Below are 70661 nucleotides of genomic sequence, written 5' to 3' on the forward strand. Positions count from 1 at the left end.
GCCAGGAACGAGCCATAGCAGGCGACGACGCGGCGTGCCGCGGCGTCGCATGCGGAGGCGAGTTCGTAACATGACTTGCCCCATTATCTTATCTTTATTTTTAGGGGAAAAACATCACCGTTATGAATTGTTTTTTCATTTGTACTTTTTTGATAATTTTTTTTGTACTGTTGTGAGTTATTATTTGTACTTTAGCCGTTTGTTTTCACCATCTATATTAATTTTTTTATTTGTATTTGATTTTTGGTATTATCTTTTGTAACTGGCTAGAGATAGTGGGCTTCGCCACGGTTGTGGGCTTTAGGCGTCCGTTTTCTCCCAGTCATCTTTTAACCCTCCCACTCACCTTTTAACCTCCTATCTTCCCCGTTCCGCTCCTCTCCCATCCCCAAATCGATTCTGTCTTCGTTCCCCTCTTCTTCTCTTCTCGGAGCGGGAGTTGTTACTCCTGTTTCGCCGCGGGAGCGTCGGCCGGAGGGCTCAACCCCAGGGGTGGAGGTCCGGGTGCTCTTTTTTGTTCTTTTTGCTCTGCCATTACCTTTGCTTGCGTCCTCTTATGTTCAGATTTTCTCTCTATTTCTAATCTCTTGTTCTCTTTGCTATCCCAGGCTGCACTCGCTAGGGTTCCTTTGCTGTTGAACGAGCGTTTGGTGGCAGTGATACTGGATTGCGTGGCGGATTTTGTGTTTGCTGGTAAGAGTTTTGCTTTTGTATGGCGTGCTTCATTTCTGAAATAGTTCAAATCCCTAATTTTTGTTCATGTGTCTTGCAGATCTGGTTCGGCCGATTTTAGGACTGTAGATCTCAATGGGTACATCATCCAGTCTGGACAAATTGAATGCAGGTGATTTTCCCTGTATTTTGGATGATGTTTTAATAGATCTGGTTTTTATGTTGTACAGTTGTTGTCTTATCGACTTTATAAGTTGTATGTATTTTGATATGTGTTAATTTTGTCCTGGATTGTATGGCGTGTATGGTTTTGGCAGTTGATGCAACGTGCAGACAGGATGTAGTACTTATCACCATGTGTATTTTGAACTGCTGTCCTGGCATTTGAATAGGTTGTAGTAGTCAATGAAGAACTAGTATGGTGTTGAAAGAGTTGTGTTTTCTGAAGTTTGTTCTGCAAGTGGTGGGTTCATATTTGTTTTATTCGGTGAACTTGTAGTGTTCACATAGTTGAACTGATTGATTGTTCTCGTACTTTTTTTTGCTAATTATGATGTTGTTGCAGATGTTGGAGTGCCGGTGCCTCCTGATTCTGACAAATCAGAACGCTTTCAAGATCTTGTGAATGTTATTTTTGAGACACCAAATCCTCTAGAAGAACTTGCGAATGTTGCTGGTGTTTCCCTTATATTTGCTCTATTTTTATCAGCCTTTAATACATATATATGCTTAGTTACATCAGTTGTTCCGTTTTGTTTTGTGTCTGATGCAATGCGCTTTATTTATCTTTTGTGTCTGCAATGTTAATTGTGTTTTAATTTTTTATGTGCGTGGTTATGTTACTGGTTTATGCAGTTAATGACAGCCATGGTGTTCCAGAGGACATTGCTGATGTTGTTAAAGATATTAATGATGGAATGTATTCACTTAACGTTGATGATGGTGATGGCAGCTTGAAGTTGTCTGTTACTCAGTCTCAAAGTGTTGATGGCACTGAGCCTGTTACCCAAGCTGAGGATGTTCCTATGCAGTTACAGCTCGAGGATGAAAGGATAAGAAAGAAGAAGTATGAATTCCAGAAGAGAAAGGAATTGGAACAGCGTCAAAAGGCTGCCTGTGTGCCAGAAAGTGATGTTGATGTTGCTCAAGCTCCTAAATGTGTAGGCGACGAAGGTGGTGATGCAGGTTTTTCAACTGTTCATGTCGGATCTCATGGAAGTGACATGCCTGTGAAGACAAACTTGATGCAAACTCGTTTGACGCAAGTGTTTGATAGTGATGGAGTTAAGGAGAAGAAAGTTGTTTTGAAGAGGAAGATGTCAGATCGAAATCCTGATGGCACACAGAGGCGTAGTCCATGTGTGAAAGCTGTTTCCCAACCTGGTAATAGCAAATATGATGCAGATAGTTTTGCTGTGAAAATTGGTCCAAGCAAACTTGGTGGCTCCTCTGTTCGTCGGAGTCCATGAGGTTTGACAAATAAGAAGCCTTCTTCGTCTCCTCTTCAAGAGCGGTCTTTGTTGAAAGAAAATAAGAAGCGTAAAGTTCATCCTGCAAAAGTGAACAAAGGTGTGAAGAAGCGTGCTCGTGTTGAAGCTGAAGATTCTGCATCTGAAGAAGATGATATTGAAGTTGATTCAGAAGATGAATTTGCAGTGGTATGTGTTTTGTACTGCATGTGTCTTGCTAGTTGTACTGATAATGATTTAATTGTGTTTGGGCTGGTATGCTGGCTAGGTGAGGCTGGTCATTGTTTTGCATCTATTTTGATTGTGGTACTTATGTTGTTTTAATAGTTGAACTTGTGCAAACTTTTCTTTGTTTTACTTGCCTTCATATGCTTGTTTTGTTTCCTATATTCATTGTTTGCAGTGGTATGTGTTTTGCTGTGCATGTGACTTACTAATTGTAATTGTAATGATTTAATTTGTGTTTGGGGTGGTATGCTGGCCAGGTGAGGCTTGTCAGTGTATTGATTAATTGAGGGTGGTACTGATGTTGTTTTAATAGTTGAACTTGTGCAATCTTTTTTTACTTATATTCGTATGCTTGTTTTGTTTTCTATATTCATTGTTTGCAGTGGTTTGTGTTTTGTACTGCATGTGACTTACTAGTTGTACTTGCAATGATTTAATTGTGTTTCGGCTGGTATTGCGTCCAGGTTAGGCTGATCATTGTTTGCATCAATTGAGGGGTGGTACTGATGTTGTTTTAATAGTTGAACTTGTGCAATCTTCTCTTTTTCTTTTTACTTGCATTCATATGCTTTTGTTGTTTTCTATATTCATTTTTTAAGGTGTGGCTTTTTTGTTTTCATTTACAGCCTGTTAGCGTCATGAGTCCGGTCAAGCCGGTGGGAGGCAATGCCGGAAAAGTTGCCTTGGATGAAGGTGACCAACGGAAATTGAACTTAACTGTGTGATGTTCGTTGAGAGAGGTTGAAGATTGTGCTAAATTGCTCGAGAGTCGGGATGTGGCTAGGGTTCATGCATCTGGTTTTGGTTCTATCTTCAGGTGGAGGGTGAAGTCTAACATTTCCCGCCCTCTGATGGGAGTTTTGTACCTGAGGATAGATTGTGATACAATGACTCTTGACATGGGTGAGGCTAATAAGAAGCTTCGCATCACTAGCGATGGTATACATCAATTATTTGGTTTCCCTCGTGGTGGTCGTTCTGCGCCAAGGCCGTCAGAGGACAGATATGATGACGCTCTGATGAAGTTAAGATCGGAGCTTGACATTAGCAGGGACAAAGATATCAAGACAGAGGATTTGAGGAATAAGCTCAAGGTTCTCGTCAAGGATCCTAGCAAAGATGACCTTGCTCTGAAAGTGTTCTTCATTATTGTGTTTATGAAGGTTGTGTTGCCTGGATCTGCCCCGCGTGTTTCCAGAGAGGCAGCAATGTTTGAGGGTCTCGTCTTTGAGGACATGGCTAATATGGATTATTGCCAGCTGATGGTTGATGAGCTTAGAAGGGCTGTTGCCAACTACCAAAGTGGTCATACCATGGGGAAGGCAATCACAGGCTATGCCATAGGGCCTGTACTAATGTACCTTGACTGCCTTATCCGTGGCAAAACTACGGAGCCTGACATGCGAGTCCCCCGCATATGTTAGATGGATCCTGCCAAGCTTTCTGATCTGGTTGATGCAGATTTGATAAAAAAGGCAATGCAGATCCAAAGACTTGGGTGTTTGGGAAGCTTCCGGTGAGTTTTGTTTGTTTTGTCTCTTGCAGACCTTTTTTTATTTTTAGGTATAGCTATTTTTTGCTGTAGTGGAAATGTGTACTGTAGAGTTGTCTGTTTATATTTTGTATGGTTTAGGTATGGATTTTTAGTACTGTTGTTTCGTGTTTGGTTGAACTAAATAACTTTGTTCAACTGGCCTGTTGGTAAATACTAACAAATTGGCAATGACAGTTAAAGTTTTATTAGTGGTGTTGATTTTAAATCTGTTAATATCATGATTTATTTTTCCCTATGTGTTGCGTTGATTGATTAACTATTTTTCCCTTTTGTTTGTAGTGGAAAACTGAAGAGGAGGTTGTTTTTCTCTGAGTGTATAAACGGCCAGTCCTGGAGATGCCGTCGTCTCAGGTTCCGAAGTTTTCATCTCTGCCCGATGAGTTGAGGGATGGCCGTGGTGTTGAGGGTGCTGGTTATGCCCCCCTGGCCCTAGTAATGCTAGTGCTTCACAGAGGCAGGGTTTTGGTATTGATGTTGCTGTTTCAGTGTTGGAGCGTGCTGAGCATATCTTAAGTAATGTGTGTTCTGAGCTGCAAAAGGTCCCAACGACAGTTGAGCGTTTGAGCTGTATCAATGGTATCCTTCCTGAAGGTCATCAATTTAACGCTAAGGAATCTGTTGACTACATTGAGATGGAGAGAATTTTAATCGGTGATATGCGTGACGGTGCCGCTAATCTAGTTCAGAGCTCGGTTCGCCTGTTGAACAACATGAAGCGTTTCAGAACTATGCAAAACTCTCGCTGCAAGCCATATGAAGAAAGTGCAAATGTTGTTATCAAGCAGTTTGAGCAGGATGAGGCTGCTGCCACCGACAGCAGGGCTGGTGATGGTACTGAGGCTAATGTTTTTGACCACAAAATGAATGATGTTGGCTTTGAGCGTCCTGATGTTGATGTGAGTCAGTCCTTGGTGTTTTGCAATTTTTATGTTGTTGTCCTGATGTCAGTGTTGTAGTTGAACTTCCTCATGTTCATCTATTTATTAATAATTTTCTTTCATGCAGATTGATCACGATGAGGCTGCTGGCACCGACAGCAGGGCTGATGATGGTACTGAGGCTAATGTTTCTGATCAGCGTACGAACGATGTTGGCTCGCAGCACCCTGTTGTTGATGTGAGTCAGTCCTCATTGTTTGTATGTTTTTACTATGTTGTTCTGCTGTCAGTATTGTAGTTGAACTTCCTGATCTACATCTGTTTATTAATTTTTCTTTTCATGCAGGAGATCAGTCATAATGTTGAGGCTGCTGTTGACGGTGGAGTTAATGATCTATCCACTGATAAGTGCAAGGTTATTTTTATTTTCATTGTGTTTATTAATATTTTCTTAAAATTTCATGCGCACCGATGTGTCTTGCTTGTTCATTTTTCTATCCCACACCATTTATTGTTGCTCATAATAGCATTTTTTTGTCTCATTACATTTGAATCAGGGTCCTATTGTTGGCGATGAGCCTTGTTTGCCTGTTGGTGATGTCGCTTTGAATGTTAGCAACAGCAAGTTCGATGATGTTGCTATGAATGCTTCCAAGGTTTATTTTTCTATGCACCTATTGGTAGCTTATTTTTTATTGTTAGTTTTGTTCATATTATTTACTTTTTTCTGAATTTTTATTTTCATCAGATTACTATTGTTGAGCGTGAGGTTGTCCTTAGTGGTGGAGATGATGCTCATGATGTTCCATTGAGTAGTGGGTGCAATGTTGGTACCAAAGTTGCTGATGAGGATGCTGGTGCTGCCAGCATACTTGATGCCAAATCGCCTGGTGTTGGTATTGCTGGGAATGAAAATGTTTCTGGTTGTGAAGATTTGCCGCCGGAGAATTTCCCGCCTGGAGGTCTTGATTACGGTGATGCATTGCAATATGCTTCTAGCGTGGAGGAGGTGCCATCCAAGGATGATGATTTACTTCTGTCAATTTCTTCTGACCCCTTGACGCAGGAGGCGCTCTTGTCGTCCCAGGATTTTCTTTCTACAGACCCTGAAAGCGCATCAATATTGGTGTCCTCTCAAGATGTCCCATTGTCAAACCCTGAAACTGGAGGCATAATGGTCTCATCACAGGAACTACCATCGTCGTCAAACCCTGATAGTCCAGGTAAGGACTTGTAAATGGGGTGTACTTCTCAATTTTGGCATTTTGGACATGTTCTCTTGTAGTTGTTGAACTTATTATTTTTCATCATTTTCTACAAGCAGAAAGTTGTAATGTTGTTAAGGTTGATACGTTTTTCTTCGCTGTTATGAGGTTGCGCACGAACCGTACGAAATGGTTAGTTGGGATTTTGCCCGTACCATTTTTTGTCTCTTTTTCTTTCTCTAGTTTGATTATTGTTGTTGTTGCAGTAGTTTTAATTCATGTAATATTTTGTGTTTTTCTAGTCACAAGCCGATGTTTCAAAATAAAGAATGTGATGCCAGTGTTGGTTCTATTGCTAAAGCATTTGTCCCCACTGGCATGCTCAACTCAGACAGTGCGGATGTTGTTTTATATTCTCTACGTCAGAAGTACCGAGACACTGACAAGTTGATAGTTCCCAGATGGGTGACGGTCAGTATTTTTCTTTTTTTGTAAATAGGATGATAACTTGTTTTGCCAATTTTCTAACTATTGTTGTTCTTTTTGTACAACAGACCAAGATCCGTGATGGAAATATTGATTCCAATGTGCTAAATTGGTTCACAAGATCAGGTGCTGATGGTTTTGACCAAGTAGGTGAACTTGGACTTTTTGTACTCATTAACTAGAACTGTCATGTTTTCTTTGCCGTTTTGGGAGGTGTGGGGAATGAACTTGATCTGTGCTTGTTTTATTAAAGCTGTACTTATTGTTGCAAGGGAATTGAACTGATATGATTGTTCCTCAATTTTGGGCGGTGGATATAATTTCTTTGTGATTATTTGATTTTTTGTTTGTACTTATGAATTTCAATTTCCATCTTTTATTTTATTGTTTGGTAAATTCATTTTTCCTCTGTGATTTTTTTCAGCTTCTTTTCCCTACATTTGATCCGCCGTCATTTGTGGCTACCATGAAGCCTAGTGAAGTATCTGGGCATTGGTGCTTGGTTGTTCTGAATTTGAAGTTCCGTCGTTTCGAGTGTCTTGATTCACTCCGTGATGAAACCTGGGGTGATGCAGTTAGATTCTTAAGGAATATGACAGATAATATAAAGAAGCTTTGGAGGGAGTCCAGTGTAGACAGGGCCGAACCGTTCTCACCGGCGCATATTGATGGTTTCTCTTGCGAGTTTGTGCGGGTGCCTCAGCAGGAAAACACATGATTATCCATTTTTAATGATTTTTGCTGGTTGTTTTTGTTGCTGGAGGATGTTGTTCCTGTATTTTTTGGATTTTGTGTCGTACCATTTTTTTGATTTTTCCTTTGTTTACAGGCATGATTGTGGATTCTTTATGCTACAAAACTGCAAGACCTATTATTGCCGGGAGGATGGTGTAATTGAAATGGCCGATTACAGCCATGAAGACATTTTGGACATTAGGAAGACTTTGCTGTATACCTGCGCAACTAGCGATGTGTTTGATGTTGACTTCCGGGGTTTGTTTGACATCGAACCCTGTACGTGTGCATGGACTTTTGTAATTTTTTTGCAGCTTGTACTTCTCTATTAGTACTTTCATGAAATATGTATTTGAACTTACGCTTTGTGCGGTCTTCTTTTTTTCAGGTGAGTGGCTGGATCTTGGTGAGCCTGACTACAGGTTCTTTGGTAGCCAGTTCTTGGAGCTCGAGCGCGTAGCTATTGATCTTAGCTAGGGGCGTTCTCCCGAAAAGACAAGATCTGGTGTTATGAAGGGGCGGTTGGGAGCTCTGAGAGGTTTTACGGCTGCTTGTGCAGATAGCCCTACTACACCCAAGAATCCCATTGTGGAATTGATAGACATTGATGATGATGTGTTTGACAAGATTGCTGGCGTTGGAAGAGTCACGAGGAGCGCTGCTGCCAAAGGTTTATCTCCCCTTGCTGGAATAGTGGCTCGTAGAGCTGGTGGTGCTAGGAAAAATCCCGCTTTGGATTCTGGCAATGTTGTAAGCACGAAGCGTGCGCCCAGAGCTCCTATAAAGTTTTGCTCCCCTGTGCAGCAGCTTCACCCTTATAAATTCCCTCACCTGGACAAGGCTCACAGGTTGTATAATCTGTTGCTTAGTAATGAATGGCGTGAGAAGTATGGCGAGTGAGTATCTCTCGTTATTTTTTCCTCTTCCTTTTCTTCTGTTGTTTGTAACTGCTAGATAAATATGGCCTGAACTGTTCCTTTTTATACAACTCGAACTGCTATGAATGCCTTATCTTGCTTCTCCTTCTTTTTGTTCTTGTGTGTGCTGCAGGAATACATTCTCAATGATACCTCAGCCTGATGGAAACGTAACTAACTTCACTGGGAATCGCATCTGGGAAGTTTTTTCACCTGGGCAAATGATGGAGGGTGATGTAGTTGACTTCCTCATTGATGATTGGAAGCAAGATCCCGATAGAAGTGCTGATTTCGCATCTGGGAAAAGGATATTGCTGAGTCCATATTTCATCACGGTAATCAATCAGATCGGTTTCTTTATGTTGAACAAGACTGTCTATTGTTTTTACGATTTTTAATAATACTTTGCTTGTTGATTCTTTTTCCGCTGTCTATTTTCTATTTTGGCTTTTTTGCAGGTTGTGCTTGACTGTTCGTTTTACGAGGATGAAAATAAAGTGTTTAATGTGGAGAGTGCAGCGAGAGATTTCAAGAGCTATGTTAAAGCTAATGAAGACTTGCTCAGTGCCGACCTTGTGAGATCTACTAGCTGATTTTTGGTTTTTATTTGTTTGTTGTGATGCTGGTTTTTACTTTGAATATTTAACATCTCTTTTTTGGTCATTTGTTTTTAGATCATGATGCCTCTATTCAAGCCTATGGTTTTATCAAAGGATAGAAAGTGAGCCACTATTCCTTATATGTCATGAATCGGTACCGAAGTAGCGTTGACATCCTTGACTCTTTACCTTATCCGAAGAACCACCGTCCTTCGAAGAACACCTATCACAAAGACTGCGAGAAGATTGTGAGTGACATTTATTATCTGTACTGGATTAATATTTCTGCATCTTTGTTTCTGCTGTTTTTGAGACCTAAAACTGTGTGGGTTGTTTTGTTTTTTTACAGATTTCTAGATTGGTCAAAGTAATGAAGGCTGTGTATGGTGATGCTCAGTACAATGCGAGCAAGCAGCCCAATTGGGAGCTGTTTGCAAAGAAACCAACGTTTGTCAAGGTTCCACTTCAAGGGCTGAATGAATGTGGCCATTATACTCTGAAGTATGCGGGATGCTATGATGGTGAAAAGATCGTTGAGAACATTCGAGATAATGACGTGGGTTTCTTGTTGAGCTTTTCACTTTCTGTTTTTGGCTTATTGTGCATCCTTTTTTTTATGTGTCATGATTTTTGATAATTTGTTTTATTGTTTTGCAGCCACGCATTGTTGATTGGAACGCTGAGGATCTTTATAGAGTTGTGTTCAACCGTAATAACCATCTTATGGTGACGGAGCTTCCCAAGGAGGTTCAGGCTTTGGCTCCTGATGCATAGGATAAATGGTCATCATTTGCATAGTGAATTGGATAGTTGTGTGATATATCTCTTGAAAACACTGTAGGCTCTATTTTGTAGTGTTTGATGTCTTGTCGAGTACTATGTAATAACTAGTATATTTTGTGTTGTGTTCTAAGTGTGGCACAATGTTTCATCAGGAATTCGTTTTGGTTAAGTTTTTTTTTGTACTGAAGACTTATATAGTAGTTGAACTAAAAACAATTTTTTTCCAAGTGTATTTTCGAGTTGTTGCTCAGAAAGTGAGATTTATTTTATTTTTATGTGATTCCATCCTAACTTGGACCTTTATAGTTTCTGTACGCTCGTTTTCTTGTACTTATGATATAGTTCTGTTAGTACTGATTTGAAGTCTCATTCAGCGTAAGGCTTTCAAAATTTTAGTGCCAAATTTCTTTTTGAACTTCTTGAACTTTAGTAGTTGAACTTCATAGTAAGAGTTAAAGTACTGGTTTAAATTAGCTACGTTTAAGAGATATTCCTATTAAGTTCAAAACTATTTCTTTCTCAATGCATTAATTGGTATCATCATAGCACTTACCGAATAAACTTAGTTGTACTGAGATTCCAATTGTGCTAGTACTTTTGATTAATTATTTATTTTTTGTGTTGTTTGATGCTAGTATGTCTTCTGTTGTGTTTCTTGTGATTTTTCTCTTTTGTCGAACTTATATTTTTTTGATTTAGTTTTTGGCCTTCTTTTTTTCTAGGCTGTGGTTCTTCTCCAGGCAATGTTTGATATAATCCTAGCACTTGCTGATGAAGACATGTACCTAGGGTAGGGACACAGACCTGACCTAGGGGTCCTACCCTAGGACATCCCTGGGAGAAGCCATATTTCATTCGACTTGAAGGCGTCTCACTCGACAGGATCAAGACACTCGACCAAGAAGCTATCACTCGACCAAGAAGCTACCACTCGACCGCCAGGAGACCAACAGTCGCTCTATAGGCAAACGGTCTGCCGTTAAGTAGTATTCATGGTCATTATAGCACTTTATTAGAGGCGTTGCCAGTAACGCCTCATCTTAAATGTACCTTAAACCCTGCATTACTGAGGGCAGGAGAGGGCCGGCGAACTCTATATAAGCCACCCCCCTCCTCAGTAGGAAGGGTTCGCACCTCTATAATCTATACACGCATAATCCAGTCGACCGCCTCCGGGCTCCGAGACGTAGGGCTATTACTTCCTCCGAGAAGGGCCTGAACTCGTGAACCTTGCGTGTAACAACTTCCCAATAGCTAGGATTTCGCCTCTCCATACTCACCCCCCTACATCACTGTCAGGGTTAGAACCACGACAGTTGGCGCCCACCGTGGGGCAAGAATCTTAGCGCTTAGTTGGAGAAGTTGCGATCTTTTCCGATCCCTTTGATCATGGTTTCTTGCGGATTTTTGGTGGGGAGCTGCGAGATCTGTCTCGGCACGCTTACCTTCATCGTCGACGACTCCGCCTGGCTTCAGGAGGCACCGCTCGACATCGACGCGCTCCCCGCCCGCGGTGCGACGCATTTCCGCGGATGCGTTCGCGGCGTCCTCCTGCGGCAACCGTCGAGCCAATATGGGTCGGCCCCCGTATCGTCTCCCCGCCCTGTCTCCCACCAGCGCAAGCGCTCCGGTCGGTCAAGACTTCAGCGGTGGGTGAGGCACGCCGTGGCCCGCCAATCGGCAGCCCCGCAAGTCGCGGCCATCGAGCCCGTCGAATCCCTCTACGGCCTGTTCGATCTGTCGACTGGCTCCGTGGAGACCGCATCCGAGTGCGACAGCAGCGATCCAGCGGCTGAGGTTCTGGCGGTCGATGGGACACACAGTCCCCCTGGTTTCCCTCGCACTGACGGAGGCGCGGGTGGTGGCGATCCGTCGCATCCCTACGACGAATATCTCCCCGAACCTCTCACGTCATTGCAGCGAGAGGAGCCTCGCCACCGGAACATGGACGCGCTCCGCACTCCTATCGTTGGAGAGACCCCCGAGGCCCGGGCCTTGGAGGAGGCGCGTTTGGCCAACTTGGCCGAGCGCACTCGACTGGAGAATCTCCAGCGAGCACTCGACGAGCGAGCACGTCAGCGGGCTCCCGAGTCTAGTCGACGCCAGCTCTTCCCACCGACGCAGGTATATCGATCCCCAGTTCAGAATCTGGCCGCCGCGGTCCGTATAGCAGAATCGATTCAGCTCTCCCAGTCGGAGGCTGGCAGGGGCTTGTTACAGATCAGAGCATTGCTCCGGGTGGCGGGAGACCAGAATTCTGTTGTCTCTCAGTCGCGGAATAGGATCCACGGTCGGTCTCTCGCAACAGATACAGTCGAGTCAGCTCACAGCCCGAGATCGCCCCCGAGGCATGAGGGACGTAGTGGCCAACATGATCAGTACAGGAGGAATGAGCAGTATGATCACCGATTCGACCGCGATGATTGACGTCGAGTGCCAACCCCTCCCCCGAGGAGTGGGTCGTATGCGCCTCGACGGCAAGATTACAGACGCCCTCATAGTGTTGGACAGAGGATTCCAGTCGACCCCAGAGACCCAGGCTTTGATGCGAGAACCATCCTCGTTCAAGGTTTGGTTGACAGGAACAGAGCTCATCGAGAAGGCCACAACAGAGATGCGCCTACCAGCAGCAGAATACATGCTTCAGGGCCAGAGTGTTGCAGTCGAGCCATCAGAGCCGCAGTGATACCTCCCAATTTCAGGTTGGCGACTGGAATCAGCAAGTTCACCGGGGAATCTAAGCCTGACACCTGGCTCGAAGATTACCGAGTGGCTGTACAGATTGGTGGCGGCAATGACGAGGTGGCCATGAAGCATTTGCCTCTCATGTTAGAGGGCTCGGCCAGAGCATGGCTAAATCAGTTGGCACCCAGCAGCATTTACACTTGGGAGGACCTCTCCCGAGTGTTTGTCACAACCTTTGAAGGAACATGCAAGCGACCTGCAGGCCTAACCAAGCTGCGGTCTTGCGTGCAGAAGCCGAATGAAACTCTGAGGGAATACATCCAGAGGTGGATCACACTGCATCACTCGGTTGAGAACGTGCCGGACCATCAAGCGGTTTGTGCCTTCAAGGAAGGTGTTAAATACAGAGAGTTGAATCTGAAGTTCGGTCGAACTGGAGAGATGTCTCTGAATCGGATGATGGAGATTGCCACCAAGTATGCTAACAGAGAAGACGAAGATCGACTCCGGAGTGGCAAGCAGAAAGCAGTCGCCCAGGAAACTAGAGGCAATTCCAGTCGGAAGCAGAAGCGGAAGGCCGAGCCAGCCGCTCCTGGGGAGGCCCTGGCCGTAGCCCAGGGAAACTTCAAGGGAAAACCCAAGGGCACCTGGAAGCCCAAAAAAGTCAAGGATCAAGATGGAAACGATGTTTTGGATCTGCCATGTCACATCCACACCAAGAAGGATGAAGAGGGTAATTTCATTTACCCAAAGCATACCACTCGACAGTGCCGGCTCCTGATCCAGCAGTTCCAAGGAAAACAGTCCAAGGACAAGGAAAAAGAGTCGGACAGAATCGAGGATAAGGAAGACAGTGACGATGGATACCCCCAAGTCAATTCCACCCTGATGATTTTTGCCGATGTCGAAAGCAAAAGTCGACTGAAAGTCATTAACCGAGAGGTGAACATGGTTGCCCCGGCAACACCCAGTTACCTGAAGTGGTCCCAGACTGCCATCACATTCGACCAGTCTGATCACCCGACGCACATTGCCACCCCTGGGAGGCAAGCTTTGGTGGTCGACCCAATTGTTGAAGGCACTCGACTGACTAAAGTCCTGATGGATGGAGGCAGTGGCCTGAACATACTATATGCTGAAACATTGAAAGGAATGGGCATTCCGATGTCCAGACTCAGCACCAGTAACATGAGTTTCCATGGAGTCATTCCGGGGAAGAAAGCCCAATCACTCGGCCAGATCACTCTTGATGTGGTTTTTGGTGATTCAAAGAATCACCGCAAGGAAAAGTTGACATTCGAGGTCGTGGACTTCCAAAGTGCTTATCACGCCATTTTGGGTAGGCCAGCTTACGCACGCTTCATGGCCCGGCCATGTTACGTGTACCTCAAACTGAAGATGCCTGGCCCCAAAGGTGTGATCACTGTCACGGGCAATCGGAAAAAGGCGGAAGAGTGCTTTCAGAAGGGCTCAAAGATTGCAGATGCTCAGATGGCAGTGGTCGAGTTGCAAGAGTACCAAAAGACTGCCAACCCAAGCGAGTTGCTACGAGCCAAGAAGCCTGCTTCAGAATCAGCTTTTCAGTCGTCCGGTGAAACGAAAACAGTCGACGTTCACCCGACCGACCCCGATGCTGCCCCGACTCACATCTCAACGACGCTTGACTCCAAATAGGAGGAAGCGCTCATCCAGCTCCTCTGTGAGAACTGGGACATCTTCGCATGGAAACCCTCCGACATGCCTGGAGTTCCCAGGGGGCTGGCTGAGCACCGTCTACGGGTCGACCCAAAATTCAAGCCTGTGAAGGAACATCTTCGGTGGTCCGCCGTCCAGAAGAAGCAAGCCATTGGCGAGGAGGTGGCTCGGCTCTTAGCAGTAGAGTTCATCCGAGAAATTTACCACTCCGAGTGGCTCACCAATGTCGTCATGGTCCCCAAGAAGGACAAGTCACTTCGCATGTGCATTGATTTCAAACATATCAATCGGGCCTGCCCGAAGGATCATTTTCCTCTCCCTCGCATCGACCAAATAGTCGACTCAACTGCGGGGTGCGAAAGGTTGTCTTTTCTAGATGCTTATTCCGGGTACCATCAGATCCGTCTGTATGGACCCGACAAAATCAAAACAGCTTTCATCACCCCATTCGGATGCTTCTGTTATGTCACCATGCCGTTCGGCCTCAAGAATGCCGGAGCCATGTTCATGAGAATGATCCAGAAGTGTTTACTCACTCAAATCAGTTGGAATGTGGAGGCATACATGGATGATATTGTGGTCAAGTCACGGAAAGGTTCCGACCTACGAGCTGACCTTGCCGAAACTTTTGCCAACCTCAGGAGGTATGATATCAAGCTCAATCCATCAAAATGCACATTTGGAGTTCCAGGCGGAAAGTTACTCGGTTTTCTCGTTTCCGAACGAGGGATCGATGCCAATCCTGAGAAGATTGGCACCATACTCCGGATGAAGCGTCCAGTACGCGTGCACGATGTCCAAAAGCTTACAGGCTGCCTGGCCGCTTTAAGTCGATTCATTTCTCGTCTCGGTGAGAAGGCATTGCCTCTCTACCGACTGATGAAGAAGTCTGACAAGTTCGAGTGGACTCCAGAAGCTGACGCAGTGTTTGCAGAACTCAAAGCTCTGCTCTCCACCCAGCTGGTGCTTGCTGCCCCAATCAGCAAAGAGCCTCTGCTGCTGTACATTGCGGCCACAGGACAAGTTGTCAGTACAGTACTCACGGTCGAGCGGGAAGAAGAAGGAAAGACCTTCAGAGTTCAGCGCCCAGTCTATTATCTGTCTGAAGTTTTGACCCCTTCAAAACAAAGATACCCTCACTATCAGAAGCTTGTATATGGGATTTACATGACCACGAAGAAGGTTGCACACTACTTCTCTGACCATTCCATTACAGTCGTCAGCGACGCCCCACTGTCAGAGATTCTGCATAACAGAGATGCAACTGGTCGAGTGGCCAAGTGGGCGATTGAACTCCTTCCCCTAGATATCAAGTTTGAAGCAAAGAAGGCTATCAAGTCCCAAGCAATCGCAGATTTCATCGCCGAGTGGATTGAACAGCAACTTCCGACTCAAGTTCACTCGGAGCATTGGACCATGTTTTTCGACGGATCTAAGATGCTGAATGGTTCTGGTGCTGGGGTAGTTCTAGTCTCCCCTCGAGGAGATAAGCTCAGATATGTTCTCCAGATTCACTTTGATTCCTCCAACAATGAGGCAGAGTGTGAAGCACTTTTGTATGGGTTGCGCATGGCCATTTCACTCGGCGTCCGTCGCCTCATGGTCTATGGCGACTCAGATTTGGTGGTTAATCAGGTGATGAAGGAGTGGGACGTCAGAAGTCCAGCTATGACTGGTTATTGCAATGCAGTGAGAAAGCTAGAAAAGAAATTCGAGGGGTTAGAGCTTCATCACATCCCCCGACTGAAAAACCAAGCAGTTGATGACCTGGCAAAGATAGGCTCCAAGCGAGAAGCCATTCCCAGCAATGTGTTTTTGGACCACATCCGCTCGCCATCAGTCCAGGAAGATCCTTTCACAGAAGAAGCCCCACAACCGAAAAGTGCCACAGATCTGACTGAAGTCGAAGTTCCTGCTGTGGTCGACCTGATCATGGAAGTCTTGGCCGTCACTCCCGACTGGACGATACCATACATCGCGTATATCCTAAGGCCTTCACAGTCATAAAGGGGCAGTTGTATAGAGAAAGCGCGACTGGAATCGGTCAGAAGTGCATTACACCAGAAGAAGGTCGGATAATCCTTGATGATATCCACTCGGGAACCTGCGGCCACCATGCGTCCTCTCGGACCATTGTGGCTAAAGCATACCGAGCGGGATTCTTCTGGCCTAGAGCAAATGAGATGGCAAAACAGATAGTCGACAAGTGCGGAGGATGCCAGTTCTACTCCAACATGTCACACAAGCCTGCATCGGCCCGGAAGACCATTCCTCTCGTCTGGCCATTCGCTGTCTGGGGACTGGACATGGTCGGTCCACTAAGAACAGGCAGGAGTGGGTTCACGCATGTGCTTGTGGCAGTCGACAAGTTCACCAAATGGATCGAAGCCAAGCCTATCAAGAACCTCGATGCTGGCACTGCTATCAGTTTCGTCAAAGGACTAACATTCAGATATGGAGTCCCTCATAGCATCATCACCGACAATGGGTCAAACTTCGATTCGGACCAGTTCAGAGCTTTTTGCGCCGCTCAAGGCACACGAGTCGACTATGCGTCGGTCGCGCATCCTCAGTCGAATGGGCAAGCTGAGAGAGCAAATGGTCTGATTCTTAAAGGACTGAAACCTCGGCTGATGCGTGATCTCAAGCACGCGGCAGGCGCTTGGGTCGACGAGCTTCCGTCAGTCCTGTGGGGATTGAGGACCACCCCCAACCGGTCGACTGGAAGAACCCCATTCTTTCTGGTTTATGGAGCCGAAGCGGTTCTGCCAAGTGATCTTCTTCACAACGCGCCCCGAGTCGAGCTTTACACCGAAGACGAAGCAGAACAGGCCCGGCAAGACGCAGTCGACCTCCTCGAAGAAGAGAGGGAGATGGCCATGATCAGATCGACCATTTATCAGCAAGACTTGCGTCGATTCCACGCCCGGCATGTGAAGGGTCGAGCCTTCCAAGAAGGAGATTTGGTCCTCCGAGTGGATCAACAGAAACCACACAAGCTTGCTCCTACTTGGGAAGGCCCCTTCATCATCACCAGAGTCCTCCACAACGGAGCGTATCATCTCTACAATGTTGATCGCCAGATCGACGAGCCGCGAGCTTGGAATGCGGAACTACTCCGCCCCTTTTACACTTAAGTTCCTTCCCATAAAGATGTAATAAGAGAAACTCCCGCAGTTCCTTTTTATCAAAGTCAAGAGTGTTCCAATGATTGCTATCACTTCTGTTTACATACGAGAACCCCCAGTGGGCGACTTAGCCGCGAACCCGTTTCGCCTAAGTTTAAAAAATCCTACCAAGTGGAGAGCAAACCTCCCACTCGGGGGCTTAGCTGCAGTTCAGCACTCGCCTAAGCTCTCCTACGAAGAGACTTAGCTGCGGTCAGCACTCGCCTAAGTTTAAAAAATCCTACCGAGTGGAGAGCAAACCTCCCACTCGGGGGCTTAGCTGCAGTTCAGCACTCGCCTAAGCTCTCCCACGAAGAGACTTAGCTGCGGTCAGCACTCGCCTAAGTTTAAAAAATCCTACCGAGTGGAGAGCAAACCTCCCACTCGGAGGCTTAGCTGCAGTCCAGCACTCGCCTAAGTTCTCCTACGCAAAGACTTAGCCGCGGTCAGCACTCGCCTAAGTTTAAAAAAATCCTACCGAGTGGAGAGCAAACCTCCCACTCGGGGGCTTAGCTGCAGTTCAGCACTCGCCTAAGCTCTCCTACGAAGAGACTTAGCTACGGTCAGCACTCGCCTAAGTTTAAAAAATCCTACCGAGTGGAGAGCAAACCTCCCACTCGGAGGCTTAGCTGCAGTCCAGCACTCGCCTAAGTTCTCCTACGCAAAGACTTAGCCGCGGTCAGCACTCGCCTAAGTTTAAAAAAATCCTACCGAGTGGAGAGCAAACCTCCCACTCGGGGGCTTAGCTGCAGTTCAGCACTCGCCTAAGCTCTCCTACGAAGAGACTTAGCTGCGGTCAGCACTCGCCTAAGTTTAAAAAATCCTACCAAGTGGAGAGCAAACCTCCCACTCGGGGGCTTAGCGGCAGTTCAGCACTCGCCTAAGTTCTCCTACGCAAAGACTTAGCCGCGGTCAGCACTCGCCTAAGTTTAAAAAATCCTACCGAGTGGAGAGCAAACCTCCCACTCGGGGGCTTAGCTGCAGTTCAGCACTCGCCTAAGTTCTCCTACGAAGAGACTTAGCTGCGATCAGCACTCGCCTAAGTTTAAAAAATCCTACCGAGTGGAGAGCAAACCTCCCACTCGGAGGCTTAGCTGCAGTCCAGCACTCGCCTAAGCTCTCCTACGAAGAGACTTAGCTGCGGTCAGCACTCGCCTAAGTTTAAAAAATCCTACCGAGTGGAGAGCAAACCTCCCACTCGGAGGCTTAGCTGCAGTCCAGCACTCGCCTAAGCTCTCCTACGAAGAGACTTAGCTGCGGTCAGCACTCGCCTAAGTTTAAAAAATCCTACCGAGTGGAGAGCAAACCTCCCACTCGGAGGCTTAGCTGCAGTCCAGCACTCGCCTAAGCTCTCCTACGAAGAGACTTAGCTGCGGTCAGCACTCGCCTAAGTTTAAAAAATCCTACCGAGTGGAGAGCAAACCTCCCACTCGGAAGCTTAGCTGCAGTCCAGCACTCGCCTAAGCTCTCCTACGAAGAGACTTAGCTGTGGTCAGCACTCGCCTAAGTTTAAAAATCCTACCAAGTGGAGAGCAAACCTCCCACTCGACGGGTCATCCACAAAGAGATTCAACGACAAATCAAGTTCAAATAAAGCCTAAAAAATCCGAGAGACCTCAGATCAAAGTACTCGAGCCCACAGCTCGGCAGAGTTTAAACTGTTACACTTCCACTCGGCATTCCGAGGCGAATTTAAGGCAGAGTTTGATGGATTACAAAATACACTCGGCATCCCGAGGCAAGTTTTTTCATTCCTCAGGAGGAGGAGGACTGGCAGGAGCGACAAATTCATCCAAGTCAATCCCATCCGCGATGCGGGTAGCAGCAGCAATGAATGTCTCCATGAAGTCCTGGAAACTGTGCTTCCTCGTGTTGGCGACTTGGATGGTGGCCAGCTTCTCCTCCCGCACCTCCTTACAGTGGACGCAGACCAGGGACAGAGCCACGTCAGTGCCACACCGAGCTGAAGACTTCTTCCACTCCTGCACTCGGTCAAAGATTCCATTGAGTCGAGTCATCAGAGACTCGAGATCATTTTGGAGCGTAGATTCTGGCCAAAGCGTCGGGTCGATCCGCGTCATGGCAACCTTCAGTCTAGCCAAGTAATCCACGACGCCGTCAACACGAGACTCCAGACGGAGCACGTTCATTGTGGCCTCGTCCTTCACAAGAGAGTTAACAGGGTCCAAGCTCGGCTCCACTCGACTGGTCTCCTCTTCAAAATTCTGGCAAAACTCTGCATACAAGATTCAAGGATAAGACAATTTTCACAAAATGAGTCGACCCAAAAACCAGTCGGAACTGAATGCGCACCTTCAAGCTTAAGGTACAACTTCTTCGCGAGGTCCCCCAAGTAGCTCTCCAAGTCGTTTCTCCCGCGAGCGAGGCCTTCCAGCTTCTCGCTCAGAGTGAGGTTCTCCCTCTTCCAACGTGAACACTCCTTGTTGGCTTCATTCAGAGCAGTCTTGAGCTTGGTATTTTCTTGTTCTAAGTGGTCGACCGAAGATAGCTTCTGTGCGGCCAGAGCGGTCTTGTCTTCAGCCTCCTTGCGGGCAGCAGCCAAGTCCTGATCCTTCTTCGCTAGAGCTTCTTTTAGTGTTTCTGCAAAAACGATGATTGAGTCGGAGAAAGCGAAGAAATACTAACCAGTTGACAAAAGCGTCTTACCTGCAGCGCCATCTCTGACTGTCTGCAGTTCTGTCCTGGCCAGCTCCAGATCAAGTTTCATTTGAATTTGCTGCTTCTCCAAGTCAGCCAAGTGGGTTCCAAGGTCACAAGATTTCTGAAGCCAGAGAGGAGGAGTTACAATTTCAGTAAAAAGGAAAAAGTAACAAAGGCAGTAAACACTAAGACTATGGTCGACTGCCAGCAGTCCACCATAGTCTCGGGGACTACACCCAGTGGGTGCACTTAGCGTGCCCCCACCGGTTCCTATCCCACCCGAGCGACCCCCGAAGTCGAGTCAAAGGCCACCCGACCGACCCCTGAAGTCGAGTCAAAGACAAGTTGCTTCCGAAGCAGCTAAAAAAAAGAGAGAGAAAGCCGTCGACTGCCCGCAGTCGACGGGATACCGTTCCATTCGACATGGCCCGATCAGACAGAGCGAAAAGATTCAACTATGACTCAATTTAAAGACTACAGCCGACTGCCAGCAGCCGACCGTAGTCTCAGTGACTACACCCAGTGGGTGCACTTAGCGTGCCCCCACTCGTCGAAAAAAAAACACACACACACCTAGTGGGTGTACAAACTTAAAGACCTTCGGGAAAGAGAATCTTCAAAGGACATACCAAAACAGACCAAGTGTTGAAGTCGACTGACCTGGACATTGCTCTGAAGAGCCGAGCTTGCGTCGTAAGCCGCCTGGCAAGCCTCCCGAGCCACTTTTACCTGTTCCATCATGACTCCAGCCTGGCGTACAGCCTCCTTCGCAGCAGCCGCTTGGTCCTCAGGGACGGGGTACGCAGCAAAAAGCGAAGACGGATCTGCAGTCGACGCTGAAGGCTGCACACTCGTCAAAGGAACAGCGAAGGTCACGGATGCCCGAGTAGGTTCGCCATCATCCCGAGCTGCAGCCTCAGGCACGGGAGTGGATTGCGGAGTCTTGCCAGCCAACACCTTCTTCTTCCTCTTCACCCTCAGTGGTGCATCGTCATCATCGTCCGGGAGGTCGATAACATGAGGAGGAGCTGCAAGGAAAACATTCAATCGACCAACGCTTCAGTCGACTCGTAAGCAGGGCGGCAGTAATCGTACCAGGGTTGGAGGTGACGGCGTCCTCCATCTCTTGGTCGTCGTTCCTGGCAGAGACCTCAGAAGTCGCACCACTACAAATCTCAAAAAATTAGTCAGTTGGCCCAGCGAATCGACCAAGGATCCGTCCACAGTCGACAAAGGAAAACAAGTGTTGTTGTTACCCCGAAATGGTGGGAACAGCTATCTTCATCTTGGGCAAGGCCTTGGGCGGCTTTGATGGCGCCGTTCGTGGGTGCTTGGGAGCCTTCCCGGTCGGCGGAGGAGAAGAAGTCCGAGGGCGTTTCGACGATTGCCCAACAGGAGCGGTCGCCTTGCCACGTTCCTGCGCTGGATCGTGGGCGAGCTTGGACCGTCCCTCCGGGCGGGAGGGTTCAGCCTCCTCCTCCTCTTCACTGGAGAAGATGTTGTCGCCCTCCTCTCCCTCACCGTCGGACTCCCACTCGACCTGGTCGTCCCCGCTCTCGCCTCCGCTCCCTTCACCTTCCTCGGTCGGCCCTTGCGCTCCGTTGGGCGTCGAGTACATCCCAGTGGTAGCCTGGAGGACAACGGACAGGACGAAAATCAGTCGACTTACACAAAGAAAACTAATACAGAAGGTCAGATATCCGACACAAAGACATACCTGGTCCACTTCATATGAGCTGTCGAGTGGAATCACCCTTCTGGCTCCTCGGGGGTTGTCTTTATTCCCCGTGATGCTTGACAGCCACCCCTCCAGCATCTCTTCGGTGACCTCCTCTGGGTGGATCCGAGTGGTGTCGTCGAGGCTAGAGTACAGCCACATCGGATGGTCTCGCGCCTGGAGCGGTTGGATGCGCCTCTGGAGGAAGACCTCTAACAGGTCTATCCCAGTCACCCCCTCGCAGACAAGTTCAACCACTCGACCCGCCAATACCTTGACCTGGGCACTTTCCTCCGGTGTGACCTTCAGAGAGATAGGCTTCTCGGCTCGGTCGAGTGAAAAAGGAGGAAGACCGGTCGACTGCCCGGGGGTCGCCTGGTGCTAGCAGTAGAACCAGGTCGACTGCCAGCCGCGAACCGACTCCGGGAAGGTGATAGAGGGGAAACAGCTCTTCCCCCTCGTCTGGATCGCCAGACCCCCGCACAACTGGATGACTTGCGTCTTCTCATCACTCGACTTGGCCTTCTTCACCGACTGGGAGCGGCAAGTAAAGATATGCTTGAAAAGCCCCCAATGCGGACGGCAACCCAGGAAGGCCTCGCACATGGAAATGAACGCGGCAAGGTAGACTATGGAATTGGGGGTAAAGTGATGGAGCTGCGCTCTGAAGAAATTCAAGAAGCTCCGGAAGAATGGATGGGGAGGCAGAGAAAACCCTCGGTCGATGTGGGTGGCGAGAAGCACGCACTCACCGTCGCAGGGTTGCGGCTCGATCTCCCTCCCCGGGAGACGCGCGGCCTCGTGGGGAATAGCTCCTCCCTTGACCATGTCGTCGAGGTCTTCCTGTCGGAGCACCGATGGCATCCAATCGCCCTGAATCCAACCCTTGGGCAAGGTGGTCCGGGAAGAAGATCCGCCTCACGAAGACTTCTTCCCCTTCCCCGCTGCCGCCGCCTTCTTCGCGCGGTCCAAAGCAGTGGTCTTGCCCTTCACCATCGTCGCCGGAGAGATCTCGCGCGGGCTCGCGGCGCTGAGGTACGGCAGAGGGTCGCAGGAGGACTGGCGAAGGAAGAAAGGAAGAAGGAAGTAGAGGAGAAGCGCGCGGCTTAGAGACCCCGAGCCGGCAACTTATAAGGGGCCGCGCCCGAGTGGCTGACCGGTAGGCCCAGGCAGCCCAGTCAAATCCCGCAACGGACACGCGCGCGGTACGTGGCGAAAAAGGCGACGCGAGGATCGAGGAGTTTCCACTTTATCACTTCCGATTACTGCGGCTGCTCCCGTCCCGCGCGCTTCCCAAAATCCAAATCCCGTGAGATCCGCGGGCCACAGAACCGCTTGCCAAAAATAGAACATCCCACTCGCGCCAACACTCGGCATGTCGCAAGCAAGGATATTCACTCGACGGAGGGCCTGGAATGGATCAAGGCGACTGGGAAAAGTTGGCAACGTCACCCATGACTATTGCCCCGAAACGAGGCGCTCACGTAACTCGAAGAACCAGTCGGAAAGATCTCCAACCCTTTCCCCACTCCAACCTCGATCCATTCGGGGGCTAATGATGAAAACATGTACCTAGGGTAGGGACACGGACCTGACCTAGGGGTCCTACCCTAGGACATCCCTGGGAGAAGCCATATTTCATTCGACTTGAAGGCGTCTCACTCGACAGGATCAAGACACTCGACCAAGAAGCTATCACTCGACCAAGAAGCTACCACTCGACCGCCAGGAGACCAACAGTCGCTCTGTAGGCAAACGGTCTGCCGTTAAGTAGTATTCATGGTCATTATAGCACTTTATTAGAGGCGTTGCCAGTAACGCCTCATCTTAAATGTACCTTAAACCCTGCATTACTGAGGGCAGGAGAGGGCCGGCGAACTCTATATAAGCCACCCCCCTCCTCAGTAGGAAGGGTTCGCACCTCTGTAATCTATACACGCATAATCCAGTCGACCGCCTCCGGGCTCCGAGACATAGGGCTATTACTTCCTCCGAGAAGGGCCTGAACTCGTAAACCTCGCGTGTAACAACTTCCCAATAGCTAGGATCTCGCCTCTCCATACTCACCCCCCTACATCACTGTCAGGGTTAGAACCACGACACTTGCTGTATAGACTAAGTTGTACTGAGATTTCAGTTGTATTGCCACTGTTAATTCTTAGTATGTCACTGTTTTAAGGAATGCGAACTGAAGCTTCCCGTTCCTTTTTATATATTTGTACAATGAACGTACCATGTGTTCAACTGTACCAGAACTTTTCAGTCCTAGGATGCTAGTGACTAGGAAATATGTACTGGTGTTTCTTTGCTTTTCCTGATGCAGTACTTAGTGAATTTCTAACTACTTTTTACGACGATGCTTTTTAGTACTGAATGTTGTCCTCGGCTGAAACTTAGTCTTTTTAGTGTTCATCTGAAACTAAAAACTGATTTTTTTAGCGTGATAGTACTACCGTTCATGTCTAAGCTGTACTGAGCGTCGAAGGCTACTATTTGCTTTTGTCCTTAGTTAGTCTACCACTTTTTTTTGTTTTTGTGAAAATATTCATGTGTTATTTTTTTTCTCCGTAGTGCTGCGTGGCAGCCATCAAGTTTCAACTTCAACCTACTTCAACTTCAAATGATGGATGAACAAAATAGGAAGCTAGCAAACTTGTTGGACGACATAAGCAAACGATGTACTTGATAGACATAGGCAAACTTGTTCAAACCCTGACACACATAGCATAAGGTAGCTAGTTCAACATAACAAAAGCAAACTACAAATCTGAAACAACAATAGTAAGGACACACACAGCATAAGGTAGCTGGTTCAACATAACAAATGCAGACTTTCATGCATCTTCATCCGCGAAGTTGCAGTGGTAGTAGGGGTCAGCCTCCTGCTCTTTTGAAATATCCCAACCTGTCACGATGTTGTCGATTGTCTTCCATGACTTGTACGTTGCGTACGCATCTATTCCTGCGTACGTGATGAGGTTGTCTGGCAGCGGGCTGTTCCCCCACAGTTTGTGGTCTGCCCTGTTCATCTTCTTCTTCATGCCTTCGTAGAATGGGTGGATGACGCCGCCTGCAACATCGGCCAAGGAGTCGTACTATTTTCTGGTCTTTGGATCTTTCCACTTGCGCTGCATGTCGATGAAGTTGTTGGGGTTGATTTCCAAACCAGACTCCTGCAGCATCCGCTTGTCACCTCCAATGCTGAAACCAACAAATGTGTACAATTTCTCCTCCCGCAGGAAGTCTTGGAGGCGCTTGGGCCTGCAAGGGGGGAGACACACATTTATAGATTAGTCTTCTTTTTTGAGGATTTAATTCTTCTGCTTTTTTTGTTTTACAAGTGATAATCCATGAGGTAGATGCTTATATATTATGAGTCATGCATGAATGTAGTTCAGAAACTAGTACACAAAGTCCTGAAATTAAATTCAACTACACCATGTTATTTTTTCTTTTTTGCTATCTTCTTTGCTTTACCAAATGCTTCACCAAATTAGAGAATCATTTTACCAGAGTCAATGATAGATGCGCTGCTTGATTCAAGTTTAGTTTTCTTTTTTGTTGAATAAAATACCTATACCAGTGCTTGATACATCTTTGTCCATTAATTCTATATCAAGTTCAAAAATTAGTTTGAGAAACATGTGCATCAAGATATGGACCTATACCACTTCACCAAAGATCTTTTAATACATCAATTCTATAAACTATACTAGTGCATCAAGATCAGAATCTATGCTAGTTCATCAAGTTCAGAAATTAATTTGGTACATAAAGTTCAGAATGCTATAAACTTTTTTTCAGATGCTAATCTGGTGAAACAATCCACTTCACAGTTTCAGAAATGCATTTAACTTGATAAACATGTAATCGTGTATCCACTTCATAGACTATAGTAGTTCATCTAGTTGGGAAACAATTTTTAATTAAGTTTTTAGTGACTAGTACTGGTACAACAGATGAATGAACAGTAGTATGGGTTACCATTTTGTGGCTGCTGCGATGTGGTACACCAAGTAGAGTTCCTCGATGCACAACTGCAGGACTGCCGCCATCTGTGGAGGTTTTTCCTCGTCGGTGTACTCCACATCAACTCCGATGAAGCTCAGATACAAGCCGCCGCCCTTCATCCTGAGCCTGCTCATCATCTCGTCGACCTTGTCTGATTCACTGGTGCAGACGATCTCCAGCGTCTCCTTGCCGTGGAGCTCAACCCCTTTGAGCGTTCTGGTGTACTCGCGCTTCTCGCCGGGGACGTTAATGTCGACAAGGTTGCTCCTCTTGTCCGACGTCTCGGCATGATGACGCTTGGCGGACGGTTCCTCCGCCATGGCCTTCCTCCTGCGACTGTGGGCTTTGGAGAGAGCCGCTGGAGGTTTGTGTGCAGTGGAAATGGAAGCAGCAATGGTGCTATGTGGGAACGAGGGAGAGATGGAAGACAATGGGGTTTTTTTGCAGTGTGCCGACGGTGGTGTGTCGGAGGCGGTTCGTCGGGGGCGTGTGTGTAGTGGTTGTGGGGGTCGCCGTTTGTAGTGCGTCGTGGCAACCGCCCAGTGGGTGGCGCGGGTGGTGGCCTGGAAGAACTAACCGTCCAAGACAAATGTTTTTTACTGGTGCACTGATTAGTCTTGTCAAGCTATACTTACGATCTGCTAAATCCCACTTGCACGTCTCTGTGGTTGTGATGATGGCATTTTGCACTGTTTAGGTGACGTATGGATCTGTGATGTTTTTCCGTGTGGATGTTTAAGTATTGTTTTTCTATTGAAGCCTTTATACACTAGTGTATGTCAAAACATTTTTTCAGTGCCCTGGGAGTTGTTGCTCAAAACTTGTACTTATTTTATTTTCATCTGTACAAACCTAAGTTAGGCCTTTATAGTTTTTGTATTCTCATTTTTACTGCACTTATGTTTTAGTACTGTGTGAACTGAATTGTAATTTCAAACAGCGCATGGGTTTGAAATTTGATGTCACAGTGGTGCGAGTGGCCTGACTGATCCTACTGTTTTAGTACTGATGTTGTATGTATATTTGAACTGATTTTTTTATAACTTAGGTTGGGGGTGGGGGTTTGAGATTATTTTACGAGCAGATCGTTCGTTGTGGTGTGGACAGATTATATATAAATAATAAATTTAGCAGAATTGACAAATAAATTCTATTTGAACTTTTTGAATTTTAGTAGTTGAACTTGTCAGTTTTTATATAAATAAGAAATTTAGCATAATTGACAAACATTATATGTTTGAACTTTTAGATTTTTAGTAGTTGAACTTGTCAGTTTTTATATAAATAAGATTTTTAGCATAATTAACAAACATTATATGTTTTGAACTTTTTTAATTTTAGTAGTTGAACTTGTCAGTTTTTATATAAATAAGAATTTTAGCATAATTGACAAACATTATATGTTTTGAACTTTTTTAGTTTTAGTAGTTGAACTTGAAAGTAATATTTAATTCTGTTTTTTAAATTATGTACATTTAACAGAAAGGCTATTAAGTTTTGTTCTTTTTAGAGGTTCATTGTTTTTGTCTCATATTTTTTTCCTTTTTTCTTGTAGAGGTTAATTGACAAACATTTTTCTTGTGGTTTATATTTCTTTGTCCCGCCCTCTGGTTTGTATAGCTGGGCTTATTTGGTGGGGTATTTTGTTGACGATGTAGAGGCTATTGGGCCGTTTTCCGGCCCAGATAGTTCGTCCGCGCGCCTGTGCAGTGCGTCGTGCGCGTGCGCTCTGGGTTTAGTCCCACCTCGCTAGTCGAGGGGGCTCCGAACCTGTTTATAAGCGCAGCCGACGCTCACCAGTCGAACTCCTCTGAACACTTACCTGAGTGCTTATACACGGCGCTCGCTCTCTCTCTTGACCTATGGGCCCTGGTCGACGGGTCCTGCGTTGTGCGGATTACTAGGGATTCGCCCACGGGCTCGAGTTCAAGTATCTAGCATTGTCAGGGCCTGCTCCTGACCTTGGGCGGTCAATTTTTTTGTTTTGTTTGAATCTAGTACTTGACTCCTCCAGTAACTTGGACTCATACTTTTTGTTCTAGTTCTTGTCAGTTTTGTGTGAGTGTAATCTTTTTCATTCGAGTTTTTTGCCTTCTTTTTTGTGTTTGTTTTTGTGATTATTCTCAAGTGTCTTCTGGTGTCATTTTCAGAACTATGGTACTTGCGTGTAGACTGAGTTGTATTGATAGTGCATTCATAGTAGCACTTACGGACTGATGCTTCTTTGTACTTTTTATTGTAGTAAGTATGTAATGTCCGATCAAGTGTACTGAGTTGTACTGACATGGAACAACGTTGTGTGATTAGTTGCATCGTAACTAGTACTTTAGAGCAACGACAATGTTCCATTCATAAGCTACTTTTTCAATTTTGAAATGATGGATTAACAACATACGAAGCTACCAAAACAAACTTATATAATGAGATAAGCAAAACATTGTACTTGATGACATAACTAAACTTGTTCAAACATGACAAGGACGACATAATCATACTGGTTCAACCCAACAAGAGCAAACCACTAATTTGAAACAACAAGATAAAAGGCAAGCACAAGCGGAAGTAAAACAAAGGCAGGCTCTGATGTATCTTCATCCCGTAAAGGGGCAATAGGGGTGGTCGTAGAAGTTGTTAGCCTCCCGCTCTTTCGCAAATTCCGAACCATCTGTGATGTAGTCGATCATGAACCATGACTTATACGCGGCGTACGCATCTACTCCTGCATACTCGATGAGGTTGTCTGGCAGCTCGCTTGTCCCCCACAGTTTGTAGTCTTCCTGCGTGTTGATCTTGTTCTTCATGCCTTTGTAGAATGGGTGGATGACGCTGGCTGCAACATCAGTCAAGGAGTCGTACTCTTTTCCGGTGTATGGAACTCTCCACTTGCGCTGAATGTCGATGAACTTGTTGGGGTTGATCTCCATACCGGACAACTTCAGCTTCTCTTTGTCGCTTTCAATGCTGAAACCGGCAAACGTGAACAACTTGTCATGCTGCAGCATGTCGGTCAGGCGCTTGGGCCTGCAAGGGCAGAGACATTTTGAATATTAGCATTACTTTGATGTTTGAATTATCCATTTTTGTTTTGTTTTACAAGTGATAAATCCATGAAGTAGTTGTTTATGTAGGATAAACAATGGATGAATGTACTTCAAAAGCTAGTAAAGAAAGTTCTGAAATTAAATTAAGTACATCATGTTATTCTTCTTCTTGGATTATACATAGTTTCAGTCAATGTTGTATGTTCCGCATTGGTACTAGTTTAGTCTACTTTTGTTGAAATAGGATAACACAGAACCAGTGCTTCACCAAGTCCTTAGTTTATTTTCTTACGAAAATAACATTACATCAAATTTAGAAAATACTTCACTACATCAAGTTCAGAAATATCTTTTTTAATACATCGAGTACATAGACTACTCTATTGTATCAACTCCAGAAACTACACTAGTCGATCAACTTCAGAATTTAATCTTCCGCAAGATTTTCCAAATAGTAATCCAGTGTATCAGGTTCAAAAATACATTTATAGTATATCTACTTGAGAAAATGCAGTAGTGCATCCACTTTTCACAAACCACACTAGTACATCTAGTTGGGAAACAAGTGTGATTAAATTTTCAGGATACAGTACTAATAAAATAGATAAACCATATGCAGGGCAAATGAGTAGGATTGCTCACCATTTTGTGGCTGCTGCGATGTGGTACACCAAGCAGAGTTCGTCGACGCACAACTGCAGGACTGCCGCCATCTGGGGAGGTTCATCTTCATTGGTGTAGTGCACACCAACGCCGATGATCCTACGAATCCTGCCGCCAAGCTTCCTCTAGAGCCTGGAGATCACCTCATCGGCCTTGTCTGGTTCGCTGGTGCAGACGATCTCCAGCGTCTCCTTGCCGTGGAGCTCAACCCCTTTGAGCGTTCTGGTGTAGTCGCGCTTCTCGCCGGGGACGTTAATGTCGACGAGGTTGCTCCTCTTGTCCGACGTCTCGGCATGATGACGCTTGGCGGACGGTTCCTCCGCCATGGCCTTCCTCCGGTGATTGTGGGCTTTGGAGAGAGACGCTGGAGGTTTGTGTGTAGTGGAAATGGAAGCGGCAATGGTGGTTTGTGGGAACGAGGGAGAGATGGAAGACAATGGGGTATTTTTTAGTGCGCCGACGGTGGTGTGTGGGAGGCGGTTCGTCGCGGGCGTGTGTGTAGTGGTCGTGGGGGTCGCCGTTTGCACTTCGTCGTGGCAACCGCCCAGTGGGTGGCGTGGGTGGTGGCGTGGAAGAACTAACCGTCCAAGTTAAATGGTTTTTACTGTTGAACTGACTAGTCTTGTCAAGCTGTACTTATGACCTGCAAAACCCCACTTGCACATCTCTGCGGTGGTGATGATGGCATTTTACTGTGGCACCGATTCGTATAGTCAAGCTGTACTTATCAGCTGCTTATCCCACTTGCACGTGTCAGCGTCGGTGTTGGTGGAGGTCTGAACTCCTCTACTGTCGTACTCGGACTGGTGATTGAAGTGTAATTGAACGTACCAAATACCAGCGATACTATGTGTGGTGCTAATGTTTTTTTTAAAAAAATTCGTATTTTTTAAAGGATTGTTTATATCAAGATAACCTGTGAGTATTTTTTTACAGATAAATTAGATTTTCACCAGTATAGGATGTATTATATTCGCATTTTGCTTGAGGCAATTATTTTTATATACTGATGGTCTTTCTGAATTGGGACTGGTAGGAGCAGGCATAGCTTTGTTTTTTCAAAACGATTTTTTTTCCAGTCGTTCACTGGTGTGTTTGTTATTACTATGCCTTTTGTACTGCCGACTGAGAGTTATCAGTACTGATGTAATACAAGAGTTTAAATTTTTCCTTGACATTTTCTTTGCTGAGTTACTGGTTGACAGTAGCGTTTTGCGTCAGATATATCAAGATAAGCTTTTTCAATTTTATTTTTGACTGCATTCAAAAGGATTATCAAATGGTTTAAATAATAATGTCACTGCTTCAGCGGGCACAAATCAGAAATTATATCAGTACTGATGTGTACTCTGCCTTGTACTGACGACTGAGAGTTATCAGTACTGATATGCTACAAGAGTTTAAAATTTTCCTTGACATATTTTTTCCTGAGTTACTGGTTCACAGTAGCCTTTTGCGTCGGATATATCCAGATAAGTTTTTTCAAACGTATTTTGTGACTGCATTCAAATTGATTATCAAATGGTTTACATAATAATGTCACTGCTCCAGCGGGCACAAATCAGAAACTAAAAAATAACTTTAGTTCTGATCGAGAAATTGACGATAAAGCTAAATAAGTTTTGGTAAACGACAGTGTTTTGTGAAATGCTTCCTCATTGTGTGCTGATTCAGCTGAGACTACAAGGTTATTTTTTAGTTGACGCAGCAGGATAACCACTATGTATTGTTCAGTCTTGAGCTTCTCCTAACTGTCCCCGGATGTTGTGCCTTGCCGGCGCTCTTTCCAGGTTGAGCCTTGGCAGCTTCATCGTCAGTTTCAGTTTCCTCGCCCCCGACACTGTCATCTTCATTGTCTTCGTCTGATTGGCCGTCATTCTCATCAAACTCTTCTTCTTCATCGTCTTCATTTGATTGCTTGGAACTCTGTACCTTGCCCTGTTTATGTTCAGCTCCACTGACCTCCTTGCCCACTTTGCACGTGCGGGCATTATGTCCGTCAGTTCCGCCACACTTGCGGCAAGTGTAGCTGTTACGTGTGTTGTCTCCATTGGTAGAAAGCTGGGTGGCTCCAATCTGCTTGTTCTTGTTGACAGTTGCATCTGTGCGGAGTGGGCATGTGCGGTAGTTATGGTTGCTCATGACGTTGTAGAATCCGCATGCCCTTACCCCGAGGGGTTTGCCGTCCGGGCCAAATTCCACGCGCTTGATGGGGCGTGGTGGCTTTTTGGCTGCTGCTTGCGTCTTGCTCTTCCTCCCCTTTGTGTTTGAGAATATTGGGGGTTTAATCACCCTTTCCTGCTACTGCTGGTAGGATGTGCTATTGTCATGTCGTTCGCCTACAGCACCATCAAGCTCATGATCTCGCATGTGAGTTTGTCGGTGCTCTTGAGTGTGCACACGGGCAAGCTCTGGTTGCTGCTGCTCCTCTTCCTTGTTCTCAAACGGGTCAATAGCTCCCATATGGTTCATCTCGGACAACATTGTAGCAATATCCTGCTCAATGGCTTCATTGTCCGCGACACCTCCATTTTCAGCAGAATGCATGGTGTCGAGTTCTTGTTCAAGTTTATCCATGACGACCCGCGTCCTTGCCATTTGCTCTTGGCTTCTCAAGCTTTTTCTGTGCACCCTCATGTTCAGCGTCAGCAGTGAGCTTTCAATGCAGTATTGGGATACCTTGTTTGATGCTACTGTCCTCAAGTCATTTCCGTCAAATGTTGGCTGGATGTTCGGGCGTTTGGTGTATCTCCTGAGTATGTATTTCTCTGGAACGCTTTCAGCCTTAATTGTCTGCATCATGCACAGGACATGCACGCAGAAAAGACCTGTATTTGTTTTTGGAAGAGGTGCATGTTTTTTGTCATTTCATTCGAACAAAAACTTTGCAAAAAAAAGTAGTACAGTATGTAACATCTTTTTTGTAGTCCTCACCTGTGTGGTCCCATAGCCTGCACTCGCACTCATATGTTTCTCCCACGGGGTCTGCAACCACCTGGAACGCGTGCTGAGCCCACATAGACAGTTTTTGCGGGTGGTTGTAGCGCACTAGGTACTTTGTGGGCTCTTCCGTCTCTGTCGCCGTGAAGAGAGTGCTCAGTTTTAGCCTATCTCTGATCTCGCTGTACACAGCTCGCGTGTACAGCTTTGCCATCTGGGTGTCAAACCCATAGAAGGTCAGTGTGTTTTGTTCCTTCTGCAGATGCAGGAATGATGACCAAATTGTTAGTTTTCTCGCAGGAAAAACTTCTAATAAAGTTTTTACTTTAGTAAGCATGTAATTTTTTGTCTTACGACAAGTGATAGAGCTATACCCGGTTACCCATTGTCTCCTGGTTCTCTGTCTGCCTCCTGGTTTTGACGCAGGAGTTTACCTGGCTGACAAACTGGTGTAGGTTATGTCTCTCATTTACGTAATTCTTCTTGAGCACATAGTTCATGCTCTCACTTCGCTGTGTGGATGTCATTTTGGCGCAGAAAATTTCTTTGAAGTAGGCTGATATCCATTTCTCACGCTCGTTCCACATGCCCACCATTGTGGCATCATTGTGGAGGTTGTACTTATCCATGAGTCTTTTCCAGGCATCCTCAAACTCAGTTGGCATGAGGGGCCAGTTGAGAATTGATGTGAATTCATCCTTAAGGTCCTCGTGCAGGAAATACAGGTACGCGAGGTGTTCCCTGTACTTCTTCATAATGTGCCAGCGGCATAGCTTATGTACTGTGTTCTTGAAAACATCTGCGATCGCAAAAGCCATTGCCTGGCACTGGTCTGGTAATGAGAAAATAGACTCGGAGTGGTCAGCAGATGGTTGTGCATATATACCAATACAACTGACACAACATTTTTACTGTGTTATTTTCCTTTCCTTTTTTGGTAGGGGGGTGGTGGTTGGGGGTGGTTTTAGCGGGTGTACCTGTGAGAATGCATGTAGGAGCCTTCCTTCTCATGCACCTTAAAAATGTCCTGAACAGCCACTTGAATGAATCTGCATCCTCATCTCTTATCAGGGCAAAACGAAAGAATGTAGTCTGTAAGTGGTTGTTAGTTCCGACAAACACCCCAAGTGGCATATGGTACTTGTTGGTCTTGTATGTTGTGTCAAACGTTACGCAGTCCCCGAAGTCCTGATACGCTCCTCGGCAGCTTGCGTTCGCCCAGAATATGTTCTTAACTCTGTCGGACTCATCGAGTTGCATGTCACAGAAGAATTCCCTGTTTATAGCTTTCATCTCCCTAAAGAAGTTGACAGTCTTTAGGACATCATCCACATCATCAATCCTTGAATTCTTTGCTTTCCTGCATATAAAAAGTTCATTGAAAAATGCATGTTGAACTGGCGTCAGGTCATGCGTTGCTTGATATGTTTGTACTGACAGAGGAAAAAAGACATAGGCGGTTTATGGGAGGAGAACAAGTTTGTACTTACAGGTTAATCAGGTCTTTGGCATTCATTTCGAGGAAGTAGCTACCAGGGTCATCACCGCCCAAAATGCTCATGATTTGCGCGTTTTCAATGCCTTTGAACTGCAGGTACTTGACGTACTCCAAGATTGTTTTGTCAAAGTTTTTGTGGGAGTGCAAGAAGACAAGCATTTCTGCGGTAAGCTGTAGCCTGTGGTTGTGTTCCCAGACTATCTCTTTTACGACAAATGTTCCATCCTTTTCCTTCTTCAGCCTCATTTTAGCCCCGCAGTTAGTTCTGGTTGTCATCTTGTTACGCTGTCTATTTGCTTCAGACACCTTTGATTCATAAACTCCATGGCACGTGCAATAAAGGTAGGCTCTGGTCTTAAACTTGGGGCCTTCCCTGACAGCAAAACCAGCGTGCTTCGCATATACGTTGTAGAAGTTCTTAGTTTCTTCGAAAGTTTTAAACCTCATCTCTAGCCTTGGCAGAACATAAGCTTCAATGTCAGGTGGCTGCACACAACAGTGAAAAAAACAAAAATGTTAGATGGGGTGGTCACAGCACCATGGTATGGACTGTGCTTGTATTTTTTTTCTATATGGATACTTACATGTGTATAGCTCTGCGCTGCCTCTGGTGTTTGTTGTTCTCCCTGGTTTATGGGCGCCGATGGTGTCACCCTTGGCACATGCAGCAATGCATCTCTTGGAGGGAGCAACGATGACGAAGATCTCCGTCTCTCGTTGTATGGACGTCTCTCCTCAGATTCATTGTGATGTTGCTCCTGTCTATATGGCTCAAATCTTGTACTTTTGAACCTGCTAGAGTGGCCAAAATTTCCGTCTTTTTGCCCTGGTCTTCCCGTCGCAACTGCTTTTGCAGCACGGATGATTGATGTTGACGGAGCGACTAGTGGAAGCCTTCTTGTCCTTGGGTTTTTGCATGTGCTGGGGAAGGAAAACATTTGTTGTTGGTGATATTGTTGGCCTAGTTGCAACCCAGTAGCGGCAAAGCTTGCATTCCTAGACATTGCTGTTTGCTGTATAGAAGGACCTATCCGTGCTTCTGATGATTGCGGTGTATCTTCAAATCTGCCTATACTGTTGAAATATCCAGGCGGTATTTCTGGTGTTACCCAACGAGGTGGTGCTCCATATCTGTTTTGCTCATGAAATGCTTGCTGCGTGCGCCGCCTTGCATGCTTCTGCAAACAACATTCAAAAGTTTTTGGGATTAATCTGGTTTCGTTTTCAGTCGAACTGATGAACGTTCATGTTCAAACACGGATGTACTGTTTTTTAGCACTGTTTTGTAAACTGGACATTGAACTCATGCATGACTTCTCCTTTGTTCTTCTGTAACTTATGCACCCACACTAGAAGTACTCCTAGTTTATGTATCATTGAACTTATTGTGTAACTGTGGCACTCTCTCGTCACTATCTACCTGGACTGACGCATATGTGCTATTTTTTTAACTTGAACTGAAGATAGCATATTAGATGCACTGACAGTAACCTCGACATCCTAATCGTGCATCAGTGCATATACATTACAAGTACTGCTAGCTTATGTATCACTGAACTTATTGTGTAGCAATTTTATATATTTTTTGGTAACAATTTTGTTACTCGTTCGAACTGACGCAATTACATGACTTGTACTCTTAGGAATAACAACATACAACTCTCAACGGTAGCTGAACCTTGTCACTATACCTGGACTGACGCATATGTGTTATTTTTTTAACTTGAACTGAAGATAGCATATTAGATGCACTGACAGTAACCTCGACATCCTAATCGTGCATCAAGTGGCAGGGGTGTCAATGAACTGATGCTAGCATTTGTAATGTACCATCGGGTTCTTCTTCATAGCAGGACCGACGAACTGATGGAGTGACACAAACGTGGGGAGCAGACATTACCTCCAGTGTACTGTCTTCTTCTTCTACCTCTCGTGGGCGTCTTACTGGCATGTTCTTGCAAGGCGGCACCATTGACGCAGCACCTGCTTGTGGTGGACTTCTGGCGAAGAGGTTCGTAGAGGAAGCACCTTGCGGGGATAACTGCCACGGAGAAGGAGACCTGGCGACGGAGGGAGGCAGGAGGCGGGGATGACGGCTCCGACGATGGATCTGGCGACGGAGGGAGGCAGGAGGCGGGGATGACGGCTCCGACGATGGATCCGGCGACGGAGGGAGGCAGGAGGCGGGGATCACGGCCCTGTCGATGGATCCTGCGGCGGAGCGAGACAGGAGGTGGGGATCACGACCCCGATGATGGATCCGGCGACAGAGGGAGGCAGGAGGCGAGGATGACGACCCCGACGATGGATCCCGTGACAGAAGGAACGAGGAGGCGGCGGCGGATCCGTCGCCGGCCAATCACGGCGCCGCGGGCTCCCTCGCTCCGGCTGCCGCCGTCGCTCGCTCGCCTGCGATGGCTGCCTCCGGCGGTAGGAAGCGAGTCGGATTGGGGCTGGGTCGGTCGTGGACGCGTCACGCCTTATAGGGGGCGAGGGTAACAGAATAATATTCTGTTACCGGTAACAGAATAGTCCAGCCCTATATATATATATATATATATATATCTGTGTGTGTGTTGCTGTTATAAGAATGATCATGATGCCCTCATGTCCGTATTCAATTTTATCGACACCTCTGTCTCTAAACATGTGGACATATTTTTCGTTATCGGCTTCCGGTTGAGGACAAGCGAGGTCTAAGCTTGGGGGGAGTTGATACGTACATTTTGCATCGTGCTTTTATATCAATATTTATTGCATTATGGGCTGTTATTACACGTAATGTCACAATACTTATGCCTATTCTCTTATTTTACAAGGTTTACATGAAGAGGGAGAATGCCGGCAGTTGGAATTCTGGGCTAGAAAAGGAGCAAATATTAGAGACCTATTCTGCACAACTCCAAAAGTCCCGAAACTTCACGGGAGCACATTTTGGAATATATAAAAAATACTGGCAAAAGAATTAACCAGAGGGGGCCCACACCCTGGCCATGAGGGTGGGGGGCGCCCTACCCCCTGGGCGCTCCCCTGTCTCATGGGCCCCCTGACAGGCCTCCGGTGCCCATCTTCTGCTATATGAAGTCTTTCGTCCGAGAAAAAAAAATCTTAATTAAGCTTACGGGATGAAACTCCGCTGCCACGAGGCGGAACCTTGGTGGAACCAATCTAGGGTTCCGGCGGAGCTGTTCTGCCGGGGAAACATCCCTCTGGGAGGGGGAAATCATCACCATCGTCATCACCATCGATCCTCTCACCGGGAGGGGGTCAATCTCCATCAACATCTTCACTAGCACCATCTCATCTCAAACCCTAGTTCATGTCTTGTATCCAATCTTTGTCTCAAAACCTCAGATTGGTACATGTGGGTTACTAGTAGTGTAGATTACTCCTTGTAGTTGATGCTAGTTGGTTTATTTGGTGGAAGATCATATGTTCAGATCATTTATGCATATTAATACCCCTTTGATTATGAACATGAATATGATTTGTGAGTATTTACGTTTGTTCCTGAGGACATGGGAGAAGTCTTTCAATAAGTAGTCATGTGAATTTGGTATTCGTTCGATATTTTGATGAGATGTATGTTGTCTCTCCTCTAGTGGTGTCATGTGAACGTCGACTACATGACACTTCACCATTGTTTGGGCCTATGGGAAGGCATTGGGAAGTAATAAGTAGATGATGGGTTGCTAGAGTGACAGAAGCATAAACCCTAGTTTATGAGTTGCTTCGTAAGGGGCTGATTTGGATCCATATGTTTCATGCTATGGTTAGGTTTACCTTAAGACTTCTTTTGTAGTTGCGTATGCTTGCAAGAGGGGTTAATCATAAGTGGGATGCTTGTCCAAGGAAGGGCAGTACCCAAGCACCGGTCCACCCACATATCAAATTATCAAAGTACCGAACGCGAATCATATGAACGTGATGCAAACTAGCTTGGTGATAACTCCCATGTGTCCTCGGGAGCGCTTTCCTTTATATAAGAGTTTGTTTAGGCTTGTCCTTTGCTACAAAAAGGATTGGGCCATCTTGCTGCACCTTATTTACTTTTATTACTTGTTACCCGTTATAGATTACCTTATCACCAAACTACCTATTACCGATAATTTCAGTGCTTGCAGAGAATACCTTACTGAAAACTGCTTATCATTTCCTTCTGCTCCTCATTGGGTTCGACAATCTTACTTATCGAAAGGACTACGAGAGATCTCCTATACTTGTGGGTCTTCACAGGTATCTCGGAAATTATCTATTGGGTTGGCACGAATCGAGACTGGGATTTGTCACTCCGTATGACGAAGAGGTATCTCTGGGCCCACTCGGTAATGCATCATCATAACGAGATCAATGTGACTAAGGAGTTAGCCATGGGATCATTTGTTATGGAACGAGTAAAGAGACTTGTCGGTAACGAGATTGAACGAGGTATAGAGATACCGACGATCGAATCTCAGGCAAGTAACATGCCGATAGACAAAGGGAATTGTATACGAGATTGATTGAATCCTCGACATCATGGTTCATCCGATGAGATCATCGTGGAACATGTGGGAGCCAACATGGGTATCCAGATCCCGCTGTTGGTTATTGGCCGGAGAGATGTCTCGGTCATGTCTGCATGGTTCCCGAACCCGTAGGGTTTGCACACTTAAGGTTCGGTGACACTAGAGTTGTTATGGGAAATAGTATGTGGTTACCGAAGGTTGTTTGGAGTCCCGGATGAGATCCCGAACGTCATGACGAGTTCCGGAATGGTCCGGAGGTGAAGATTTTTATATGGGAAGTCCAATTTCAGTCGCCGGAATGGTATCGGGGGTTATCGATATTGTACCGAGACCACCAGAAGGTGTTCGGCGGTCCACCGGGTGGGGCCACCTGCCCCGGTGGGCCAAGTGGGCTGAACAAGGGAGGGAAGCAGCCCCTGGTGGGCTGGTGCGCCCCCAAGGGGCCCTAGGCGCCTAGGGTTAAAACCCTTAAAGGAAATATGCCCTAAAGGCAATAATAAAGTTGTTATTTATATTTTCTTATATCATGATAAATTTTTATTATTCGTGCTAGAATTGTATTAACCGGAAAGTTAGTACATGTGTGAATACATAGACAAACAGAGTGTCACTAGTATGCCTCTACTTGACTAGCTCGTTGAATCAATGATGGTTATGTTTCCTGACCATAGACATGAGTTGTCATTTGATTAACGGGATCACATCATTAGATAATGGTGTGATTGACTTGACCCATCTGTTAGCTGAGCACGATGATCGTTTAGTTTGTTGCTATTGCTTTCTTCATAACTTATACATGTTCCTATGACTATGAGATCAAGCAACTCCTGAATACCGGAGGAACACTTAGTGTGCTATCAAACGTCACAACATAACTGGGTGACTATAAAGATGCTCTACAGGTATCTCCCATGGTGTTTGTTGAGTTGGCATAGATCGAGATTAGGATTTGTCACTCCGAGTATTAGAGAGGTTTCTCTGGGCCCTCTCGGTAATGCACATCACTATAAGTCTTGCAAGCAATGTGATTAATGAGTTAGTTGCGGGATGATGCATTACGGAACAAGTAAAGAGACTTGCCGGTAATGAGATTGGACTAGTTATTGAGATACCGACGATCGAATCTCGGGCAAGTAACATACCGATGACAAAGGGAACAACGTATGTTGTTATGCGGTTTGACCAATAAAGATCTTCGTAGAATATGTGGGAGCCAATATGAACATCCAGGTTCCGCTATTGATTATTGACCGGAGACGTGTCTCAGTCATGTCTACATAGTTCTCGAACCCGTAGGGTCCGCACGCTTAATGTTTGGTGACGATCGGTATTATGAGTTTATGTGTTTTGATGTACCGAAGGTAGTTCAGAGTCCTGGATATGATCACGGATATGACAAGGAGTCTCGAAATTGTCGAGACATAAATATTGATATATTGGATGACTATGTTTGGACATTGGAAATGTTTCGAGAGAGTTCGGGTATATACCGGTGTATCGGGGGTTACCGGAACCCCCCGGTGAGTCGATGGGCCTTAATGGGCCATAGTGGAAAGGAGGAGGAGGCGGCCAAGGTGGGGGCGGCCCCCCAAGCCCAATCCGAATTGGAGGGGGGTCAGGCCCCCTTTCCTTCTCTCCTTCTCCCCTTCCTTCCCTCTCCTACTCAAACTAGGGAAGGTGGAATCCTACTCCCGCTGGGAGTAGGACTCCCCCCTTGGCCGCGCCTAGGAGGCCGGCCCTCTCCCCCTCCTCCACTCATTTATATATAGGGGGTGGGGGCAACCCAGAGACACACAAGTTGATCATTGATCCCTTAGACGTGTGCGGTGGCCCCTCCACCACAATCCACCTCGGTTATATCATAGCGGTGCTTAGGCAAAGCCCTGTTACGGAAGCATCATCATCACCATCATCACGCCCTCATGCTGACGAAGCTCTTCCTCGACACTCAACTGGATCTAGAGTTCATGGGACGTCACCGAGTTGAACGTGTGCAGATCGCGGAGGTGTCATACTTTCGGTAGTAGGATCGGTCGATTGTGAATACATACGGCTGCATCAACCGCATTGTCGTAATGCTTCCGCTTACGGTCTACGAGGGTACGTAGACAACAATCTCCCCTCTCTCGTTGTTGTGCATCACCATCATCTTGCGTGTGTGTAGGAAATTTTTTGAAGTTACTGCGTTCCCCAACAGTGGCATCTGAGCCAAGTCTATGCGTAGATGTTATATGCACGAGTAGAACACAAAGGAGTTGTGGGCGTGGGTATATACATATTGCTTTCCGTCACTAGTTGTTTCTTGATTCGGCGGTATTGTTGGATGAAGCGGCCCAGATCGACATTACACGTACGCTTACGCGAGACAAGTTCTACCGACGTGCTTCGCACACAGGTGGTTGGTGGGTGTCAGTTTCTCCAACTTTAGTTGAATCGGATTCAATGAACAGGGTTCTTTCTGAAGATCAAAAAGCAATCACTATACCGTGTTGTGGTTTTTGATGCGTAGGTAAGAACGGTTCTTGGTCAGCCCGTAGCAGCCACGTAAAACTTGCAACAACAAAGTAGAGGACGTCTAACTTGTTTTGGTAGGGCATGTTGTGATGTGATATGGTCAAGACATGATGCTAAATTTTGTTGTATGAGATGATCATGTTTTGTAACACAGTTATCGGCAATTGGCAGGAGCCATATGGTTGTCGCTTTATTGTATGAAATGCAATCGCCATGTAATTGCTTTACTTTATCACTAAGCGGTAGCGATAGTCGTAGAAGCAATAGTTGGCGAGATGAAAATGATGCTTTGATGGAGATCAAGGTGTCAAGCCGGTGACGATGGTGATCATGACGGTGCTTTGGAGATGGAGATCAAAGGCACAAGATAACGATGGCCATATCATATCACTTATATTGATTGCATGTGATGTTTATCCTTTATGCATCTTATTTTGCTTAGTTCGGCGGTAGCATTATAAGACGATCTCTCACTAAATTTCAAGGTATAAGTGTTCTCCCTGAGTATGCACTGTTGCGACAGTTCGTCGTGCCGAGACACCAGATGATGATCCGGTGTGATAAGCTCTACGTTCACATACGACGGGTGCAAGCCATTTTTGCACATGCAGAATACTCAGGTTAAACTTGATGAGCCTAGCATATGCAGATATGGCCTCAGAACACTGAGAACGAAAGGTCGAGCGTGAATCATATAGTAGATATGATCAACATAGTGATGTTCACCATTGAAAACTACTCCATCTCACGTGATGATCGGACATGGTTTAGTTGATATGGATCATGTGATCACTTAGATGATTAGAGGGATGTCTATCTAAGTGGGAGTTCTTAAGTAATTTGATTAATTGAACTTTAATTTATCATGAACTTAGTACCTGATAGTATTTTGCATGTCTATGTTGTTGTAGATAGATGGCCCGTGCTATTGCTCTGTTGAATTTTAATGCGTTCCAAGAGAAAGCTAAGTTGAAAGATGATGGTAGCAACTACACGGACTGGGTCCGTAACTTCAGGATTATCCTCATTGCTGCACAGAAGAATTATGTCCTGGAAGCACCGCTAGGTGATAAACCCGCTGCAAGAGCAACGCCAGATGTTATGAACACCTGGCAGAGCAAAGCTGATGACTACTAGATAGTTCAGTGTGCCATGCTTTACGGCTTAGAACCGGGACTTCAACGATGTTTTTGAACGTCATGGAGCATATGAGATGTTCCAGGAGTTGAAGTTAATATTTCAAGCAAATGCCCGGATTGAGAGATATGAAGTGCCCAATAAGTTCTATAGCTTCAAGATGGAGGAGAATAGTTCTGTCAGTGAACATATACTCAGAATGTCTGGGTACCACAACCACTTGACTCAACTGGGAGTTAATCTTCCTGATGATAGTGTCATTGACAGAGTTCTTCAATCACTGCCACCAAGCTACAAGAGCTTCATGATGAACTATAATATGCAAGGGATGGATAAAACGATTCCTGAGCTCTTCGCAATGCTAAAAGTTGTGGAGGTAGAAATCAAGAAGGAGCATCATGTGTTGATGGTCAACAAGACCACCAGTTTTAAGAAAAAGGGTAAAGGGAAGAAGGGGAACTTCAACAAGAACAGCAAGACAGTTGCTGCTCAAGTGAAGAAACCCAAGTCTAGACCTAAGCCTAAGACTGAGTGCTTCTACTGCAAAGGGACTGGTCACTGGAAGCGAAACTTCCCCAAGTATTTGGCAGAGAAGAAGGATGGCAAAGTGAAAGGTGTATTTGATATACATGTTATTGATGTGGACGTTACTAATGCTCGAAGTAGTGCCTGGGTATTTGATACTGGTTCAGTTGCTAACATTTGCAACTCGAAACAGGGGCTACAGATTAAGCGAAGAGTGGCTAAGGACGAGGTGACGATGCGCGTGGGAAATGGTTCCAAAGTCGATGTGATCGCCGTCGGCACGCTACCTCTACATCTACCTTCGGGATTAGTTCTAGACCTAAATAATTGTTATTTGGTGCCAGCGTTGAGCATGAACATTATATCTGGGTCTTCTTTGATGTGAGACGGTTATTCATTTAAATCAAGGAATAATGGTTGTTCTATTTATATGAGTAATATCTTTTGTGGTCATGCACCCTTGATGAGTGGTCTATTTTTACTAAATCTTGATAGTATTGATACACATGTTCATAGTATTGAAGCCAAAAGATGCAGCGTTGATAAAGATAGTGCAACTTATTTGTGGCACTGCCATTTGGGTCATATTGGTGTAAAGCGCATGAAGAAACTCCATTCTGGTGGACTTCTGGAATCACTTGATTATGAATAACTTGGTACCTGTGAACCATGCCCCATGGGCAAGATGACTAAACTCCGTTCTCTGGAACAATGGAGCGAGCAACAAAGTTATTGGAAATCATACATACTGATGTATGTGGTCCAATGAACATTGAGGCTCGCGGCGGATATCTTTATTTTCTCACCTTCACAGATGATTTCAAAAGATATGGGTATATCTACTTAATGAAACATAAGTCTAAACATTTGAAAAGTTCAAAGAATTTCAGAGTGAAGTGGAAAATCATTGTAACAAGAAAATAAAGTTTCTATGACCTGATCGTGGAGGAGAATATTTGAGTTACGAGTTTGGTCTTCATTTGAAACAATGCGGAATAGTTTCGCAACTCACGCCACCCGGAACACCACAGCGTAATGGTGTGTCCGAACGTCGTAATCGTACTTTACTAGATATGGTACGATCTATGATGTCCCTTACTGATTTACCGCTATCGTTTTGGGGTAATGCTTTAGGGACAAATGCATTCACGTTAAATAGGGCACCATCTAAATCCGTTGAGACGACACCTTATGAACTGTGGTTTGGCAAGAAACCTAGGTTGTCGTTTCTTAAAGTTTGGGGCTGCAATGCTTATGTGAAAAAGCTTCAACCTGATAAGCTCGAACACAAATCGGAGAAATGTGTCTTCATAGGATACCCAAAGGAGACCGTTGGGAACACCTTCTATCATAGATCCGAAGGCAAGATATTCGTTGCTAAGAATGTATCCTTTCTAGAGAAGGAGTTTCTCTCAAAAGAAGTGAGTGGGAGGAAAGTAGAACTTGATGAGGTAATTGTACCTGCTCCCTTGTTGGAAAGTAGTTCATCACTGAAATCAGTTCCAGTGATTCCTACACTAGTAAGTGAGGAAGCTAATGATGATGATCATGAAACTTCAGATCAAGTTACTACCGAACCTCGTAGGTCAACCAGAATAAGATTTGCACCAGAGTGGTATGGTAATCCTGTTCTGAAGTTCATGTTACTTGACCATGACGAACCTACAAACTATGAGGAAGCGATGATGAGCCCAGATTCCGCAAAATGGCTTGAGGCCATGAAATCTGAGATGGGATCCATGTATGAGAACAAAGTGTGGACTTTGGTTGATTTGCCCGATGATCGGCAGGCCATAGAGAATAAATGGATCTTCAAGAAGAAGACTGATGTTGACGGTAATGTTACCGTCTAATAAGCTCGACTTGTTGCAAAAGGTTTTCGACAAGTTCAAGGAGTTGACTATGATGAGACCATCTCACCCGTAGCGATGCTTAAGTCCGTCTGAATCATGTTAGCAATTGCCGCATTTTATGATTATGAAATTTGGCAAATGGATGTCAAAACTGCATTCCTTAATGGATATCTTAAAGAATAGTTGTATATGATGCAACCAGAAGGTTTTCTCGATCCAAAAGGTGCTAACAAAGTGTGCAAGCTCCAGCGATCCATTTATGGACTGGTGCAAGCCTCTTGGAGTTGGAATGTACGCTTTGATAGTGTGATCAAAGAATATGGTTTTATACAGACTTTTGGAGAAGCCTGTATTTACAAGAAAGTGAGTGGGAGCTCCGTAGCATTTCTGATATTATATGTAGATGACATAGTGTTGATCAGAAATTATACTGAATTTCTGAATAGCATAAAAGGATACTTGAATAAGAATTTTTCAACGAAAGGCCTCGGTGAAGCTGCTTATATATTGGGCATCAAGATCTATAGAGATAGATCAAGATGCCTAATTGGACTTTCACAAAGCACATACCTTGATAAAGTTTTAAAGAAGTTCAAAATGGATCAGGCACAGAAAGGGTTCTTGCCTGTGTTACAAGGTGTGAAATTGAGTCAGACTCAATGCCCGACCACTGCAGAAGATAGAGAAAAAATGAAAGTCATTCCCTATACTTCAGCCATAGGTTCTATCATGTATGCAATGCTGTGTACCAGACCTGATGTGTGCCTTGCTATTAGTTTAGCAGGAAGGTACCAAAGTAATCCAGGAGTGGATCACTGGACAGCGGTCAAGAACATCCTAAAATACCTGAAAAGGACTAAGGATATGTTTCTCGTTTATGGAGGTGACAAAGAGCTCGTCATAAACGGTTACGTCGATGCAAGCTTTGACACTAATCCGGATGACTCTAATTCACAAACCGGATACACATTTTTATTAAATGGTGGAGCTGTCAGTTGGTGTAGTTCCAAACAAAGCATCGTGGCGGGATCTACGTGTGAAGCGGAGTACATAGCTGCTTTGGAAGAAGCAAATGAAGGAGTCTGGATGAAGGAGTTCATATCTGATCTAGGTGTCATACCTAGTGCATCGAGTCCAATGAAAATCTTTTGTGACAATGCTGGCGCAATTGCCTTGGCAAAGGAATCCAGATTTCACATGAGAACCAAGCACATCAAGAGACGCTTCAATTCCATCCACGATCAAGTCAAGGAGGGAGACATAGAGATTTGCAAGATACATATGGATCTGAATGTTGCAGACTTGTTGAGTAAGCCTCTCTCACGAGCAAAACATGATCAGCACCTAGACTCCATGGGTGTTAGAATCATTACATTGTAATCTAGATTATTGACTCTAGTGCAAGTGGGAGACTGAAGGAAATATGCCCTAGAGGCAATAATAAAGTTGTTATTTATATTTCCTTTTATCATGATAAATGTTTATTATTCATGCTAGAATTGTATTAACCGGAAACTTAGTACATGTGTGAGTACATAGACAAACAGAGTGTCACTAGTATCCCTCTACTTGACTAGCTTGTTGAATCAATGATGGTTATGTTTCCTGACCATAGACATGAGTTGTCATTTGATTAACAGGATCACATCATTAGAGAATGATGTGATTCACTTGACCCATCCGTTAGCTTAGCACGATGATCGTTTAGTTTGTTGCTATTGCTTTCTTCATAACTTATACATGTTCCTATGACTATGAGATCATGCAACTCCCAAATACCGGAGGAACACTTAGTGTGCTATCAAACATAACAACGTAACCGGGTGACTATAAAGATGCTCTATAGGTGTCTCCAATGGTATTTGTTGAGTTGGCATAGATCGAGATTAGGATTTGTCAATCCGAGTATCGGAGAGGTATCTCCGGGCCCTCTCTGTAATGCACATCACTATAAGCCTTGCAAGCAATGTTACTAATGAGTTAGTTGCGGGACGATGCATTATGGAACGAGTAAAGAGACTTGCCGGTAATGAGATTGAACTAGGTATTGAGATACCGACGATCGAATCTCGGGCAAGTAACATACCGGTGACAAAGGGAACAACATATGTTGTGATGCGGTTTGACCGATAAAGATCTTCATAGATTATGTGGGAGCCAATATGAACATCCAGGTTCTGCTATTGGTTATTGACCGGAGACATGTCTCGGTCATGTCTACACAGTTCTCGAACCCGTAGGGTCCACACGCTTAATGTTCGGTGACAATCGGTATTATGAGTTTATGTGTTTTTATGTACCGAAGGTTGTCCGGAGTCCCGGATGTGATCACTGACATGACGAGGAGTCTTGGAATGGTCGAGACATAAAAATCAATATATTGTATGACTATGTTTGGACATCGGAAATGTTTCAAGAGAGTTTGGGCATATACCGGAGTACCGGGGGGTTACCGAAACTCCCCGGGGAGTCAATGGGCCTTAATGGGACATAGTGGAAAGGAGGAGGAGGCGGCCAAGGTGGGGGCGCGCCGCAAGCCCAATCCGAATTGGAGGGGGCCGGCCCCCCTTTCCTTCTCTCCTTATCCCCCTTCCTTCCCTCTCCTACTCCAACTAGGGAAGGGGGAATCCTACTCCTACCAGGAGTAGGACTCCCCCCTTGGGCACGCCTAGGAGGCCGGCCCTCTCCCCTTCCTCCACTCCTTTATATACAGGGGGAGGGGGCACTCGAAAGACACACAAGTTGATCATTGATCCCTTAGCCGTGTGCGGTGCCCCCCTCCACCATAATCCACCTCGGTTATATCGTAGCGGTGCTTAGGCAAAGCCCTGTTCCGGTAGCATCATCATCACCATCATCATGCCGTTGTGCTGATGAAGCTCTCCCTCGACACTCAGCTAGATCTAGAGTTCGTGGGGCGTCACCAAGCTGAACGTGTGCAGATCGCGGAGGTGCCGTACTTTCGGTACTAGGATCGGTCGATCGTGAAGACGTACGACTGCATCAACCGCGTTGTCATAACACTTCCGCTTATGTTCTACGAGGGTACGTAGACAACACTCTCCCCTCTCGCGTTGCTGTGCATCACCATGATCTTGCGTGTGCGTAGGATTTTTTTGAAATTACTGCGTTCCCCAACAACCCTAGGGGTGGGGGCGCCTCCCACCTGACTTGGGGGGCAAGTTTCCCCCTTGGCCGCCACCCCCTTCCCCTATAAATAGTGGGGGTGGGAGGGCTGCCACACCTTTCCCCTGGTGCAGCCCCTCCCCCTCTCCAACACCTCCTCCTCCATAGTGCTTGGCGAAGCCCTGCTGGAGAACTGCAAGCTCCACCACCACGCCGTCTTGCTGCCGGAGCTCTCCCTTAACTTCTCCTCTCCCCTTTCTGGATCAAGATGGAGGTGACGTCCCCGGGTTGTACGTGTGTTGAACGCGGAGACGCCGTCCATTCGGCACTGGATTGGATGTTCCGCGATTTGAATCATTGCGAGTACGACTCCATCATCCGCGTTCCTTGTAACGCTTCCGCTTAGCGATCTTCAAGGGTATGAAGATGTACTCCCTCTCTCTCGTTGCTAGCATCTCCTAGATTGATCTTGGTGACACGTAGGAAATTTTTGAATTATTACTACGTTCCCCAACACCAGAGGCAATGCATGGAGGCTGTGTTTGCATCACCTTGGAGCACCCACCGTTGGGTGCCCCGTTGGCACCAATATGCCTCCTCGTTTGTGTAGATGACCGATAGTTGGTCCTCGAGTTCATAGCGCAACATCCATTCATCGGAGGAGAGCCCAACAGTGTCCGCGCGGGCGTCGAAGATCTGAATGGAGGATAATAGAACGGATTTCCGTTCCCTAAGGTCACGACCGAGATTATCCCTCCACCCCTTCATAAACTGCCGGGCCAGTTTTGCACAAAACTGGCAGGTGTCAGTCGCGGGAAGGTCCGGTGTGGGCTTCCCCGGGCCGCCACCCACCGCACGCCCACCGCCTCCACAAACCCCGGTTGGTTGAGCCAGAATAACTCAAATCAAAACCGGGGCGGGAGGGGTGGTCGCTCGTCAGCGGTGGAGAGCAACAAGGGGACGTGGTCAGAGCCTATGCGGGTAACCGCCCGCAGGGAGGCGAGGGGGCACCGGAGCTCCCAATCCGGAGAAACTAGGATGCGATCCAGAACGGATCGCGTCGGGTCGGCCTGTCTATTAGTCCAGGTAAACCTGGCCCCAGTCCGGTCCAACTCATGGAGGCCCAGATCCGCGATGTAGTCATTGAACATCTGCATGCGGGGGAGGTTCACTAGGTCATTGTTTTTGTCCGCAGGGGATTGCAGGAGATTGAAATCCCTACGAACCACAACCGGCCCCAGTCCGGTCCAACTCACGGAGACCCAGATCCACGATGCAGTCATTGAACATCTGCATGCGGGGGAGGTTCACTAGGTCATTGCTTTTTGTCCGCAGGGGATCACAGGAGATTGAAATCCCTACCAACCACAACCGGCAGTTGAGCCGCCGTGACCTTCCTCCGAATCTTGGTGAGGAAGGTTTCCGAGCGGCTGTGATCGACAGGGCCGTAGACAATCAAAATCTCCCACTTAAAGTTGAGCGTCCGCTCAAAGACCTCCATACCGACGAAGATCTCGCCCTATCCATGCCATCCACCTCAAAGGTGTCATCCTTTATGCCTAAAAGGATGCCTCCCGAATGGCTGGTGCTCCCACTAGAAGGGAGCCAATGCCATGCAAACATGTGGGGGCTCGGACGTTCGAGCTCTTGGAGGGAGAACTCCGTTCGCATAGTTTCTTGGATGGCTACTATGTCGATGTGCTCGTCTCGCATGTGCTCGACTAACTGGCGACACCGGCCGACTTGGCCGAAGCCGTGAATGTTCCAGAATTGGGTCTACATCAAGGCACCATTGGGGGGCTGCTTGACCCCAAGACGAGGGAGGCACTACGGGCCCGGAGGGCGGCAGTGCGGGAGCGGGTGCGACCACAAATCTCCTCTGCCGGCACCTCGTAGGGGCGAGCCTCCGTGGGCTGAGGCGCCGGCGAGTGGAGGAGACGTGCCCAGGTCTCGGCGAGTTTCCTGTCAAGGATCTCGCGGGCGCGGATCGCCTCAATCTGCGCTAGGGGGGCAATTCCCCCTGAAAATGATAGACGAGTCAGCGGCGACCTTAGCAAGGTGGCCGAGAGGGACCGCCTCAAGCACGGAAAACGAGCAACTAGAAGAACTGGAGGGGATGTTGGTCACACCTGGCTCAAGGTTCCGGGCTGCCGCCCGGAGCTCAGCACGCTCGGGGATGGACGGAGGCGGGAAGCCGGACGGGCGGTCTGCGTCGAGACGGGCACTGCGGCGGGAGGCAGTCACCGGCGTCGAGGAGTCCCTGGCAAACTACATGTGGCATACATGTTGGCTAAGTTTGTTGTGGCATACATGGACACCAACCAAACACCCCAAGCTTGCGAGGGTTAAGTGAACTTTTTTTGCTCATGAAATGCACGGGTCAATTTTTGATTGACAGTTGATCTATGTAGACACATTTTTTGTTTGACCTGCTCATAGTGCATACCTACTTGCAATGTTAATGCACTTCGATAATGTGTATTCCATGTCATGGGTGCACCTTTCTCTTGTAGTTATTCGATGAAGGGCAACTTTATATGGCCACACTGTGTTTCGAGAAGGCTGGTGATACATACAAAGAGAAGTGGGCAAGAGCTGCTAGACTTCTAGCAACAGCTGACCGTGTCATTTTCACAAATTTGGAGATGCGCCAGGCTGCATTGCAAAACGCCTCAGATATTTATGAGTCTATTGGCATGTATTATAAAGTTGCCACTTGCTATATCAAATTGGGTGACTATGAAGCAGCATGTATGTGGACTCTCCATTACTTTCAAGTTGTGTCAATATGAATGGGGTTTCATAGAAATAAAGACCTTCAAATTTCAAAATGTTTGTTCGGAAGAATATCACCCCTCACCTTGCACTACAAAAAAACACACTTCCGTGATGATACATGTTTGTCACAGTAGGTCGCGTTTTTTGTCATGCATGTACATCCATGATGATTTTATGATAGAATCAAGATTGTCATCCTGTGCTGTCGTAGAAGTGTTCCATAACATTACCAAAATTATCATCACGGAAGTGTCCACTTCCATGACGATAAATCATGCGTCACAGAAGTGTTTTCGTCAAGGGTGACTGACACGTGGCATCCACCGTAACGGAACGCTGTTAAGCTATTGGGTCGGGTTTTGGATCCGATAACCCGTTAACAGCCCCGACCAATGGGGATTTTCCACGTGTAAAATCATCATTGGCTGGAGGAAACACGTGTCGGCTCATCGCTGGGACAGATGTCATCCACTCATTGGACGGAAGGCGCCTATGATACGTCGACATGTGGCACGGCCCAACAGAGGCCCATTCCTGTGAAAAGGCCGGCCCGTTTGACTTGGTCAAAAGGTGGCGGGCCGACCCATGGAAAGCATGTTAACGGCCTGTTCGCATATAGCCCATTTACAGCCCGCTAACCCAAGGCCCGTTACGCCCTATCCGAATTAGGCCTAGTAGCGTCATCTGGGCCATCCAATATGATTCCAGCCCGTTTTCACTTCTGGCGCATGTATGGACCATGACGTCTTTCGGCCCATATGAGGCACTATGTAACTCTTGGCCTATTAACGGCCCGTGGTGAAACTGGCCCGTAATGAACAGTGTATCACTTTACACCCATTAACGGCCTGTGATGAAACTGGCCCGTAATGAACAGTGTATCACTTTATACCCATTAACGGCCTGTTATTCCGTTGGGCCGTTTCCAGCCCATGTTATCTTTCGGCCTTCTCAGAGCCCATTTATTCTTGGGCTCATTTCCAACATTCGTTTACTTACGGCCCGTTACTGTCATTTTCTGCTTGTGGGCCAAATTCAGCCCGTGGTTACAATCGTCCCATTTGTGGTCCGTTAATACGTTGGGTCGTTTTCATAGCGTCATCAAATACGGCCTATTAACGATGGCCCGTTATGGTCAGCCCATGAACGGACGATTCCAACTCTAGCCCATTTACGGCCATAATGCGGTCTGTTTGGCCCATGTTTGGCCAATCGATCATACGGCCCGTATAAGGCCCATTGATGATACGGCCCGCAGAAGGCCCATTGTTTCTACGGCCCATAGAAGGCCCATTGTTTCTACGGCCCGTAGAAGGCCCACTATTTCTACGACCAGTAGGAGGCCCAGTGTCACTACAGTAAATATTATCCCATGGTTATTGTGGCCTAGTTTTAAAAAATGGGTTATTGCAGCCACTAGCTAACCGCGGAAAAAGAACTGCAATGACTACAAGCAAACAAATAAACAAGACAACAAGGAAATAAATAAGCAAGCAACTAACGCTAGGCTATCACGGCTGTCGGTGTCAAAACCGGCGGATCTCGGGTAGGGGGTCCCGAACTGTGCGTCTAGGCCGGATGGTAACAGGAGGCAAGGGACACGAAGTTTTACCCAGGTTCGGGCCCTCTCGATGGAGGTAAAACCCTACGTCCTGCTTGATTAATATTGATGATATGGGTAGTACAAGAGTAGATCTACCACGAGATCGGAGAGGCTAAACCCTAGAAGCTAGCCTATGGTATGATTGTTGTTGTGTATGTTGTCCTACGGACTAAAACCCTCTGGTTTATATAGACACCGGAGAGGGTTAGGGTTACACAAAGTCGGTACAATGGTAGGAGATCTACATATCCGTATCGCCAAGCTTGCCTTCCACGCCAAGGAAAGTCCCTTCCGGACACGGGACAGAGCCTTCAATCTTGTATCTTCATAGTCCAGGAGTCCGGCTGAAGGTATAGTCCGGCTATCCGAACACCCCCTTATCCAGGACTCCCTCAGTAGCCCCCGAACCAGGCTTCAATGACGATGAGTCCGGCGCGCAGATTGTCTTCGGCATTGCAAGGCAGGTTCTCCCCCAAATTCCGTGTACCTGTTGAATAAAGTCCGGTTTCTTGTAGATGTTGCGCTCCTTGGCTTCAACGCCCAATAATGGCCGCTTCCCACGTGTCAAACAAATATGAAAAGTTTGAGTGTTTTTACATTCACACCCCTAGCCGCGTAAATGAGCTGCCCTATTTAAGGGGACGAGGATTTAGATCCAAACCACATCTTCCCCCCTTCGCGAGTGTTCATCAGAGTGCATCCGACAAAGGTCCATTCCACCATGGCCAGCTATCGCAACTCCTCCTTTCGCCCTTCCAGCCCTCAGCCTGGATATTGGGAGAGATGCTTCGTCCTGCATAGCGAGCTAGTGACACTCCAGACCAAGGGATTTCTCCCCCCGGCCTATATGGTCCCGGTTCGAGCCGGCCTTGCCATCTATAATGGCAGAGAGCAAGCGAAGAGTGCCCCTAATCCCTCCAAAGGAGAGTGGGTGTGCCTCGTCCCTTATTTAATAAGGGGGCTTGGATTTCCAATCCATCCATTTCTCCGGGGGATCCTGGAGTTCTATGGCCTCCAGCTACACAATCTCACGCATGCCTCCGTATTGCATATCGCGAGCTTCGTAGCCCTCTGCGAGCTGTTTTTGGGTATCGAGGCTCATTTCGGGCTATGGAAAAGGTTATTCTGCCTTGTGCCCCGCTCTAAGGAGGGGTCAATGTATCAAGTGGGCGCAGCCGAAGTGTGGCGCATCGCCGGGACCGGATATCTGTCCAGAACCCCAAAGAAGGCGTCCGAAGACTGGCCCTCGGAATGGTTTTATATAGAAGACGTCCCGCTGCCAGATCCTGTCCGGATCGGCCTCCCTGAATTCGACAGTGCTCCCTTAAAGAAGCGCCTAAGCTGGTGTCCACGGAGCCTTAGAGGGAAAGTGACAGGGACATCATTTACCTAATGGGCCGAATAAGATTGTTAGCCCATTCCGGACTAACCGTGATCGGGGTTATGGATGAATGCATCATGCGGGGGGTGCAGCCGCTTCAGTATAGAAGCCACCCCATGTGGTACTTCAACGGGGAGGACGACGCCACCCACTATGGCCGTAAGGGGCCGGATTCAGCTGCCGCTCTACTAAAGATCTTGTCCACTTTGTCTAAGGGAGAAGAGGAGGAATTTCTCCACGTCAACCCACAGGGTGGATTCTCTATGCACAATCCCCCAAACCGGGTAAGCGGTCACATTTACTTGCCCATCCGTTTTGTATTCCCATTGTTAAATATTCAGTCTGACGACTTTGACACAGGAACTGCGCCGGGCTGTTAAGGAAATAAGCAGCCCTCCTCCACAACCCGAGGACCCAGGACGGTCCCTCGACCCGGCCTCTCAAGAGGACCCGGACATATCTGTGGAGTTGATTGATGGAGTGTTCCATCAATTGAGCAAGGACAACGCCTTGGTGGCCATTACGGCCGATTACCCAGGGCTAATCCCGGCCTCGCAGGTAACTAAGATCGAAATCCCAGTACCCCGAATAGGTGTCCGCCCTCTCATGTTTTCAGTTTCCTGATTACAACCGAACTTTGCAGGGGAGGTTTTTGATTACAACCGAACCTACGGCGACAAGCCAACGAGGGGCCGTAGGGCCCCGTGGGCAGAAAAGAAGTGCAGTCCGGACCGAGGCGTCAGCGCAAAGGTATGGCGCGCCCCCTTATCCCAGGTGTTATACCTTCGAGGCACACTGACACTCGTGCTCTCTTCAGGACAAAGAGACCTCGCCGGACTATATCCGGAGAGGCTGCCAATTGCGCCTCCACCAGCCAGGCTCCAAGGCCTGGTCCAGAGGCGGAGGCGAACGCAAGGCGCGCGCCAGACGCTCCTCCGACGGAGGATGTGGATGGGTTGTCTGCCACCAACTCTGAGGTGGAGAGTGCCATGAACCACAGGCGTCGCCGGACAATTCTTCGTGACGCTTGTTTCTCCCAAGGGGCGTTAGATGCCTTCAACTCGGGAGATGCGTACCTCCATGCCACTCAAAATGGTCTAGCCAGAGCCACGGAGCAATATGTAAAAGACATACGGGTAAGAAAATTTTGGTAATTATATATATATATACCAGTAGCCCCCAAGACTTGAAACAGTTAGAATAACTGATTTAAGGATCATTTGTTATGCAGGTTCTTACAGAAAAGAATTCCCTACTATCCAAGGAGCTGGAAGAGTACAAAGCCCAACTTGAGGCCGCACTAGCCACAGCAGGGGAGCCCAAGGAGGCCCCCTCTGGTAATATACACTTCGAAAGATAAGTATTTTGCGAAGCATGGCATGGGTGCGAATCTGACAAATGAAATTGCAGATGGCGCCGGATTGAATCCGGAAAGGCAACACCTCCTACACCAGCTAAAGGCTGGTGAGAAGGTGCTGACAAAGGTGAGGTGGGAGAAGAACGATCTCCAAGATGCCAACACCAAGCTGGGCGTCGAGCTGAAAGATGTTCGTGCCCAGCTGTCCGACTCCGTGAAGGAGAATCAGCGGCTTCGGCATGGCATATTTAGTAAGTGCTTGAACGAACCTTTGAAAGAAAGTTCGGCGGGGAAGTCGACTAACAGAGCAATGTCTGTAGGTGTGATAATAGGTCATCCTGCAGAGGAGATGCCCGGTTCTACGGGTGACCTTCTTCCCGAGCTCTCGCAACTGCTCGATCGAGTTTGGCAGGCATTGCAAGGCGTCGCCCAGGTCCTGTGGCCATCTGTCTCCATGCCCGAAGGTCTTGGAGAGCTTGCGGAGAAGCTAAAGGGAGCACGGCGGCACTTCCGATTGTGGAAGATATCGGCCTGCCGTCAAGGCGCTAGGGAGGCCTGGGCCATGGTGAAGACGCGGTACACTAAGGCTGACCCCAACCACATGGCTGAGGTTGGTCCTGTAGGGCCCGATGGGAAGGAGATCCCTGTAAGCTTAGTATACGGCCAAGTAGAGTTGGCCGCAAAGTATTCCCAGCGGGACTGTAAATTAGACAGCCTGTTAGATGGTATTGAAGAGGAATACAATCAGTCAAAATGACTATGTGATTTAATTGATATTTATAATGCCTTCTAGCCAGATTGTTGATCATTTGTCATGGCCGACCTTTTCGCTTCAGCCTCGGGACCTGATGGTCCGGAGTGTGTCTGAATTCCCATGCGGTTATATAGGAACCGGGGAATGCATGGAGACCAGGCGTTGGGGTCATTAGTGCGTGAATAGACAAGTGCCCGACTAGTTATGTTATATTACATGGTTAGTAAGAAACATCTTCCAGGGAGAATAGTTCCGTTAGGGGTTCCTTTCCCTGGGAGGCATGCCCTAAGGTGCATGTCCATGCTGCGAAAAGAAACGCAGAAAAAACATCTGGGGGCATATAGATAAATAAAATAAAAAAGATCATCTTTAGTTCACCGACCGAATATTCCCTTAAGAACGCTAGATTTCGGCTTCACCCAGTCTGAGGTACATGTCCAGCTGACCCGGCAGTAACAATCGCAGAGGTGCTCCCTTTACCACCTAGCCGAACAATCGGGAACGTAGGGGTAAGCACAGGATCCAGGCAACCCAGCTTGGCCAAAACTTAAGTCATATCGATGCATATAATGGTGAATAAAAGATACATGCGGAAGTGTGACACATGTGTTGGGCATGAAGCCCGTATAAATAAGCTTCTGTTTAAAGAAGCCCCCAGGTTTAATGAGCGCGGATAGCACGTCACTTTATGAGCCTTTAAAGGCTATAAGAGAGAGAGAGAGAGAGAGAGAGAGAGAGAGAGAGAGAAGAGGAATGTAAGACAGAAAATATATAAAAAATGGACAGAGGAAGGAGACGAACATAGAGTCCGGCGCTAGGCATAGAATCTTCGGAGACGGGCTGCGTTCCATGGGTTCGGCTCGAGTCGGTTATCCGATGCATCCCGCAGGCGGTACGCTCCACCAGTCAGGACTCGGTCAATTATGAAGGGACCTTCCCACTTGGGCTTGAGTTTGTCCTTTTTCTTATCCGGTAGTCGTAGAACTAATTCGCCAACATTGTAATTTTTGGCCCGTACTTCTCTGCTCTGGTATCTTCGAGCCTGCTATTGATAGAATGCCGAACGGGCTTTTGCCACGTCGCGCTCCTCCTCCAATGCGTCCAAACTGTCATGCCGATCGAGCTCGGCTTCTCTTTCTTCGTACATGCGCACTCGAGGTGAGTCATGAATTATGTCGCAAGGCAAAACTGCCTTTGCGCCGTACACCATAAAGAATGGTGTGTATCCGGTGGTGCGATTCGGCATGGTCCGCAGCCCCCAGAGTACGGAGTCGAGCTCCTCTACCCAGTGCGTGTTAGATTCCTTGAGGGACCGCACTAATCTGGGTTTGATGCCGCTCATGATAAGACCATTTGCACGTTCGACCTGGCCGTTAGTTTGTGGGTGATAGACGGAGGCATAATCGAGCTTGATGCCCATGTTTTCGCACCAGAGTTTTACCTCGTCGGCCGTGAAGTTCATGCCGTTATCAGTGATGATGTTGTGGGGGACGCCGTAATGGTGTACAACCCCAGATATAAAGTCTATCACTGGTCCAGATTCGGGCGTCTTAACAGGCTTGGCTTCTATCCATTTGGTGAACTTATCCACCATGACCAGTAAGTATTTTTGCTTGTGGGTTCCGCCTTTAAGGGGTCCAACCATGTCAAGCCCCCAGACCGCGAAGGGCCAAGTGATGGGGATAGTTTGGAGGGCGGTGGGTGGCATATGGCTTTGGTTTGCAAAGAGCTGGCAACCGATGCATCGTTGGACTAAGTCCTGAGCGTCTGCCCGGGCCGTCGACCAATAAAAGCCTGTACGGAAGGCCTTGCTTACAAGGGACCGAGCTGCAGCGTGATGACCGCCGAGTTCGGCATGAATTTCAGCCAGGAGGTTCCGCCCCTCCTCTTCGGAGATGCACCTTTGAAGGACTCCGGTAGTGCTTTTCTTATAAAGCTCTCCCTCGTGGACTCTGTAGGCTTTGGATCGCCGCACTATGCAGTGTGCCTCATTTTGGTCCTCGGGGAGTTCATGCCTAGTAAGGTAGGCGAGAAATGGTTCTGTCCACGGGGCGATGATGGCCATTATTACGTGGGCTGAAGGTGTTATTTCATTGGCAGAGCCTTCGATTGTGTCAGAATATTCGGTGTTGGGCAGTGCGGTTGGGTCCGGGCTGTTATTGTTCGGCTCCCCTTCCCATACTACGGATGGCTTGAACAGCCTTTCCAAGAAGATGTTGGGGGGGGGGGGGACTACATCGCGTTTTGCGCCGATGCGTGCCAGGACATCTGTCGCCTAATTATTTTCCCGGGCTATATGGTGAAATTCAAGCCCCTCGAACCGAGCTGACATTTTTAGGACGGCATTGCGGTAAGCTGCCATTTTTGGATCCTTGGCATCGAAGTCTCCATTTATTTGGGATATTGCGAGGTTCGAGTCCCCGCGCACCTCTAGGCGTTGAATGCCCATGGATACTGCCATCCGGAGACCATGTAAAAGGGCCTCATATTCGGATGCATTGTTGGAGTCCGTGTACATAATCTGGAGTACGTATTGAACTGTGTCTCCTGTGGGGGACGTCAAAACGACGCCAGCCCCCAGTCCGGCCAACATCTTGGAGCCATCGAAATGCATGATCCAATTTGAATATGTGCCGTACTCTTTAGGGAGTTCGGCCTCCGTCCATTCTGCGACGAAGTCGGCCAAGACTTGTGACTTGATGGCTCGCCGTGGCTTATAAGTTATGTCGAACGGCAGGAGCTCAATGGCCCATTTTGCAATCCGGCCCGTTGCATCACGGTTGTTTATAATATCGTTAAGTGGTACTTCCGAGGCTACTGTTATTGAACACTCTTGAAAGTAGTGTCGTAGCTTCCGGGATGCCATGAATACCGCGTACGCGATCTTTTGATAATGCGGGTACCGTGATTTGCAGGGAGTGAGGACAGTGGACACATAATAGACCAGCTTTTGAAGGGGGGATTTGTGTCCGTCCGCTTCTCGTTCGACGACGAGCACTGCGCTTACAACCTGATGTGTTGCTGCAATGTATAATAGCATTGGTTCGCCAATGTTTGGCGCGGCCAAGACTGGGTTTGTTGCCAGTATGGCTTTTATTTCGTCGAGTCCGGCTGTGGCTGTATCCGTCCATTCAAAGTGTTCGGTGTGCCGAAGGAGGCGGTAAAGGGGTAGGGCCTTTTCTCCCAAGCGGGAGATAAAGTGGCTTAGAGCCACCACGCATCCGGTTAACTTTTGTATTTGTTTGAGGTCCTTTGGGATATCCAGTTGCGACAGAGCTCGGATCTTGGCTGGATTCACTTCAATTCCTCTACCAAATACAATGAAGCCCAAGAGCTTTCCGGCTGGAACGCCGAAAACGCATTTTTCCGGGTTGAGCTTGATGTCGTTTGTTCGGAGGTTATCAAATGTGAGCCTCAAGTCGTCTACTAGAGATTTGACATGTCTTGTTTTGACGACCACATCATCTACATATGCCTCCACTGTTTTGCCGATCTGGCTTGCCAGACATGTCTGAATCATGCGCTGATATGTTGCGCAGGCGTTTTTGAGCCCGAAGGGCATCGTGTTGAAGCAGAATGGGTCGTATGGTGTGATAAATGCCGTTGTGGCTTGGTCTGGTTCTGCCATCTTGATTTGATGGTAGCCGGAATATGCGTTGAGGAAACACAACGAATCGTGTCCTGCGGTAGCGTCGATAATTTGATCGATGCGGGGGAGGGGGAAGGGATCCTTTGGGCAAGCCTTGTTAAGGTCTTTAAAATCAACACACAGGCGCCAGGATTTGTCCTTCTTTGGTACCATCACCAGGTTTGCTAGCCAGTCCGGATGTTTTATATCTCTGATGAATCCGGCCTCCAATAGCTTTGCTAGCTCCTCTCCCATGGCCTGTCTCTTAGGTTCAGAAAAACGCCGAAGAGCCTGTTTGACAGGTTTGAATCCTATTTGGATATTTAAGCTGTGCTCGGCCAGCCTGCGTGGGATTCCTGGCATGTCTGAAGGGTGCCAGGCGAAAATGTCCCGGTTCTCTCGTAGGAACTCTCGCAGTGCGGCATCTACATCAGGGTTTAACTATGCCCCGATGGAAGCTGTTTTATTGGGGTCCGTTGGATGGACTTGGAATTTGACTATTTCGTCCGCCGGCTTAAAGGAGGTGGACTTGGATCTTTTGTCGAGTACCACATCGTCCCTATTCACCGTAGAGCACAGTGCAGTCAGTTCCTCAGCCGCTAGGGCTTCGGATAGTGCCTCGAGGGCCAGTGCGGCTGTCTTGTTTTCGGCACGGAGTGTTGTGTCTAGATGACTAGCGAGAGTGATGATCCCGTTAGGCCCGGGCATCTTGAACTTCATGTACCCATAATGGGGTATTGCTTGGAAGATTGTAAACGCTTCTCGCCCTAGCAGAGCGTGATAACCGCTGCTGAACGGAGCCACATGGAACGTGATCTCTTCGGACCTGTAATTATCCGGCGTGCCGAACACCACATCTAGTGTGATTTTTCCTGTACAGCGCGCTTCCTGACTGGGGATTATTCCTCTAAAGGCTGTGCTGCTTCGCTCAATGCGGTTCCAATCTATTTCCATTTTTGAAGGGTTTCCTCATAAATGAGGTTCAATCCGCTGCCGCCGTCCATGAGTACCTTGGTAAGACGAAAGCCGTCCACTATTGGATTGAGGACCAATGCGGCTGGTGCTCGGGCTGTTCGGAATTTAGGTTCATCACTGGCGTTAAAGGTAATAGCCGTGTCACTCCATGGGTTTATTTTTGCTACTTGGTAGACTTCGGCAAGGCTGCGGAGTGTCCTTTTTCGCATATTATTTGATGCGAAAGTCTCTAAGACTGCTAATACCGTATTGGTGTCTCTGGGGTGGCTTTCTGTGGCCTCCGGAATTAGGAGATTTTTGCCAATTTTGGCCACCTGCCAGAGTATCCAGCATGCTCTAAGGCTGTGAGTTGGTGTGGCGTCCTCTGTACTGTGAATTTTACAGGGTCCATTAAGCCATCCTTCTAGTATGGTTCCATGCCCTGTAGAGGGTTTTTGCTTTTTAGTGCTTGACCTGGGTGTCTGGTGATGATGCACCCTTTTATTTCGGACTGGGTTTGTATTCAGGGCCAGATTGTCCCAAAATTTTATTTCGGTTTTCCAGGCGCTTTCCATCGCACAGTACTTTCGTACAATGGACGCCAAGTCAGCGAAGCGTGTAATATCACGGCGACTTATGGCGTTGAGTATTCCCTTGTCCGTGCAATTATTGCAAAAGATTGAGATTGCGTCTTCCTCGCGACAGTCCCTTAGCCTGTACTTAACCAGGAGGAATCTGGCCCAGTAATGATGTACTGTTTCATCAGGTTCTTGCCTGATTTTGGATAGATCGCTTATGTTGGGGTGGGTGGTGGAATTAAATCCGAAGCCTCACCCCATCTGAGGCTCAGAGGCCGAGGAATTTCCGAACTCGAAAATTTGGATTCCTGGATGTTGTCCAATGAATCCAGCCCGTCGCCTGACTCTAGGTTCAGGTCTTGAGTGATATCCTCCCTTCCGTGGGTATCCGGCTTGGAGGGATCGGGAATCCGGACATAGCGAGTCCTTAAGATAGATGAAGGGTCGCCGCGCTGTCCCTCTACCACGGCAACGTGATGGGTGACTTGGGGAGAGTTAATCTCTCTCAGATCGGGTTTAGGCCCAATCTGGTCGTAATCCGTAGCGACTCCCAGGGCGGCAAAGCGATCCAAGAGCTCGTTTATGGAGGAGAGCTCCATTGGATCTAACTGCTCGGCGAGTTCCGAGCTGACATGAAGATTGTTTTCGATGGCTCGAGAGGTCATCGTAGGCGCAGAAGCCGAACAGGCGGTCATAAGAAAACCACCTAGCCGGAGGGTTTGGCCGACAGCCAAAGCTCCCTTAGCAACGGTGTCGTCTTTAAAGACGGGGCGAGGCATCCTTCCTGATGGCGACGACACAGAGGAACTCTCAATGAAAGCACCAATGTCGGTGTCAAAACCGGCAGATCTCGGGTAGGGGGTCCCGAACTGTGCGTCTAGGCCGGATGGTAATAGGAGGCAAGGGACACGAATTTTTACCCAGGTTCGGGCCCTCTCGATGGAGGTAAAACCCTACGTCCTGCTTGATTAATATTTATGATATGGGTAGTACAAGAGTAGATCTACCACGAGATCGGAGAGGCTAAACCCTAGAATCTAGCCTATGGTATGATTGTTGTTGTGTATGTTGTCCTACGGACTAAAACCCTCCGGTTTATATAGACACCGGAGAGGGTTAGGGTTACAAAAAGTCGGTTACAATGGTAGGAGATCTACATATCCGTATCGCCAAGCTTGCCTTCCTGTAGCGACCAGACCTCAAACAGTCTGATCTCTGTGCTCCGGTGTCATCCCTGGATCAGTAATGCTGACACCACACAGTACTCAGAGGATTTATAGCAGAGTAGCAATCACACACTTATTACATCGAGTGTCTCAAAAGAGAGCTTATTACAATAAATATGGCTTAAGGCCATCTAATAACGATAACAGCGGAAGGCTTGGAAGATAAGTGAGTCCATCAACGCCATCGGCATCACTGAGTATAGAACCACAACCTAAAACTCCTTAATCGTCGTCTGAAAAGTCTGCAACATTAACATTGCAGCCCAAAAACGGGTCAGCACATGGAATATGCTGGCAAGGTAACACATAGAGAGTAATGGAATGCAACAGCTATACTCTATGCATATTTGGCTGGTGGAAAGCTCTATGGTTACAGTTTTTGCGTAAAGCCAATTTCTCCCTACTTCAAAGGAATAAATTTAATTACTATCATGGTGGTTGTTAAACATTGAGAATGGTTGACAGCATTCTCAATCCCAATTAAAGTAACATCATTAAACCCAACAAAATTAATTTTAGAGTAACATGTTGAGATTCACATGAAAATCCAGGTACTAGATACTCAAGATGTCCATAACCGGGGACACGGCTAATCATGATTAGTTTATTACACTCTGCAGAGGTTTGTGCACTTTTCCCCACAAGACTCGATCGCCTCCGTTTGGTTTCTCGCACTACAGGGTGTTTGAGAAACGGATGACCGAGACATAGTCTTTCAGAAGCACTAGCACCTTACGATCGGGTAGACCGTACCACCTACATCCCCTACATCTGCTAGTCTACCACTGTAAGAGTTCACACAACTTAATCAACTATGCCAGAGCCCATAATGGCTTGTGGCTGCACACGGAAGTTTCTAGTATGAATAATCTCATGATCCCTTTGAGCCTGGGTGGCGGTCCAAAGAAAACAGGCAAGTCCTGGAAACCCCAGGTGCCTTAATCCACCCAGATGTGTGTTAGGTTGCCACCTTAGATAAACCCTTAATTATCAATCTCACATCTGTCATGGATATCACTCACCCAATCCACGTCTACTAGCATAGCATGGCATAAGCAAATGCAGAAGTAACTCCCAAAGGTTTGATAATAAACAGGTAATAGGTACTACCTCATCTACTTCCCATCCCACAATTTAATTAGATCCTAATCATGCAGTGTGTGAGGATTGATCTAATGCAATAAAACTGGGTTGTAGAAAAAGGTATGATCAAAGTGTTACTTGCCTTGCTGATGATCCGCGAAACCTAGAGATTCAAAGTAACAAGCGGCGCACTCCGGGTATTCTATCGCAGACAATCAAACAAGCATACAATAAGTACTCATCTAATGCACAGGTAAAACTCAAATAGAAGATCTAACCAGAAAGTTCAACTTAAGAACCCTGGTTTGCAAAAGAATCAAATCGAACGAAGCAAAAGAAATCAAACGGTGAAAGAAAACAACTTCGTTCTAGTAATCTGGATCTAGGGCAAATTTTACAGTAGCAAAAACTTGTTTAAGTTGATTATTCGGAAAGAGGGTTTCGAGACGAAACTCCAGGCGCTTGAATCGTCTGATTCCGATAAACGAGCGAAAAGTTATACTAAAACGAAAATCGGATCAGAAATCGCGATCAGAAAATAACCGCGGAAAAATCCGACGAAAAAGGAACAACGACGAACGAAATTTTTTTTTAACGGCAGGAATTTCGAGGGCGGCGAACCTCGGCGACGCGCGGCTCTGGCGAGTCAGCGGCGGCGGCGGGGCTGGGGCGGCGGCTGAGCTAGGGTTAGGGTTTCGGGGCTGGGCGGCTGGGCTCTCTCGGGCCCCGGGGTGGCGCCTTATAAAGGCCTCGGCCGGCGGTGTCCTGGCCGAGTACGGCCCATATTCGGTTCCGCGTTTTTTTAAATAATTCCGTTCGGAAGAAAAATAAAAAGAAATACTAAACGGACTCCAAAAATCATGAAATAAATTTTGCCGGGTTTCTAAAATCAAGCCCAATAAAGTGAAAATTTATCTGGGCCCTAAATGCAATTTTGAAAAACGCGCATTTTTCCTAAATTCAAATAAAAATACCGAAAAACTCCGAAATAAAACTTATTTGATTTTTTTATTAAATCCTCAATATTTTTATATTTTGGGAAAGTCATTTTATTCCCTCTCTCATATTTTTGTAATAGAAATTATTGATGATAAAATAAATAAAATCAAATGATCCTGTTTACAAAATTTGAGAAAACTCAAATATGTAAATAACGAAATCCCCAACTCTCTCCGTGGGTCCTTGAGTTGCTTAGGATTTTCTAGGATCAAAACCAAAAGCAAAATAAAATATGATATGCATGATGACCTAATGTATAACATTCCAAATTGAAAATTTGGGATGTTACAAACCTACCCCCTTAAGATGAATCTCGCCCTCGAGATTCGGATTGGCTAGAAAATAGGTGAGGGTGGTCCTTGAGCAAATCTTCCTCTCGCTCCCAGGTGGCTTCATCCTCCGGGTGGTGGCTCCACTGAACTTTGCAAAACTTGATAACCTTGCTGCGAGTGACTCGGCTGGCAAACTCGAGAATCTTGACTGGTTTCTCCTCATAGGTCAAATTGTTATCCAACTGAATTGCTTCTAATGGCACTGTGTCTCTCAAAGGTATGTCAGCCATCTCCGCGTGACACTTCTTCAACTGAGAAACGTGGAACACATCATGTACTCCTGTCAATCCTTCTGGCAATTCCAACTTGTAGGCCACTTCTCCCATACGCTCCAAAACTCGATATGGCCCTATAAATCGTGGTGCTAACTTCCCCTTAACTCCAAAGCGCTTAATCCCTCGAAGTGGGGATACTCGAAGATAAACTCTGTTTCCGACTTCGTAAACTGTCTTCTTGCGTTTAGAATCTGCGTAGCTCTTCTGCCTGGACTGGGCTACCTTGAGCCTATCGCGAATCAACTTCACCTTCTGTTCAGACTCTTTAATCAGATCTGGTCCAAACAACTGGCGGTCTCCAACTTCGTCCCATGACAACGGTGTCCTGCACCTCCTTCCGTACAGAGCTTCGAAAGGGGCCATCTTCAAACTGGTTTGGTAACTGTTATTGTAAGAGAACTCTGCATATGGCAAATTATCGTCCCAACTAGATCCATAATCTAGCGCACAAGCTCTCAGCATATCCTCCAAAATCTGATTGACTCTCTCGGTCTGTCCATTTGTATGTGGATGAAAAGTTGTACTAAATTCTAGCCTAGTACCTAAAGTCTCATGCAACTGCTTCCAGAACTTTGAGGTAAACTGGGTTCCTCTATCTGATACGATACTCCTCGGAACTCCATGCAAACATACGATCCTGGTCATGTATTTCTTTGCCAACTTAGCACTGGTGTAAGTGGTCTTTACTGGGATGAAATGAGCTACCTTCGTCAATCGATCGACTACAACCCAAATCGAGTCATAGCCTGAACGAGTCCTTGGTAATCCCGTGATAAAATCCATGCCTAGCTTATCCCACTTCCATTCGGGTATCGGCAATGGTTGCAACAATCCTGCTGGCTTCTGATGCTCTGCCTTTACTCTCTGACACACATCACAAACTGCTACATACTCCGCAATATCCTTCTTCATTCCGGTCCACCAGAAAATATCCTTCAAATCCAAATACATCTTGGTATTTCCTGGGTGAATCGAATAGGGTGAATCATGGGCCTCTTGCAAAATCAACTTTCCTGATCTCCGGGTTATTGGGCACGTAAACACGGTCTTCAAACCATAGGGTGTCGTGCTCATCCTCACGAAATCCTTTAGCTTTTCCCTTGCTCAGTTTCTCCTTTATAGCGACAATCTCTTTGTCAGTTTTTTGAGCTTCTCTGATTTTATCCATCAAAGTTGACTGAATTTCTAGTGCTGCTACATAGCCTCTCGGAACTATTTCCACACATAGTTCACGAAGATTTTCTGCTAACTCCTTGGGTATTTCTCCCGTCATTAACGTATTGACATGGCTCTTGCGGCTTAATGCATCAGCTACTACATTAGCCTTCCCGGGATGATAATGCAATCTCATATCATAATCCTTGATGAGCTCCAACCATCTCCTTTGTCTGAGGTTCAACTCCTTCTGCGTGAAAATGTACTTCAAACTCTTGTGATCCGTGTACACCTCACAATGATTTCCAATGAGGAAATGTCTCCATGTCTTCAATGCATGCACTACGGCTGCTAACTCCAAATCATGCGTGGCATAATTCAATTCGTGAGGCTTCAGTTGTCGTGAAGCATACGAAACAACTCTCCCTTCCTGCATAAGCACTGCTCCAAGTCCTCGACATGAAGCGTCGCAATACACCTCATAATCCTTGGTCGGATCTGGCAAAATCAACACTGGTGAGGTAACCAAACGTTTCTTCAATTCCTGGAAACTAGCCTCACACTCCTCAGTCCATTTGAACTTAGTATCCTTCTTCAGCAACTCCTTCATAGGCTTTGCAATCTTTGAGAAATTCTCAATAAATCTCCGGTAGTATCTTGCGAGTCCAAGAAAACTCCGGATCTCTCCAATTGTTGTTGGGGCTTCCCACTTGGTCACGGTATCCACTTTAGCGGGATCTACTGCTATACCTTCTCCAGATATAACATGTCCGAGGAATCCTACTTCCTTCAACCAAAACTCACATTTGCTGAACTTGGCATATAATTGATGTTCTCTGAGCTTTCCAAGTACCAAACGCAAATGCTCCTTATGCTCCTCTTCATTCTTCGAATATACCAAGATATCATCAATGAACACTACGACAAACTTATCCAAAAACTCCATAAACACTTTGTTCATCATGTTCATAAAATAGGCAGGCGTGTTAGTCAGACCAAATGACATAACGGTATACTCATACAGCCCATATCTGGTGGTAAAAGCTGTCTTCGGGATATCCTGTTCTCGAATCTTCAACTGGTGGTATCCTGATCGCAAATAGATCTTGGAAAACACTTTAGCTCCTTGCAATCGATCAAACAGATCGTTGATCATTGGTAGTGGGTACTTGTTCTTGATCGTTACTTCGTTCAATCCTCGATAATCAACAACCATTCTTAACGATCCATCCTTCTTCTCCACTAGAAGTACTGGTGATCCCCAAGGCGGAGAACTTGGGCGAATATATCCCTTATCCAGTAACTCCTTAATCTGCTTCTTAATTTCCACCAAATCCTTTGCTGGCATCCTATATGGTCGCTTCGATATTGGCCCAGTGCTTGGCAAAAGCTCAATCAAAAACTCAATGTCTCTATCCGGTGGCATGCCTGGCAACTCTTCGGGAAATACATCAGGAAAATCCTTTACCACTGGTACTTCCTCCTGCACAACTCCTGATAAGGAATTTACTTGTGTCCTGTTTGGCACATGCCGGGATACATACTTGATCCTTCTCCCTTCTGGTGTGGTAAGCAAAATTGACTTACTAGCACACTCAATATTCCCTTCATACTTTGATAACCAATCCATGCCTAATATCACATCCAATCCTTGAGATTCCAATACTACTAGGTCTGAGGGAAAAACATAGTTACCAATCCTTAATGGTAACCGATCACACCATAGACTAGCCACATACTCTGCTCCTGGCGAGGTTACTAACATGGGTGACCTAAGGGCTTGGGTTGGTAGGTTATACTTATCCACAAATCCCCTTGAGATGTATGAATGCGATGCACCAGTATCAAAAAGAACGAGTGCAGTAAATGACTTAACCAAAAACTTACCTATTACTGCATCGGGCTGAGCTTCAACCTCCTCCACATTAACGTGGTTCACCTGTCCCCTGTTGAAAGGGTTCGGCTTCTTCCCAGAATTTCCATTGCCATTTTGGCCTTCAGGACATTCATTTGCATAATGTCCTGGCTTCGAACACTTATAGCAAGTGACGTGGCTCAAGTCCTTCTTGGCTGGGGTTGATGGGGTGTTGCGGTTCTGTCCATTGCTTCCTCCATTCCCATTGCCATTCTTGGTGCCATTGTGATTGTGCGAGCTACCTACTCCATGGGTATGCTGAAAATGTCCTCCCGGTCTAGGGGTACAACATGGCTTCTGCTGAGCTCCTGAATTATACTTTCCTTGTCCATACTTCCTCCTGCGGTTCTCAATTTGCTGCTGCTTCCCTTCAATCATAAGGGCACGGTCTACCAACTCCTGGTAGTTGTTGAAGGTGGCTACCATCAACTGCATACTCAACCCATCATTCAATCCTTCCAGGAACTTCTCCTGCTTAGCTGCATCCGTAGCCACGTCGTCTGGGGCATAACGTGCTAGCTTACTAAACTCCTCCACATACTGGCCAACTGTCCGTCCTCCTTGGCGCAAGTTACGAAACTCACGCTTCTTCATGGCCATTGCTCCTGCTGAAACATGGGCAGTACGGAAAGCCTGCTGAAACTGATCCCATGTGACAGTGTCGACTGGGAAGGTGGCTGTGAAATTCTCCCACCAGGATGCTGCGGGTCCTTCTAACTGATGTGCGGCAAACTTCACCTTCTCCGCATCTGTGCATCCTGCTGTGGTCAACTCCCTAGCTATCTTGCGGAGCCAATCATCTGCTACTATCGGCTCGGTGCTACTGGAAAACACCGGCGGATTCAGCCTAAGAAAATGGGCTAAGTGGTCAAAAGGTGGTGGTGGTGGTGGTGGGTTGTTGTTGTTGTTTCCCTGATTCTGATTCTGAACTAGCAACTGCATTAGGGTGTTCTGCTGCTGGATCAACTGGGTGAGCTCCGGCGGAAAGGCAAATCCGGGGTCACGTCTCGGAGGCATCTGAGGGTTTTAGAAAAGATGAGATATAAGAATAGAGGGGGTCTAATGAGAAAACACTACCCATATGCACATGAGGCAAAAGCAAACAATTCACTTCAATCAATCAAACAAGGGCATACAATCGATCTAGCTATCGCAAAGTGCTCGGACTACTATATTTACATGGTGGACTACTACTACTGATGAGGTGGTCTACTAGAAATATTCTACGGTTGTAGACTCCATGATATCTGCTCCTGCTTCATCAACATAGTCATCATTGCTACTATCTTGTTCCGAGTCGGTGCCGTCAATGATGATATAGTCTTCCGGGCTAATCTCCTTGGGTTCCTCGTCTTCATCTACTGGTGTCGGGCCTCCCATAAATATTGCTAGCTTCATAGTTAGGTCCGCATTCTTATCCACCAATACTTCAATTTCTTCTTCATAATCTTCACGTGTAGCCTTGAGTTCTTCCTCCAGTTCCTTGATTCTAGTCTTAGCCTTCTTCAGATCTATCATGTCGGCGCACATCTGATTCTCCTATCGTCGAATGTGCTGATTTGACTCCTGGATAAAAGCTGCAATTGATCTATCTTTCCTGATGCTGATCATCTGCCAGTGTTCATCTCCGCGTCCGCAAACCTAGTAGATAGTATCCTTGAGATCCTTGCGGTAGACTTCTCCAATGCGTCCCATGGCGATGTGAGCTGCCATACTCTTTCCTAGACTCCAAGTTGGTGCATCAAAAGAAAACTCTATGGGCTCAGTGACTGGCATGAACATCCTTCCTGGAACTTGAACTTGAATCATCCAGCGCTCTTTTTTTCAGGTAAAGTGGCGTTGTAGGTTCCCGTGAAGATTGGTACTCCTATGTTCAGGTATCTAGTGACTTCCTTCAAGTGGCGTCCAAAGGGTGTATCTTCATCTGGTTGGGTGAACTTGTTCCTTGCATCCGCCATCCTAAAGAGTAGAAGAGATGAGAGGTCAGAAGAGAAGAGAGTGAGTAGTGATCTAGGTCTTTAGCTTAGGGGTCGTGTCCTACAGTCAGCATGTGCGCTGATACCATCTCTGTAGCGACCAGACCTCAAACAGTCTGATCTCTGTGCTCCGGTGTCATCCCTGGATCAGTAATGCTGACACCACACAGTACTCGGAGGATTTATAGCAGAGTAGCAATCACACACTTATTACATCGAGTGTCTCAAAAGAGAGCTTATTACAATAAATATGGCTTAAGGCCATCTAATAACGATAACAGCGGAAGGCTTGGAAGATAAGTGAGTCCATCAACTCCATCGGCATCACTAAGTATAGAACCACGACCTAAAACTCCTTAATCGTCGTCTGAAAAGTCTGCAACATTAACGTTGCAGCCCGAAAACGGGTCAGCACATGGAATATGCTGGCAAGGTAACACATAGAGAGTAATGGAATGCAACAGCTATACTATATGCATATTTGGCTGGTGGAAAGCTCTATGATTACAGTTTTTGCGTAAAGCCAATTTTTCCCTACTTCAAAGGAATAAATTTAATTACTATCATGGTGGTTGTTAAACATTGAGAATGGTTGATAGCATTCTCAATCCCAATTAAAGTAACATCATTAAACCCAACAAAATTAATTTTAGAGTAACATGTTGAGATTCACATGAAAATCCAGGTACTAGATACTCAAGATGTCCATAACCGGGGACACGGCTAATCATGATTAGTTTATTACACTCTGCAGAGGTTTGTGCACTTTTCCCCACAAGACTCGATCGCCTCCGTTTGGTTTCTCGCACTACAGGGTGTTTGAGAAACGGATGACCGAGACATAGTCTTTCAGAAGCACTAGCACCTTACGATCGGGTAGACCGTACCACCTACATCCCCTACATCTGCTAGTCTACCACTGTAAGAGTTCACACAACTTAATCAACTATGCCAGAGCCCATAATGGATTGTGGCTGCACACGGAAGTTTCTAGTATGAATAATCTCATGATCCCTTTGAGCCTGGGTGGCGGTCCAAAGAAAACAGGCAAGTCCTGGAAAGCCCAGGTGCCTCAATCCACCCAGATGTGTGTTAGGTTGCCACCTTAGATAAACCCTTAATTATCAATCTCACATCTGTCATGGATATCACTCACCCAATCCACGTCTACTAGCATAGCATGGCATAAGCAAACGCAGAAGTAACTCCCAAAGGTTTGATAATAAACAGGTAATAGGTACTACCTCATCTACTTCCCATCCCACAATTTAATTAGATCCTAATCATGCAATGTGTGAGGATTGATCTAATGCAATAAAACTGGGTTGTAGAAAAAGGTATGATCAAAGTGTTACTTGCCTTGCTGATGATCCGCGAAACCTAGAGATTCAAAGTAACA

The 70661-nt window shown here is 46.7% G+C and overlaps 4 protein-coding genes across 4 annotated transcripts; 1 reads left to right on the plus strand and 3 right to left on the minus strand.

The window, feature by feature from the left end:
• Positions 1–6319: 6319 nt before the first annotated feature.
• On the plus strand, positions 6320–7211 carry LOC147986509 (uncharacterized). Its single transcript, XM_087540069.1, has 3 exons — positions 6320–6478; positions 6562–6639; positions 6918–7211. The coding sequence occupies exons 1-3, from the start codon at positions 6320–6322 to the stop codon at positions 7209–7211; spliced, it is 531 nt and encodes a 176-aa protein (XP_087396195.1).
• Positions 7212–24286: 17075 nt separating this feature from the next.
• Positions 24287–25783, minus strand: LOC147986510 (uncharacterized). Its single transcript, XM_087542034.1, has 3 exons — positions 25437–25783; positions 24619–24713; positions 24287–24522 (listed from the first exon to the last, which is right to left on the minus strand). The coding sequence occupies exons 1-3, from the start codon at positions 25781–25783 to the stop codon at positions 24287–24289; spliced, it is 678 nt and encodes a 225-aa protein (XP_087398160.1).
• Positions 25784–28054: 2271 nt separating this feature from the next.
• LOC147986511 (uncharacterized) lies at positions 28055–29493 on the minus strand. Its single transcript, XM_087542035.1, has 3 exons — positions 29311–29493; positions 29147–29217; positions 28055–28484 (listed from the first exon to the last, which is right to left on the minus strand). The coding sequence occupies exons 1-3, from the start codon at positions 29491–29493 to the stop codon at positions 28055–28057; spliced, it is 684 nt and encodes a 227-aa protein (XP_087398161.1).
• A 2446-nt stretch (positions 29494–31939) lies between these two features.
• Positions 31940–34052, minus strand: LOC147986512 (protein FAR1-RELATED SEQUENCE 5-like). Its single transcript, XM_087540070.1, has 4 exons — positions 33598–34052; positions 33085–33467; positions 32482–32939; positions 31940–32363 (listed from the first exon to the last, which is right to left on the minus strand). The coding sequence occupies exons 1-4, from the start codon at positions 34050–34052 to the stop codon at positions 32031–32033; spliced, it is 1629 nt and encodes a 542-aa protein (XP_087396196.1). The 3' UTR covers positions 31940–32030.
• Positions 34053–70661: the final 36609 nt, after the last annotated feature.

This window comes from Triticum urartu, chromosome 2A, assembly GCF_056163025.1.
Source record: "Triticum urartu cultivar PI428250 chromosome 2A, HENAU_Tu73, whole genome shotgun sequence".
NCBI lineage: Eukaryota > Viridiplantae > Streptophyta > Magnoliopsida > Poales > Poaceae > Triticum > Triticum urartu.

What these genes read in the sequence shown, in the direction of transcription:
- LOC147986509 (XM_087540069.1), top strand. Translation starts at nt 6,320, where the DNA reads ATGTTTCAAAATAAAGAATGTGATGCCAGTGTTGGTTCTATTGCTAAA. An exon ending in TAGTTCCCAGATGGGTGACG is followed by an intron (nt 6,479 to 6,561) that starts GTCAGTATTTTT and finishes TTTGTACAACAG; the next exon opens with ACCAAGATCCGTGATGGAAA. An exon ending in GTGCTGATGGTTTTGACCAA is followed by an intron (nt 6,640 to 6,917) that starts GTAGGTGAACTT and finishes GATTTTTTTCAG; the next exon opens with CTTCTTTTCCCTACATTTGA.
- LOC147986510 (XM_087542034.1), bottom strand. Translation starts at nt 25,783, where the DNA reads ATGGCGGAGGAACCGTCCGCCAAGCGTCATCATGCCGAGACGTCGGAC. An exon ending in ATCGCAGCAGCCACAAAATG is followed by an intron (nt 24,714 to 25,436) that starts GTAACCCATACT and finishes CCCCCCTTGCAG; the next exon opens with GCCCAAGCGCCTCCAAGACT. An exon ending in GCGGATGCTGCAGGAGTCTG is followed by an intron (nt 24,523 to 24,618) that starts GTTTGGAAATCA and finishes CCGATGTTGCAG; the next exon opens with GCGGCGTCATCCACCCATTC.
- LOC147986511 (XM_087542035.1), bottom strand. Translation starts at nt 29,493, where the DNA reads ATGGCGGAGGAACCGTCCGCCAAGCGTCATCATGCCGAGACGTCGGAC. An exon ending in AACCAGACAAGGCCGATGAG is followed by an intron (nt 29,218 to 29,310) that starts GTGATCTCCAGG and finishes GAACCTCCCCAG; the next exon opens with ATGGCGGCAGTCCTGCAGTT. An exon ending in ATCGCAGCAGCCACAAAATG is followed by an intron (nt 28,485 to 29,146) that starts GTGAGCAATCCT and finishes CTGCCCTTGCAG; the next exon opens with GCCCAAGCGCCTGACCGACA.
- LOC147986512 (XM_087540070.1), bottom strand. Translation starts at nt 34,052, where the DNA reads ATGAGGTTTAAAACTTTCGAAGAAACTAAGAACTTCTACAACGTATAT. An exon ending in TCCTACATGCATTCTCACAG is followed by an intron (nt 32,940 to 33,084) that starts GTACACCCGCTA and finishes TCTCATTACCAG; the next exon opens with ACCAGTGCCAGGCAATGGCT. An exon ending in AGGAGACAATGGGTAACCGG is followed by an intron (nt 32,364 to 32,481) that starts GTATAGCTCTAT and finishes CTGCATCTGCAG; the next exon opens with AAGGAACAAAACACACTGAC.